Below are 72,089 nucleotides of genomic sequence, written 5' to 3'. Positions count from 1 at the left end.
TATTCAGAACTGTCATAGCTGAAACAGGATGATCTTGAGAAGCAAGGGAAAAAATGTGAGAACAAGCTAAATGTAGACCGGGGCAGATTCTCAGACTCCCTTGACCTAGGAAAGACCATTCTATGCTCAACTGGACTGCAGGCGCAACACTTTAACCACTTGCATGCTAATGACAAGGTGAACTCGTCATGAGGCACACTGGATCTGTGCTTATGACAAGGTCAACTCGTCATGTATAATGGGATTCATAAATATGCAGCACAGGAGGGGAAAACCCCTTAGCAGCCAAGTGGTTAAAACAATCTTTTCATTGTACTATATCCCTGTGTTAGACCTGTCAGCCTTTTGGTAGTCCCTCCTATTATTTATTTATTTTTGTCCCCTTTTTGCCCCTTAAATACCTTAATTTTTATGTCCACTGAATTTTTGCGGTGTTAGATAGGGGTTAGATGCTCTTTGACCATCGTAGTCCTTTTCCCTGAGGCCTAGGTGACTCTTCTGACTAGATTTGTAAGACCCACAAAATGGTCGCCATAAACTGCCATAACTGTCACCTCTAGATAAGGGACCATAGGGTTACACTAGGAAGGTACTAGAACATTCTGGAGGGTTCTGATGGCCAGGGCTAGCCTATATAAGGCCAGAACCAGAGCGGCCATTTTAGAGTGCTGGGCAGTGAAAGTGTGAAGTGGGACTGGTCAGGAGCAAGGCGACTCAGTGAGGAGGAGCACGCACAGAGAGGGGAGAGATCGACCTTTGGGCAGGCTTCTCTTCTATGCTGAAGTGCCCCCTCGTCTGTCTACCGAACCCTGCCTCCATGGTGAACACACTTGCCCCAGCTTATAATCCTGCCTGCTCCGGAATGCCCAACGAGGAGTGAAGAGTGGGGTGCAGCTGACCCTGGCGTGTCACCGCCTCAGAGTGCTAAATTGGACCTCTCTGCTAACTGGGGGAAAACTTCCTGACGGAGCCGCAAGTTTGGCCCCCACCCCTGCTGAGGCGCTATGAAGAAAAGCTTACCGCACAGCTGATTTGCCCTGCGGTCAAACCATCCCTCGGTGAGGTCCGCGGAAGAGGACGGCTGCCGGAAGACCCTGATGCCAGATGAGGAGGCGTGAGCACACCGGAAGAGGTCGGGTGAAGGCGGAGCCCCGTGGGAGGAGTTGGCGAGGAGGCGTGAGCGCGCGGAAGAGGACGGCTGCCGGAAGAACCTGATGCCGGGTGAGGAGGCGTGAGCACACCGGAAGAGGTTGGGTGAAGGCGGAGCCCCGTGGGAGGAGTCGGTGAGGTGAAGAGCGAGGAGGTTTGCGGGACGCGTTGCTATGGGGCGCCTGCTCGATTGCCGGGGAAGTGCTGAGTGCTGCCGAGTGTCGCACCAGTAAGGACGCCTGCTCTCCTGACAGGGGAGAGGGCAGGGAACCCCTATTCACAGCGAAAGCGGCCCTTGGAGGTGAAAGGTTCGGACGGAGTCTGACCTCGTGAGCTACACGGCCAAGTAAGCCGGGAAGGTGGGGGGAGCAGCCGGACTAGCCCACAAGTTTTAACAGAACGGAAGGACTGGGCAGCATTATATCTAGGTATAACAAGAAGGTTCTCCTCTGTACAACCCAGGTTGGTTCCAGGAATATTCAGGCATTAAGGTCGGCGGTGAAAGGGAGCAATAACGAGCCACCTGACTCATTGTAGAGACTGATGTAGATACTGGTGGTAGGGAGGGAGAGCTAAAAGTGGAGAATTTTCAGGGCAGGGCTGCACATGAGTAAGACATAGACTCCTCTTTGGTTAAGGGGATTTGACATGACAAAAGCCAATGTGATTTAACTTGCCTGTTCTCCTTCAACTACAGTTGTGTGTAACCTTCTTTATCCATAACAGGAGTATGGGTTCTCTAACCGGTGGGGTTTCCTAGTAAATTTTTAATCCTGAGTCATCTGGGGAACAGTTTATGCTAGCCTGCTCTTCTTGAAATGAAAATACGTGGTGGTATGGTTTAATTGTATGATACAAAATCTGAACTCAAGGAGGAGGTATAAAAGCAATTTCTGGAGAACTTTACTGTTGCACAAAACCTGTTGAAAGATATAAATGATTAGCTTGTCAATGTAGAAAAGGAATGGAATTGTGAAAACTTAATTACATTGAACTGTGGAACAGTTATAGACGAAGATCTAAGAGAACTTTTATAAAACAGCTCGTATTTTTCCACAATTGGTGTAGTGTCTTATTTTTGAGTGGATGGATGTTATGTTACTGAAGGGTGTGACGCAAACTTAGCACATGTTCCTTGGATTTAGGCCTTCCCACTTAGTGCCAAGCTACCTTATGTGACTTGGAGGTCCCAGGTCCAACACCCTGACAAAAAAAGCACAATGGAGGTGCAGAAGGGATCACATGGCCCGATACAACAGTACAGAAGCAGATCAAATACATATGTTCTAAATCTGACGCAGCCTGGAAGGCTTGAAGAATGAAATTGAAAAGTTTTTAGATCAAGCTCTAAAAACTAAAGGTAACACTAACACCAGAATTGATGTTGCTAGGGGACAGCAGTAATGACATATATAAGGAACATCAATATTTTTTATTTATGGCTATGGCCGTTGTAAGAGTTTGCATTTCTTCGGCGTGGCTGGGCCTGCTGGCCCCAACATTTTCACAGTGGCTAGGGAGGTTGCTTGCTATCTTCAACTTAGAAACGGGGGTTACGAAAGAAAGGGGCGGAGAGCGAGAAGATTAGGCAAGTACATTTGGGCCCCGATTTACAGATGGAAGGAGGAAAGATACAATAGAACCCAAATGATTACGTAATGTTGAATGTTGCTTTCATTGTTTTTACATCTAGTATTATAAAAAACTGTGGCTTCTTAAAATAATTGTTGGTTTATTAACCTTTATAGATTTTATTATTATGTAATATTATAGGTAATCATTAACTCTCTTAAGACGCAGGCCTATTCACTTTTTAAGGATATTTTATTATATACTATTTTATGGTATTTCTTGTCTCTTTTTCTTAGTAGAAATCTCCATGAACTATTTATTTATTTGTATATTCCACGATGGTGATGAAATAAAAAATATTTAGACAAAAAAACAAAACATTTTTTGTATATATATCACTTATAGTGTGACAATGGGAGTCCTCCACCCCAACACAAACCATTAGGCAAGGGGCCTCTCTGGATTAGGTATAGCGAAGAGAAATACCCTGTAATGCGCATGATTCTATTCTCACATGTTCCCAACCAATCCGAACATGTAGCACGTATCTGTGTGTTGTGTGACGTGTGCTCTGATTGTACATCTAAGTCCTATACCTTGTTTTGAAGCAAATTTCGGCCAAAGGAAGATCATGGGGTCTTTACATATGACTGATTGCCTGCCCTAATATTATGTTTTATCTTCCCCTGCACTCAGGTGATCTTACCTTTGACGTAGCAAGGAAAGGTAGGTCCTTTCCTGTGAAATTCACAAATTGAATAACATAGGGATCCTAAAAGCCCTGATGAATGTCCTAGGAATTGATTGCATATGTCGGAAACTGAAGGGGTCTATCAAATTACACAACTGTTTTTTGGATTACATCAGCTACTAGTGTTTTTCAAAGACTGATGGGCAAAAGTTCTTACCAATTTCAATAATGTCATATTCTTAGAATATGATATCTTTATTTTTGTGAATCGATTGATGAACATAAAATTATTGGGCAAGTTCTAGACAGGCTCTCTGTTTCAGGTACGGCTTTAAGGAAAAGGAAATGCAATTTTTTAGTGCAGGAAGTGAAATATTTAAGCTATTTGTTTTCGAAAGATTTGGCAAAGCCAAAATTAGATCTTTTAAATGAAATAGTTAATGCAGCAGTTCCAGATGACAGGAAGAAGCATAGGTCTTGTATGATACTTGTGAAATGTTTCGCTAAACCTGTTTAGTATTTTGCATATAAGACCAAGAATTTGAGAGGACGTTTGAGAAATAGGAAAACATTTGCCTCAGAAAAGGACAACAAATAGCATTTGATGATATGAAATCAGATTTTGCGGGAAGATGTTATGTCGCTGATTGATATGAATTGAAAAAACATTATCACAGTAGATGCTAGGTCTGGGGGTCTGGAACTTCGCTTTCTCAGATTCTTGATTACAAAGAGAAACCAAAGGCGTTTGCATCTTCCTCTTTGTCTAATACAAAAAGGAATTACTTTGTAACTGGGCAGGAGGCATTAGCAGTTGCCTGTTCTACTGACTATTTCTGCCCTTCTATGCAGTGTCCTACTCAACATCTTGAAACTGATGTGAGCTAGCAATTGCTCAGTCTGGCTTGTGAGTCTAGCAGCCAAAATACAGTCATACAGTTATGATGCGGAATATGTACCTGAATGGAAGAGTCAAGTTGCTGATTGTCTGTCCAATTTGCCCGCTGTGTATAGAGGTTATTGTGAATTGGAGACTGAGGAAGTGGTGCAAATTTTTGTGATGCTATGAATGGCTTTAGGAGTACTGTTTTCAAGGATAATTGGATGAAAGCTATAGAGAATGACAATATTTCAAAAGTAGTGACTGAATGACACAGAAATTATATCCAAAGGAGAGTGCTATTCTGGAAAGTACCCATTCTTTTTCGAAAATTCTTGATGAATTGAAATTGTGTAATAAGTATGCTATGATGTGAGCGGAGAGAGTTATTCCTCATCGTGGTGTCAGGGCTAAGCTTTTAGTGTTCGTTCATGAAGGGCACATTAGATTTTAGCATAAAACGAAACAATAAGAGGTTTTGGTGAAGAAGCTTGGATGACCAGCAAAAGCATAGGTATCTGAGGGTCATGTGTGCAAGGAGACTTAAAACGTTTGAAGGTGGGTTGAGCCATAAGCCAAGACAAATATATCTGGTATTATAGTAATATGTGACAAGATTTTGCTTAATTTGGTAATTTCATTTTTGAGCTTACCAGAACATAGAAGCTGAGCAGCAGCAGATGCAATTGTACTTTCTAAATGGATAGCGATTGTATTTACGAGAAATGTTACCACTCAATCAACAATTGCTGTATTGAGTAAACATTGTCAGCAGTGAGATGATTCCCTCTGGTTTGATTACGGACAATGGCACCCAGCTGACTTCTTACAAGATGAAAGACTGTTTGGGGGTTGTTGTGTAAAGAATGTGTGCACCTTGTTGTACAAGTTCCAAGGAAATGGGTGGGTGGAAAGAATAAATTGGTTGATTAAAGCAACCATGGATATGGCTCTCAAATCAGGACCAAATCTAGAACTGTAAAACAGAATTATCTGTGGGTCTAACCAGTCACTTGGCGCCCTAGTGTGTTCTATACACAAGTACAGTATATTGAACATCTGGCTGGGAAGCCTTCATCATCTGGAATCTCCTCCCGGCTGTAAATCCTAGTACAGCTGAGGTCTACAACCCCTCACTATGAGGGAGGAGCTCAGGGATGTTTTTAGTGTTCAAAAGGATGTACTAAAATCCACCAGATAAAAAGCTACAGTCCGTTACTAGGTGATGGGCGCAGTGCTTAGTGAAAGTGTACTAAAACTAACTACCAGAAGAAGAAAAGAGTTTAATATGTATCTCATGGTGTCAGCGTTAAAAACAGTGCTGGAGCAATTTTAAAGAATAACTGCGACTATCAAGTTAGAGGGTCGGTCTACATGTTTCTGCTATCATGACCTACAGAGTGTCTAGCATTCTTCAGGACCTAAAAGTGTAAGCTCCTGCTTACAGTGTGAAAAAGATCAGACTTCAATTATTTTTCAAAGATAAAGAAGCGACTAACACAGCAAATGATACTTCAAATACCGGTCTGAGGAACCGGTCAACATTCAATCTTCCGAGTCATCTCATTCTGATTCAGGTATTGACATTTGAGATAGCGGTCACACATCATGTTCACACTTTGTGCACCTCTACCAATCGCTTTTTCAACAACCTACCCACTAATGAAAGGAGAGCTTTACGTACTCTAGCAACATATCAATCTGATACCATCAAACCAGCTGATAAGGGGGGTGCCATTGTGCTAATGGACACCCCTGCGTATCGCACTGAATGCATCCGTCAGCTTAGCGATTTTTGCTCTTATCAGCCTTTAAAATCGGACCCAACTCAACGAATCAGCCTAGAAATAGCATACCTCGTTATGAAGCTAAGCTTGAGGGATGGATCGACGCATTCAGTGATGCTATATTTTTATGTACTACTGAAGATACATAAAACACAAAGGCCACCACCAGGACACCCTATAATATTGGGCATCAGCTCTCTTCTAGAACCTTTATCCACATTTGTGGATTTATTTTACGCCCAACGGGGAGTGAGATGCCGTCCTATCTTAAAGACACCACGGATGTCACAGTTACCATAGGGAACATATCTGTGTTGGTCTTAAAGCTTTCCCACGGACCCTCCTATTCCCAGTTCAGTATTTCCGAATCTAGAACTGCCATGGAGAGAAGGGTTGTGGACACAGTTTACTACAGTCAGGTATATGATAACTGAATCCCTTTTTGATATGACATGGGGAAGTTCATTGGGTACAAAGCTGATGCCAGGTTGTTTAAGTAAAATTGATGACTTTATGAGTGAACCTAGGTCCAATAAGAACCTAACCACAGGATGTGTTTTTAAAGGCGAATGGGTAAAAGTTAAGCTGGGTCAGGTTTGTGATGGCCTGTCCAAGTTTAAGGGTCCTTACAAGTTTGAATTAGTAAATGGTATTTGGACTAACCTGGACAATGAACAAAGCTGGAACTTAAGATGGGTTACCCTTTTTCACAAGGGAGGTAAGATGTGTGATAATAATGTTGAGAAGCAAAGAAGAGTGTAGTGGTTGGACGTTCATTATGACCATAACACATCTAAGCCAAAAGGTCACAAGCCGCACGCATCGGGAGGGCCACACCCTAGATGGAAACTTTACTAATAGCGAGTTTACTGAGATCAAAGAGATCTTGTCACTAGCTTGGACCGACCACTCTGCAGTTATTTTTAAGTTGAATAGCCCTCCTACTGCTCAGGCAACACCTCTAAGCTATCTACCAGATCTTACTGTATTTGGTAGCAGGTTGATAACAACATGCTCAGTCTCCAACTTTCTCACTCCAACTTTGTCGCTCCCAAATCAAATTGTCAGAGAATGCTGATTTTGCCTCCACTCAGTTTAACCATTGACTTACATTGGTTGCTAATAAGGTAGCCCCAACAAAAAAGCCTCTGGCAAGGGGAAAACCCTGTCAGCTCTGTGGTTTTCAAAAACAAGAATGTAGAAGGCAGGAGAGACGCTGGAGGTCAAACTATAAAGCAAGCAAGATCTCCAGTTGTAAAACTCTACTAGTTGAATATAAAAATCCTATTTTATGGGAAAGTGCTCCTACTATGCAAAGAAAATTGAGGAGGCAAAAAACTCCACTAAGGAACTTTTTCAGGTATTATCTAAATTATGCACACTCCCAGAAATAAGTGGCAACGAAAATTCACAAGCTTTTTGTAATTTATTAGCTCAGCATTTTTTAAACAAGGTGTAGCAAATTGATGTCACTTGACAACATGACCAGATCAGGGCACTGGTTTTAGTTAAATCGCATTCCTCCAACGCTCCTGTTTTCACGGAATTTAGGCCAGTAACTAATGAGGAGATAACAACTCTCATTCAGCAGGCCAAATCGGGCTCTCCCTATGACCCACGCCCCCCCAAGATGTTCAAACAGGCCCCTGAGATTCTTGGCCCAGGTTTAACTGCCATTTCCAACTCTATGTTTGCAGAAGGCGTCTTTCCATTCATCTGGAAAAGGGCATTAATCTTACATCTTTTGAGAAAATCCAGCCTTGATTCAACCAAAGCGAACAACTATAGGCCCATTTCACATCTTCCACTCCCAGCCAAACTGGGGGAAAAAGTTATGGTTGATCATAATCTGTTACTCAATTGTTTGAATTCTATTGGCGTCACAGGTAATGCTCTAGCACTTGTTTCCTCATTTCTATCTGGTAGAACACAATCGGAAGCCTTAGGTAGCTACAAATCCCCTTCTTTTGGGCTACCCTGCGGGGTTTCACAGGGCTCTTCAATGAGTTCTACCCATTTTAATATTTATGTGTCAGACCTTGCAGCATTATTCAGGACCTTCAGCTTGGCACTAACTGTAGGAAAAGTATATTATCTAAAAAAGGAAGAAAGAAAAGATCTTCAGAAGGAAGTCAGTTTAATCAGTCTTCTTCGGTCCGTAAGCAATTACATAATGCCCAGCAGATAACCACTAACTGCTCCCCCAGAACACTATCATTAGAAAATCAACAAACCTAGTGGAGCGAGACCACTCAACAGAATATTGTGAAGAGAGCTTGACCTCCATGAGCACAGACAGAATAGCACTCGTGGAAACCACGCTCACACATATAAAACATATGAAACACTAACATCTTATGCCGACGACACTCAAATTGTCTTTTCTGTTTTAAAAACCTGTATGCCGCCGGTCAAAAGATTTAGCGAGTTCATGTCGGCAGTCATCTCATGGATGAGCTCACACTGCCTCAAGCTTAACTCAGAAAAAACTGAGATAGTCCTCTTTGGCAACTTTTCCCCAAGCTGGGCACAGATCTGGTGGCCGGACAAATTGGGGGCAGCACCTATTCTAGATCCCAAGGCTAAGAACTTGGGTGTGATTATTGATGAGAAACAGAACTTTAAGGCACAAGTCAATGCTGTTTGCTCATCTAGTTGTTTTCTACTCAAGGTGATTTAAAAAATCTTACCTTTCATTCCAGCAGATAGCAAGAAAACTGTGGTAACATTGTTAGTTCTTGCTAAACTGGACTATTGCAATGGGCTCTACCTTGGCATGCCCGAGAAACAGCTAGGTGAGATCAAATGATTCAGAATGCTGCTTCTAGGCTTCTGCTAGGGATTCCCAAGTTTCAATCAGTTGGAAAGCACCTTCAGAAGTCTTTTGAAAAACACAGGGGACCCCTACTTATGATGCATTTGCTACATGTAGGGAATAGTAAACATTTGTGAAAAAAAGAAATATAGCAAACAAATTATTTCTTATATGCCATTTCCTATAAGGTGGACTACAAAACTGTACACACAAACATGAAAAAACACATAATATCTAGCTACTTTGTTGTAAAAATATATGTTCGATTTATTTTTTCATATTTTTATCATTTTATAAATGTATTTGATATCATTTTCAACTTAGAGTAATCAATAACAAATAAAGAAAAACTATACAGAAAAAAACACACAAATCAATATCAAATGACTAGTTGGTACTAGGACTATTGACGTTGGCAGTGCGGTGAGTTGGAACACTTTGCGCGTTTCGGCCACAGCCTTCATCAGGAGACCGTCATTTTCCACCAAACAAAAAGAAGAAACAACTAAAAAAATACAAACAATATGTCAAAAAGGTTTTTAAACTGTGTACACTCTAATCATATAAAATATATCATACAATTAAAAACCACCTGTAGACATGGTCAAATCTTTTAAACAACAGCATTAAAGTTATAAATCTTTTTTTCTGACAACAGCTAAATTAATCCTGGTCCATATTGAGATTGATACTCATTTTTAGGACTAGTCATTCGTACATGATTCCTTTATCTATAGACAGTACAGATTTAGTGATGTTTCATATTTACACTTTTCCAATACAAAAACAGAATTTCTAATAACATTCATGGACATAAAAAACATAAAAGAAAACCATCGTTATTCAGAGCATCCGGACAGTTAGTCCTGAACAGAAAAATGCTAGAAGGGATAGACAGAAGAAGGAAAAAGGAAAAGACCATTGTCATAGTGAATGAATCCCTATTTACTTCGCTTATTTATTCTATATATATTGGGAAAGGGATGTTTATATTTGTGTAAAATATACATATTCAAACTGGCAAAATATGGGGGTAGTACAGGTCCACATATCGCCTCGCAAAACCATATTCGTTTGTACCGAGAGATAGTTTAGCTGCACATCGTTAAAGCACAAGGATGCCCTACACAAACAGTAGAAAATTACATGCATAAACTTACTTGTATTTCGCATCAAAGGCGTACAGATTTGTAAAAGGATATAGAATATAATATTCTGAGTGCGAGGGCTTCTTCTTCTATTCGCTTGATCTGACTACATGAAATATCTAGAAAAAATATATATATCATCCTAATTAGCAATCTATTTATATGCCTAGTTTACGCATTTTATCTATTACATAGTTTATTAGGAGATGGAGGGATTTACCAGTGCGATGTATCTTTGCCCTCAGGTAAACATCTAATTACCGGATCGAATAGTTACGTGTCCAGACTTTTTTCCCCGACTTATTGCTAAAGAGGTTGATTTCCTAAATAGAAGTGACATAAAGAACTGTCAACCCAGATGGTGTAGAAAAGTGTCTTTATCAAGAAACATAAGACCAAAAATAAGGCAAGGGCATCCACAGCGGATTGATCTGGATATATACCTGAGGTATCAAGAAGATATAATCCAAAGTCACTGGTATTTTTCGATGCGATAAATCAAGCAGATTAAAACAATATTCGGTGATCAAATGATGTATTTGAAAACCTATATGGATGACAGACATGAAAAAATACCGAAGTTAGAATAAACTGGTATTACATAGATGTTGTCGTAAATAAACAAGCGACAATGCCCAATTACCTGATGCTAACAAATAGTCTACGCTGAAACAGAGCTCCCTCCAGGGGTTGATTAAAGAAACGTCTTTATAAGATATGGCCATCTTCTGTATCATAGGGCTCTAAATATCAAACAATAGAAAAAGAGACTGAGTATTTTCGAAAAAAGCGTTAAAACGGCTAAGTTTGAGAGAAAGCTGATGTCAGTGCTCTTACCTACGAATAAAATACAAGGTTCGATGTAGTCGGGATTCTGTGTAAGGGACGCCCCCATCCGCGTGCGAAAGAGGATGCGGGCAGCAATGCAAACACGCGCTATTTATACACGTTCGTAGATGTATTGATTGAATAATTGAATCCCGGTGTGAATCAAAATTCAAATTTATTTAGTCGCCTTTGTTATTGCGTAGGACAATGCGTCCGATATACCAGGGGAATCGGCACACAGGAAAAGAAGAAGGACTATTAGTAGTTCTTCGTAGTTTTTATATGTCAATATTTTTACTTAGCCTAAAGATAAAGTTGTTAACTTATCTAAACTCCATATATATATCTACGTCCATTTAGAAGTAATTATTATATCTCCGATGACAGGGCTCTTAGGTTGATCAGTGAGTAATAAATAGTGATTGTCTTTGATACAAAAGACGGACTAGGGATTATAAACGCCATATTGGAATTAGTGAAGAAAAAGAATGCATTACCAATAGAATACAGACTATGTAAATAGATAGCAAAAGAAGACTTAGTCAAGGGAACTAAATCTTCATTTTGTTTAAAAGATGGAAAGAGTAGATTTTTCAAGATTAGAGACGAAAGTATAATCGCCATAATAGATAAAGAAATAATCAAAAAAGTCTAAAAAATGTATATGAAGAGTGGATACGTATATATAGTAAGTATATGGAACATTTTAAACGTAAATGTTCATACTATACAAAACGGTCAAGTGCGCCGGAGGTTAAGCCATCCATCAAATTGGCTGGGAGCTTGTGTCTGTGGATAAATCATCCCAGGATATGATTTTTTTCTCTTGGCTTAATTGCCTCTCGGTTAATATGTGTTTTGTGTTGTTTTCCTTATTATATTGTCTTGCAAAGAGGAAAGATATTGCGCATTTATAACATGATATGAGTTTAACCCTTGTGGAATGTTACTATGTCATTGGTTCTATAATCTGTACACTTTGGAACCTGGAATTAACAGTTGCTATATTACTGCCTGTCCTGAAGGAGCATCACGTGATTGTGACTCAATAACATCTTAATTGACCTTTACACTCTCTAGAGCCTCTATTTTACAACAGTGGACTTCATGTGGACGTTGAAGTGGAGAGTTCCTTTGAAACTCTTTAAGTTTCTTTGAAATTCTTTGGACTTCTCCTGTGGTGGGTCCCTCGGAGTGGGGTCTCACTAACTTATGGTGGACACACGGATTTCTGGCAAATGGATGAGAGTCTGTGGGTTTTTGAGAGTGCGGGCTGAGAGTATAGCTTGCCTTTGGGCTTAAGGGGTGTTCCTGCTGACAGGACCTGAGCCAGGAGTCTTTCAGATACTGTCCCAGGAAGCCAAGTCCTAAGGTCTTTACAACTACATGCTGCTAGGAGGAAGCAGCAGCATTTAGGAGCTGAGAAAAGTATTATTTTTGGAGGTCAGGGAAATCTACATTAACACTTCTGGTGGCTGGGGTATGCCACCAGTACCAAGAAGCAGCATACTGCTTGAGAAATGGCCTATTGGGGACATTAATATTCCAATCTAATTACACTGCTATTGTCTGCCATTTCGCAGGCCATCAGATCTGGGAACCTTTTACCCTCTTGTGGTTTTATCAATATTCCCAGGGAAGCAGTGGCCTTTGGGATCCATCCCTCCGGAACAAGAGCTGTAAAAGTATCATCACAGTTTATGCCTAGGTTTCTCTATGAAGGGTGAGGGAACTGCCAAGACGAACTTCCTGGACTGGGAATCTCAAGGCAAGAATCAATGGCCATGTGCTTGGGAGGCTCCCCAGGAATGAGGACCAGTACTGAAACACTCAAGCATCTGAAGCCAACTGCACTGGAGCCTGAGATGGACAGGAGAAAAGGAGGATAAAAAGAATCCAACACAAAGGGACAAGTGCCAGCTGGGTTGGGAGCCAGCCTGGCTCATGCAGAATATGTTCTCCTAAGTGGTTTTTGGGTGCTCTGTGTAGGTTCCCTATGGAAGGGGAAAAGGCACCCACTTTAAAAGAAGAAGAAATGCTCTAGAGAATACATTTAAAAAGATAAAAAGACAAGAAAGGAATGCCTGTGGCAGTGGCAGCATCAAAATGTCAGCTCAAGGTTTCATGGGGCCTCCCAGAAGCCATGGGCGAGCTGAAATAGTTTTGTCTTTTTATGTTGTGGTGCCCATGAGGAGCAGGGGTGTAACCATTGCGTTCTGTTTTCTCCTGGGGCCTGCCATGAGAGGAAAGCTGAGAAGGAGTACGTTTTCTGCTTTTTGGGACCCTTTTTGGTGTAGTAACTTTGGAAGGGTAGTTTGTGAATAGCAACGAGCTACACTTTCTTTTTGGGTGGGTGTTGTATTTGCATGTCCCTCCCTGAACCCCTCCTAACTTTTCTCTAAACGCCACCCAATTTAGAAGTAAGAATTCAATTCCCCATGTTCTAGCCACTCCCCCGATCCCTTGCACATTTACTACCAAAATGTATGCCTAAATGAGTAAAGAACTCTGCAGATGTGGTGGATACCTCTGCACACAAATCCATTAGTGACTAAGATGGAGGTTTCTGTACATAGGTTAATGGTAGCAGTTTGTGAATCTGGCCACCTGTCTAAAGTAACAAAAGGTAAATATATCTAATATTCATACATTTACAAAACAATTTATTAATACATAAACGACATAAACAAAGGAAACTGAATACAAAACTCAAAAAACAAAAAATCCAAAATATCTATAAGAAATATGAAACCTAAATATTCATTAAAATGATAAAAACAATATTTAAAAGATAAACGTGACTTTTGGGAGTCCAAGAAACATTGGGAATAATTTCAATATGTTACATTATTCCTAGCAATTTAAATACCATACAAAAACAATATCAAAATCCATTATATTTAGGCAATCAATTGCCTGACCCTTGATAATAATGCAGGAAAAAGGGATATGCTTTGCCCCAAAATTCCCTTCCTTAATATTTTATCCTCATGATTCTTTGACCTTGATATTTAGTACCATCGGTATTTTGCAGTCCATATTCAGCATGTGCACTACATTTCATATTTGATAGAACCTGCCAAAACATCCTGGATTGAAGTCTCCTTCTTAATTTACCCACAAACAAAAATGAAAGAGTTTTACGGAAGCTGGGAAATTAACCTCATTTGGGCCAGTTGTGTACAATATTTCCCTATGGCTAAGGACTGACTGATTAGAATCTTCACTGTGCAATAACATAAACCTGTTGCTCCATGAGATACCGCTGTTGATGATGGTGCTATTGTCAATAACAATAATTCTACCACTTGAGCTAATGTCAGTGGTATAACTACACACGTGTTTTTACATATTTATGAATTTTGCATGTATACTCGACTTTTTAAGCTACTATGCACAAACGTTACCAGTCATTCTATTTCTGTTTCATGGGGGCGGTAATTCAAACCAGTCATTTTAAGGTGGGAATTAGGGGGCAAGGTGATCCTATTTACCCCACTGAATACCCAATCCTTTCTCTGAACATTTGACAAACTTTTTTGATTTGCCCTTGTTTTGGTCCTTGTTTGAAGCTTCTAGCCCAAGGATTGTTTTGGGGATGTCAGGTTCAGGATAGACTGGGAAAAGGCTGGTATGGAAGGGGCACACCAGCCAGTATGTTGGAATTAAATTGCTAATTGTTGTGCCAACAATTTTTCACTTCTTTACTGTAGTGACATGGATAATAAACGCCCAGATGTAATCTGCCAAAAAGTTTATTATTTCTCACAAGTAGAAACCTAGTGACACTACTGAGCATCAGTGCCCATAGTAAGAGTAAACGATCCCTTCTCTCTCAATTGAGACAGGCCTCCATTTGTCACCCTTTTTTTCTTCACTTCTGTCCGTAATAGGTGGAAAAATGTTGAAAGAAGCCAAGGCAAAGAAAAAAAAAGCTCAAGTGTTAGAGATGAGACAAACAAAAGAATGCTTAGGGAGAAACAAAAGGCACAATCAGAGAATTATAAAATCCCTCCCTCTCCGTACAATCAATGCAATTTCTTCTTAAAACACCTCTTAAATCCACAACCACCTAATAGTTAAATACATGTTTGTGATATTTATGTGAAATTCTTTACATTAGATTTAGAAAGTACAGAAGCACAACTATCATGCAGGTAAAAATCATACTTTTAGAAATTGTTTGCATACACCAGTAAAGAAACAGTAAAACAGATTGGAAAAATAAAGCTGTATTAGTTCAGCTACTATCCACATTATGGAGAGTATTCACCGGATTCTCGTATTACTTCAGTTACACTTGATAACAATTCACAAAGGGATTCCTGGCAGGAGTAAGCTCTTTTATGGGTGAGCAGATTTGAACGTAAAGTGTGGAAGTCTCCGCACCTGTAAATCCCATGCAAGGGGTGGTAGCGAGGATCTTTTTGTGTGTTTTAAATCATGGTTAGCCTTTGAGCTTTTTTGGGATTTCTTAAACTACTTTAATTTCACTTTTCTGCCTGGAAATTGTTGTATGTGTACAGCAAGTGCTGTTGTAAAGGCACTTTCCAGGGTACGAAAGGAAATCGATTGCCTCCAAATTTGCTTGTGTTGTAGGGAAAGATGTTTCTCCACTGGGAAAATATTTTACCTGTAACGAAAAAAACAGAACCTTTGGCGCAATTTCACCGGGCCAAAGCTATTCCTTCTATACATGGCTGTCTGCTATGGAGAGCTCCATACAGAGGGAATGCATTCCTAACAAGGCTATCACGTGAAAGCCCAAGGAATCTATATGGAAACCTGCGGTAAGTGCAACCTGCCATTCCAATTTCTTGAGAAGTTTGAGGATTCCAAAAAGTAGTACATTTAAAAATCTAAGGAGGGTATTCACAAGAACATGTGATAATTACCGCAGAAGTATCTTAACCCAACTCTCCTTATCGCAGTCTATCACGGGAAAATAATGCTGTGTTAACGTAGCATTCACAACACGGCGGTACCATGCGATAGGCCCACGATAATGCGTCCAATGTCCGCAAAAACCTCAAAGCGATGCAGCAAGACTGCGAACCACGAATGCAAAAAAGCTTGCGATGAGGCCAATCGCGATAAAAAAACAGCGAAAACCAGTGACAGCCCAGCAATCCCCACGCGTCAAGCGGGAAAACGCACCATAAAAGCAGAACAAAAACAAAGGGAAATGAAAAGAAAACGCGTAGCACCATGGACGCACCCGACCCAGGTCAGAGGCCAATGCGAACCCCACAAGCCCCACAGACCACCAGCAAGGAACAACGGGGTCGGGGAAGGTAAAGAAGAAGAGGGAGTGGAAGACGGGGTGAAGTCCGTAGAAAAACCTGAACAGTGTCATCGAGGTGACAGAAAACTACCATCAACTGACCTACAATTAGACTAACGTGAATGCTGTTTGAGTGTTGAGGAGGTCAATGGAGGAGGTCAAGAAGCGCTGGCATGATGTGAAAAGCAAAACCAAGCACAAACCTGCTGCCAATAGGAAGGCAGCAACTGCGACAGGAGGTGGGAGTCCTGCGCCACAGGAGGAGCTGGAGCAAACAGAGGCCACAGTCATCAGTGTGGAGACGGTGCAAGGAGTTGGGAGTCCGGACACAGCTCGATTGGACCTGACACAAGACAACCAGGGTGAGTAATGACCAGGGACTGGGGGCCCGGGTGGAGGTGGGCACAATGGCACACATGCACAATGATGTGTAGCACACTGCACACTGGATCATGTCCCTGATCCCTGTGGCACACTGCAGCACACACACATAGCAATACCAGCACATCCACATTGACGACAATGTGGTACAATGTGCAACCCCGACACTGCAGAACAGAGGACACAAGTGGCCCCGCTCATGTGCAGATACAGGCCAAATACATCTAACAGAGCAGGAAACTGTGCGATGGAAATGTACGCATACACCCTCACATCCGTCATGCAGTCCAAATGTCCACTGTCCCGCATCAAAATCCAGCACCTGCCAAACAATCACAATGCACATTGCCATACAGTCTGCATGTAAACAAGAACAATGTGCCAACATAAATGTCAACACAATGTCATCATGCATCTCCCCTTCACATTGCAGAGGGACAAACAACACATCCAGCAGAGCAGAGCATACAACTTATCTAATGCTGGAGAGGACCACCACACCTTCGACACCGACACCCTACCACAGCTCATGGACATCCCAGGCAACCCACCATCAGGACCAGGGCAGCCAAGCTACTTAGAGGAGACCCCAGCCCCTGCACAGACCACACAGCAGGAAGCACCCGCCAGCACAGCTGGCTCCCAACACTTCACCTAGCCACACATGGCATTCCAATGCCAAGTGACAGAATGCCAAAATGAGGTGGACGCACAGGTGCGGGTGGGGTCCGAACCCATGGAAGAAGAACTAGATCACATAAGTGGGTGTCTAATTCCCTACAGGGACCACCTACACCCCACAAATGGGACCCACACTGCGACAGAGACACATGCATCGGCACATTTCCAGTACTGAACCACGCCCAGAGGCACTCAATTATCATTCACACACCCATGCTGGACCTGCGTACGACGCCCAGTCCACTCCTCTTACGTATTGAGTGGGTGACGACAAAGCTACATGTCCAAGGTCTAACTTGCTGCCTGCAGTGACATGTTTGCGTCCGCTGTACACAGCACAATGTAATGTTGTAGTGCCCGGTTCCCTCATGCATACATTATGACCAGTTGGACACACGCAGATAGTTTGTGGAAATGACTACGGGCACGTGCGCCCGGCCCCTTTATTGGCAGGGCCACATGTCAGTGACACCTGTGCTGGATGTGTGAGTGGTGAGTGAAAGCCAGCCCTCACAGAGTGGTTGGTGCTGACAACAACTTGAACAGTGAACACGATTACAATGGAAACTGAATACACCAGCATACCAGAGACAACTGGGGAGCATCATGGAGGTAGCCGGAGCAAGTACAGAGATCACTCAATATGCAAACAGAAGTGTCCATGAGTTGCAGTGCCCTGAGTTTGGGGCACTGGAGCTGGGCGCGCTCATGTGAAGAAAATTTCAAGGATTGTGCCCCTTCGGGATATACCTGATGCAGCTGCAGTGGGGTGTGTTACACCTGCATCATCTTCCTGATCATCGTCCCAGGTCTCCCACACTGCCTGAGGTGACATTGCTACATTACTTCTCCACAGAACAAAACTAAATGACTAACGGTCCATGGTTTGCAGTGCACTGAGTCAGTGGCACCTGGAGTGCTGAGCAAGGTATCAGGCAGATGATGGCATCCACTAGAGGTGTGAGCAACTTCATTAGTCTGCCAGTAGCACTGTTTTGACTCTGGCAGTTGGTGGTTCGAGGTGGTCCTGGTGGTGGTGGCGTGTGCCTCCTGTGGTGATGCGACGTCCGGGCCGGTGAGGACTCGATTTGATGTGTGAGCCCTGGTGGACCTCAGTTGAGACCGGAGGCAGCAGACAGCGCAGGGTCACACATTGCATCGATGACCCCAAGGCCATCATCTCAGAGGCCATCCAATATCTCAGAAGACAGGGTCCCTGACTTGAGCTCCACAGAGTTAGTGGCCCCGGATGCACTGCGGCAGGCACAGGCACACCACCACGGGACGGTGACTTGCGGTGCACTGAGGTAGGGCCACGTGGACTAAGCGGGTCCTCATCGATGTCCGAGGTGAATGTGGCAGAGGGTTTTGGCGGACAGTGGAAGGTGTCCTGAAAGGCATGATGCAGAGGGCAGAAGCCATCCGGAAGCGGCAAATTGAGGAGTGGAATGCTACTGCCTCGTTATTACCATCAAGACAGTATCAGCTACATGATTGTGAAGACAACACCCAATCCATAGACTCAGACGCCACCAAAGTTCAACCAGAGAGTGTCCATAAATGTTGGGGAACAGACTTAGTGGCACCGAGGCTGAGAGGGGATGCAGTATGTGATGATGCCGGTACAATGATATGAACTCAGCCATTGCTAAATCAAGACTCAGCCCCAAATGTTTGACCTACTCAACAGCAGTGTGGGCCGGAGGCAGCGGTCAGCAGTGGTCCACAGCCATGTGTCGTTGGCTCGAGATACACCAAGTTAGTGACACCAGGGCAGTTGTTGGTAGTGTTCGATCACCTCCGTAATGATGATCCTTTTTTCCTCCTGACTGGAACGCGTCATCCTCTTACACCTTTCCTTGTGTGCAATGATATGTACTCTGCCATTGAAACATCAAGACTCATTTCCAAATGTGTGACCTTTTCGAGTGCAGTGTGGCCCGAGGGCAGTAGTCACGTGGGCTCACAGAAACGTGTGGTTGGAATGCTATACAAAGACTTGGTGGCACCATATCGAAGGGAGTATAGTGATATAAAGTCTGCCATAAATAATGTTCTCTGCCATAGTGTAATCGAGAATCAGTTCCAAATGTGTGACCTACTAGTCTGCTGTGTATACTGGTGGAGTATGTCAATGAGAAAAGGGTACTGCGGGCCTATGTCGCGGTGGCCGTGATGGTCTGAGGAAGCTGCCAGGGTTGTGGCACTCGGGTTTGGAGCTTGCACCCACACGTGGTGGGCCCTCTTTGACACACGCCGGTGTTGGCAGATGAGCATTGAGGCCTGGGTGTGCAGGGGCTGGCAAGACTGGTTCGGGGACCAGCGGCCCGGGGAGCAACAGGCTCACAGGATCGCAGGCAACACCACTCAGGGCGATGGCGTCTGCCTCATGGTGAAGTGAGAGGCACCGCCCTGGCAGACACTTTGGGCATTCCGAAAGAGAACCACGCCCAGAGTTACGTGCTTTTTATTGACACCCTTACGCTGGCCTGGCATATGCCGGGCCAGCCCACTCCACTCACGGGGGGACGTAACAAGCTACATTTCCGCGAGCTTCCCCACTGGCTGGGGTGACATGGTTGCGTCCTCTGTCCACTACACTCCAAACACCAGCGGTGTATGTCGACATGGATATGTGTGTGGTCTGCATACAGCAGTCTGGCCATCACATTCACGCCACACTTGGCATTTTGTACATTCTCATTGATGGGTCACATGCCTCTTTCGCACATGCCTGGTCCCCACCTCTTCCCACAATCTGCTATTATATGGCTGAGGTGCCATGCCGTTGCTGGCTTATGTACATGGCTGGCCCAGGTTCCCACAGTAAGTTGTGCTGTCATGTCTGGTGGGTGGGCATGTTGTATGTGAGTTTTTAACATGTGGATTCCCAGTTTTGTGAGTTGCATGATTGTGGAGTTGAGGTGTATGGTGTATGGTGTGTTCATTTAGTACTTGCCAACGAGCAGTGAATTTCCGTAGGTGCCACCCTGGTAGCGCTGGTTGATGATGGACTGTCGGAAGATGTAGGAATCATGCACACTGCCTGGTGGTTTGTGTCGACATTGGTGGAGATTCCCTGTTGGTCCACTATTGCCAGCACATTGATGGAATACTTGTGCTTTCTGTTGCGATTATTTTGTGCAGTGTTGCCAGGGGGCACAAGTAGGACATGTGTGCAGTCAATTGCCCCAACACGTGCCGGAAGCCAGCTATGGCGTAGATGCCTTGATTGGTCTCCAGCTGTTCCTGCGCAGTGTGGGGGAAGCATTGATAGTGGGGTACCAAGCTGATGATGTCATCCACAACCGTTGTGAGGAATTTGTATTGAGCTGTGTTGGAAATGGCCCTTTTTGCAGGATTATCCCCAAACTTTTTGCTTCTTCCACCTTTGTTTTTCCTGACTTATTGTTGTTGGCTGTAGGACTCTCGCCACTTTACCACAGCTGATCACTGCTAAAGTGCATTTGCTCTCTGTATACATTGTTATTGTGATTGGTTATTCATGATTGGCATATTTGTTTTACCAGTAGGTCCCTAGTAATGTGCACTGAGTGTGCCAGGGCTGGTGATTCAAATGCTACTAGTGGGCCTGCAGCACTGCTTGTGCCACCCACATGAGTAGCCCTAAAATGGTATCTCATGCCTGCCACCGCAGTGCCTGTGTGCAGTTGCTAACTGCCATACTGACCCGACCAGTGTCCCCACTGGCCAGGCCTAACCTTTCTCTTTCTCTACACATTGTGCTCCCCTATGGAAGGCCCAGCGTACCCCCCTGGGCAGGGTGCAGTGTATGGGAAAGGTAGAGCATGTACTAGTGGGAGTGACATGCTCCGATAGTGAAATACCGCCAATTTCGTTTTTCACTATTGAAAGGCTATCTTGCCCATAGGCTAGACTGGGGAATGCTGTGTATAATTTTTACCTGCATATCTTTCCATAGGAGCAAGATAGAAAATTGAAGTCTGGTATCCCTGAACTCAGAATGTAATACCCAATCTTTTAGGAAGGATGGTTTTTAAATCCTGTGTTTGAAAGCAGTACTTTTAGAAAGTGGCTGTCAGCTTATCTGTGTGCCTCTGCCTGTTTGTGAATTGACTGTCTGGTTTGTGAGTGACAGGGGCTGGGTTGGCTCCAGGAGGCTGGGTGAGTCAGCACTAGGCTGAATAGCTTCATCTGCATCTTGAGTGGTGGGAGGGGATAGGGTTGTGCCTGCTTCCACAATGCTGGCTCCACCTCCTCCTGGGTGGCTGACAACCATGCCCCTCTCTCTCAAAGGAAAGAAGGAGTCATGTAAACAGAGTGCTCCAGGTCTGACCAGAACTGGTTTGGACTAGGCAAAGGCCTCTCTGCCTTCAGAGAACAAAGAAAATATTGGTATAAATACTGGGGCCCAGACCCCAAGAATTTAGATCATCCTAGAATCAAAAAGTAACCTCTGCCAAGGAGAAAAGCTGGAAGACTGAAGAGGAAGGACTGACCTGCTTTGTGTTTGTGCGCTGACCTGCAGTTGCTATTCTGCCAAGGAGAGGGGAAGGACTTTGGTGTTGCTGTGTCCCTTGCTTGAAGAGATCTCCAAGGGCCTGAGTAGAGCTGGCCTCCTCTTAAGAAGTCCCAGGAACAAAAGGACTTCACCCCCTGCTTCCCTCCCTGAACTCTGCTGTGTGAGTTCTGACCTGCCTAGAGTGTTTGATCCATTTGTGGGGCCTCTAGAGGTTGTTTCCTGCTGTTTGGGGAGCTGGAAAAGAAGAAGATCTACAATTTTACACGCATCGCTTGCTTGCAGAGCGCATAATTGACAGTGCAAGAGAATTCCCGTCGCCGCGAAGATCGTCGCAGTGCCTGTTGCTGCTGCAAGACCCAACGCGTCACTTGCTTGTGGAACGCATCACCCCGGTGTGGGAAGATTCCTGTTTCTGGGAATATCGGTGCAGAGCCTGTCGTCGCTGTGAGATCCATCGCACCGCTTGCCTGCGGACCGCATCTTGCCGCTGTGAACACCGTCACAGAGTCCAGCGCCAACGCGTCGAGGGGCCGCAACAGAATAGGATCAAAGCTGTGCCGCGGATCACCGCTGCACCGTAGATCGTTGCTGCCCTGAAGATCATCACATCGTGCCTGTACGAGTCACTTTCTACCAGAGAACCTGCAAACCGGAATCCATACAAGGTATCACATCGCCCCCCCATACAGACCGGATTAGTCGCAACAGCAGCGTTGCCGCATCGCCTCCCCAGGGTCTCAGGAGTGAAGCATTGCTTGTTTTTTGATGCTGCAGTTGCTGCTAGGAACTTTTGTCGCATCTACAAGTACTTTGGGCTAAAACTGACACAACTGAGAATTATTTTGATGCAAACCCTAGAACTCTTTTAAAAATCATGTTCTTGAATTGTGTATGTTGGATTTTTTTTATTTTGGTCTTGTGTAGTCTAGATAAAATACTTTATTTTTCTAAACTGGTGTGGAGTCCATTTGTGGTGTTTTCACTGTGTTACTGTGAGTGTTGGTACAAATACTTTACACATTGACTTTGATAAGCCTGTCTGCCCGTGCAAAGTTACCAAGGGGATAAGAAGGGGTTTTCTAAAGAGTGTATCCCCCTTACCCTGACTAGAAGCAAGGGTCCCTATTTGGACATTGGTACCTACCTTGCCAACTAGGGACCCCCAGATCTAACAGGCTGGCTGTGAGACTCCTCCGACTCAGGCGGTTGTTAGTAGGAGGGTACCAGAGGCCAACACCTGCAGCATGGCCAGCAGCTTTGTCTGAGGTGGGATGTTGGCTGTCCACTGTGTTGGTACCGTCAGCCTGTGGGCAATGGTGGTCAGGATGCAGAGGGTGGTTGTCCATTTGAGCCTGTAGTGGGCAATGACATTCTCTGAGGTTGGGTCCATGAGGTTGGTGCGTGTTCTGAAGGTCGCTGTCTTTGTCTGCACTGCCTCAGTGTTGGTCCGGGGAGCAGTGGGGATCCGGGGGCCTGGGGGTCCTGGGGGTTGTGGCGGTGGTGTTGTGGCCCTCTTGGGTGTCCGGCCTGCATGATCAGTGGCTCTATGGCATCTGTTGCCCTTCAGGTGTGGCTCTGGCCTGGGCTCCCTTTTCTGGTGCAGGCTATCATCTGACTTTAAACCAGGTCAGAGCAGGTGTTAATTTCCTGCTGCTAATGTGTCTTACTGCATGTTTTGGGATCTTATCGCTGATCTGGCTCGTTGTTGAGAATGTTGCAGAGTGGTGTTGTTGCGTCTTTTGGCATGGGAACTCCTACTCTGCATCTCATTAGCGATAGTTGCCGAGGTAATCTGTGGCGATGTTTTTTGCGGCTGCTATCGCAGGTGAGCTGGTGTTATGGGCTGTTAGCATCAGCTTGTGAATGGGGAGATACATTTATCGCGAATTTGGCTGTGATAAAGTGCCAATGACTCTGCAATAGTTCCTTGAGAATATGCCCCTCAGTGTGGCTTTACACTTTTGAGTGACTGCATCCCACAATGTAAGCCCTGAAAAGGTCATGGATGTTAGGAGTAGAGAGGTAAAAATCCCCCACAAACTGCTCCTATTACCCATTGCTTCAGGCATTGTGAAAGCAGCCGCATAATGTCTAAAGTTTTAAATCCATTTCTTTTACCATAGCTCTTCATTAGCAAGTGTGTGAGTGTGTGCGGGTGTGCGGGTGTGTGTGTGTGTGTGTGTGTGTGTGCGTGGTTGTATTTTGATTGAACTGTCATCGTCAATGACAAAAGGATACAAGGGAACTTTTAATGTCATCCTCAAAATGTTTTGTGCCCAAATATATATTCAGGAAGTAGAGCGAAATGTAATTGCGTGAGGTTTTTTACCTTTTATAAAATAAATATAGCGTGATAGGAAAGAAAACATATTAAATATTAAAAGAGCATAATCTAGTCCAGTGTCAGCTGTGTTCCTGCATGTTCTGAAAGTGCCAACCTGAAGCCCATATCTCACATAGTCCAACTTCTAATTTCATGGTGACAGGGGCTCTCACATGTTATCTCTGGTTTCATCAGGCTCCAGGGAAAAAAATACGATGTTTCTTGCTTCTTGACAGGGAAGGAATATTGAAGAAATAATGCATTCTAGAATTAGAGGAAACCAGCCTGTACTTTGACATTTCTCAAGGTAGAGAGAAATATTTTCTAAGTCACTGATATGTGAATCGCCTGTACAGATACAAAAGTTGTCACTGTAACTTTATGAGAACAAACAAAAAACAAGCATTGGCAATGCCAATCTGTCTCACTTGCCTATAATGGAAAGGAATTGCTTAGGAGTATAGCAGACTTTTTTTTTTAAAGAAAATCTATTTACAAGTAATAGCTCAAATTCTATGTAGTTTTTTATAGATTGTATTTTGTTAGTAAGTAAATAGTTTGAAGTTGTTAAAATTGGCACAGCAACAAAATAAAATGAAGAAATCAAAGGAAGCAGCAGGAACTGGTACAAATCAGCACAATAATAAAAATAAAAAAACAAGCTGAATAAAGAACAGCAATAATAAAGCCAACAGATCTTTCCATTGAAATGTGTTCGCCAATCTTTTGGCTATTAGTCAATTGAGGGAGTGCCCCGCCAAGGCACAAATATAGTCTTTTGTCATCACTCTATAGTTGTCTCTGAATTCTCCTGCAAGGACATCAGCTATGTGGTTAGTGCTTCTGCAGCCCTCTGCTGCAGCATGGTTAATCCTGAAGCCTCCTGACACATCTATTGTCTAGGTAGCGCAGCTGCAACCTATGGGTTCCTCTATAGTCCCCACCTCCAAAGTCTCCTGCTGGAACAGCTATTGTCTAGTTAGCACAACTGCAACCCATTAGCACCACAGTAGTCCTATGCAAGAATATCTGTTTAGCACAACTGCAACCCATTAGTAACACAGTATTCGTCATCCTTGAAGTCTTTTGCAAGAATATCTGTTTAGCACAACTGCAATTTCTGAGTTACACTGTAATTTCCCTGCTTTCAGAAAGTCTCCTGCTAGCACCCATTTTTTGCTTGTGTAATTGTAGCCTTTGAACTTTACTTTAACACTTTGGGTGAGTTTTTTTGCTATTTGTACATATGCTGTCTTAGGACCAAAAAACAAAGGTATCAATACCCACAGACATAGGTGCTTGACAATGTTTTAAGGTAAGGTCCTGTGGGGGCTCCTGCATCCAGATTTGCTGGTGGTTTTCCATCTCAAGGGCTAATGGGGCTTTCTATGGTACTCCTCTGCTAATCCCGAAGTTCTGTCAAGTTATCACCCCTTTCCTATCAGACTATTTATAAGAGGCAGGTCTTTTGCATTCTTCCCAATCTGACTTTAGGCCGCATTACAGCACAAAATCACTCTTGATAGTGGGGTAGAAGGACGCCTTTATTCTTTTTGATTTTTGGCAGATTTCAAACTGTATCTCATTCTTTACTTCTTCAACGCTTGTTTGAATTGGGCATTTATGACCCCGCGCTTAGATGGTTTCAATCCTTCTTGGCAGATGGACAACAATCTGCTAGCTAATCTATTTTTTCATCAGGTAACGGATGATTAAAATGTGGGGTCTCCCAGGGGTCTACACAGAGTCATACCCTCTTCAATGTTTTCATGTCTCCTTTTGCTACATGACTGAATCATTTGGAATTAAGGTATTTTTTTATGCTAATGACACCTAGTTGATCTTCTCGATGGAATATTCTGCTATATTCTTTTGAAATATGTTGAACAAAAGTCTTTGAGTGGATGCATAATAGTCTGCTCAAATGAAACTCTGTTAAAAAAGAGATCTTTCAATGTGCTGAAGCTGGATTTGGGTGAGGGCAGACTGGGGCTTCCTGATCTGGACTTGTACTATCTGGCTGGTCTTCTACAATATGCGGCGATGTGGTGCAATGCAGACCCTAATTGGGAAAAAAAGCTTGATGGTGGGGACCACGAATACTGTTCAGCTTCCCCAATTGCTGATGTGTTTTAGGGATCAGCAGCCAGACACCCCATTTTGCATTGCCAATGTGGCAAAAGCATTAGACATAGTGGTTTGCAGGGTTATCCAGAGAGTGCCTTATGACCCACAGCTCCTGCTTTGGTGTCTACGCCCCTTTTGCATATCCATAAGGCCATGAATGTTGAGGACTGGATAGCAGGAGAATGCAAAATGGTACGTAATCTGTGTATGAATGGTACTTTCATGGCCTTGGCAGAGATGAAGACCCATTACAGAGTGGACGAGCGACAGTTCCTAAAATATGCAAGCCTATGGTGCACTGTGCGTGGGACATGGCCCACCTTTGAAGAAGAGTGGCAGAGAGCGCATGTTCTTTTATTTTGTTTATGGTCCTCATCCTGTCAATTAACTTGTAGGCGATACTCCATTTCCCAATCTGAAGGCCGGATGAAAATAGTGTATTTCTGCACAAGAAATAGCTGCTTCTACTCCCACCCATCACTCCAAACGTATGAGGCAGATGGGGACCAACAACCATAATTAACTTAATCATTGGATCCTATTCCTCTGACACCAGTCAACCAACAAAACCCAAACCTTTTCTTGACTTCTAGGGTCACATGCTATATCTGATTGGCTAGTTTGTATGATATTATTTTTACACTCAGAGAAAAGGAACAGTATTGTCTTTGTTCTCCAATTTATAGTTGGGTTGTGGTGACTCAGCCACGGCATTCCCAGAATCACTTCGTACTGTGGAGCCTCAATGATATTTAACTTAAATTTCTCCTTATGTCTGCATTGTGCCACCTCCACAGTCAACCCCACAACCTCCGTTTGTTCAATAATAAGACCAGATTTAAATGGTTTACCGTCTACGTTCAATACCTCTTCCGGGGTTTTCCTGGGTACTCTCCTTAAAGCCAATCTGGTAACCAACCCACTATCAACAAAGTTGCCTGTTGCTCCGGAGTTGATCATGACTAAGACCTGATGAAAGTGAGGATCACATTCAATCACATAGGGAGCACAATATGGGTTTCCGTGTCCTGTAATGCAGTAGGAGCCAGTGAAGGGAATCGCCAAACCTTCTCTTCCACCACTTCCCCTCCTCCACTCACTACAGGAACAGAGGCAGACACCGCCACCTTCTTATTCCTTAACCAATTACCTGTGGATTTGGGTATGGCTGAACAGTCTCTGTCATAATGTCCTTTTTTCCCGCAGTACATACATAACTCTTGCACTCTACGGGTCTCTCTCTCCTCTCTAGTTAATGGAGCTCGTATCGCCCCAATTTCCATGGGTTCCACTCCTGTCTCAGAGGTACTCACTATTCTTCGAGGAATTCTGTCAGTTCTGTAGAAATTACCCCATCTTTTCTTTTCTCCACCTCTCTCAGCCATTCGGCCATCTAACCTCAATGTTAGGTTAATCATTTCAGTGCATGTGGTGGGTTGAGGGCCAATCTGGGCCAACACATCTTTTAACTCTTTCCTCAATCCTTGATAAAATAACGACATCCGTTATTCTTCTGGCCATGCAGTTTCTGCCATCAACCGATTAAACGTAGTCAAATATGTTACCAAATCAGATCTTCCCTGCTTAAGTTCCAACAACTCTTTATCCGCACTGAAAGTGGTAGCCCTCCTGTCAAACATCCTCTTAAATTCGTCTCTAAATGCTACCCAATCAGACAGCACCGCACCATTATTTTTCACCAAACGGACCGCCCAATTAGCAGCGTCCCCCACTAAGTAGGATATGGCAAAGGCTACCCTTGAATGATTATTGGAGAATGAGGCAGGCTTACAAGAAAAGTGCAGCATGATTTGGATCCCCAGCATACCTTTCTGGACTTGCTAATGGTATGGGAGGTGGTACTGTAACTTGTATTTGTGACGCAGCAGGATTTGCATCAAAAGGGTTTCTGGACAATTTGTCTACCATTTCCCTAAGTGCGGCAGTCTCAGCCTTAGAGGCAGCTAATTCCTGCTGAACCATCACTAATGCGTGGAGGACATCATCCATAGAGGCCATGACTCGGGACACCTGAATCGGGCGAAGCAGTATTTCGTGGGTGCGTAATTCTGTCAGGTTTTGCTTCACGGAATCCAGATGCAACGAGTAATGGTCCACCTCCTGATAACACCAGCACCCAAAGTATGTATATACAGGGTGTTCGAGGGATCAGGCGAGGGAAGGGAAAGGGAAGGAGCAGCGTGGGAACAATAGGATCTGAAACAACAAGGACAGATATGTTAACAGTGCACACAATGATCTATTCTCAATAAATCTCGCTAAACTAAGTTTGGCATACCTCATAACCCACTTTGTCTCTCTGTAGGAGCAAGCTACCCCAGGATCTTCGTAGGTCATAAGTGGCATCTACAATACAGAACTCACTCTGATTAGGACCCAGTTACAATGCTGAACACTCATATCTCATTATCCAGCAACCACACATACATACCCTGATTCCTGAAATAGTATTCCTGACCAGTAATCAACACAAGCAAGAAATAAGTAATGACCACTGGATGTCTCCGTCCTTCTCCCAGAAAAAGGAAAAAAAATAATGAATCCCATAAAAGGTGCAACTTAAATATAGTTTGGGAAAACTCCCATAGCGTGCTGTTCATTCACACACACTGTAAGCGCAGTCAGCAATACCCCTCAAATATGTTCCTGAAAAGTCTGTCCTTTCCAAAGCAGAAAAATGGGGTATACATAGTCAAGGTATAGTTCCACAACACCAATCCACGGAAAGCAACATACACGGTAACGCGTGACAGGAAACCCACAGCGCTCCGCTATGTAGATAATTGACTCCTGTCAATTAACGGCAACTTGTGGCCCGGGATAGCCACTGCGCTCCGTTAAACCTTATTAGATACTCTGGCCCATACACGGTAACGCGTGGTAAGGGAAACCACAGTGCTCCGCTAGGCATCCAAAGCAAACCCCAGAGCTCGTTAAACTCACAAGCAGACTTGTTCCAGACACAAGCCTGAACAAGGTAATGTGCAGTGATAACCAACTCACTGCTACATACCGCTCACATGATGAAAAATGCCCCCAACAGCGTCAGCTTAAACAAGGAAACACTTCAATACTCACTGAAGTGCAGAGAACATACTCCAAAAACAGGTACAGGACGGCTCCTGTAACAGCCGCAAGGACTCTCACACTCGGCAGAGCCACTTCAGAAATCCGATGGAATTACGCACGCCAACGTCGGCGCGGTAGCGTCTGAAGTACTTCCTCCCTCCAATGGCTCATGGGAGTTGTAGTCTTTACTAGGCAGGCGCTGCTACGGAACAATCTTGACAAAAAGAGGTGGTACAGCCAATTTCCAGGCTTTACATATTTCTTGCCTTCCCAATAGAATAACATAAATTGATCTGGCGGCCCTCTTGTCCAAAGCCAATACATTGTCCTGGCATAAACCAAAGAAAATAAGTAACGTGTCACTCCTAACTGAATTCCTGTAACATCCTTCAGAAAGTCAACAATATCTACCCAAAAGGTAGCTAACATTGGGCAGATTAAAAACATATGACAGTCGTTTGCCAGAGGATCCTTACACCTTGAACATACATATTGAGTTCCAAAAAATGTTGTCAACTTCGCAGGAGTCCAATAAACCCGATAGAGAGTGAAATGGTGATTGCGCTTATAATAAGCTGGTTTAACTATCTCACGCAGCAGTGAAAAGGAAGCCAGCCAGGCCTCGCACAGGTATATATTTTCTAAAACATTTTGCCATAACTTTGGAATATCATCCTTAAAATTATCTTCTGCTTCAATTAACAATCGATACCACAAGGCTACCTCTTTGTTTATTTTCTCTGTCTTCATAGCCTGGGTTAACGACATATCATCCTCATACTCTACCCACTGCTGTCTGGCCCACCAAGCTGAAAGTTGATAATATTTAAATTTGAGTTAATTCTCCTTGAGTACATAGAGACAGAGATTCCCACGTTATCAAATCACCACCCGATTTTAAGTCTCCCCAACAAAGAAAACCTGCTTGCTTCAATGGCAAACTAAGCACATCATCCAAACATTCTGGCGTTCCTGGTGAACCCCAAATCGGGGAATAATCAGAATAATATGTAACTCCCCCCTGGGAACCCACCCCACTATCTCTTAGGGTGCAAGCGCCTTGGAGATACCCCAATGCTAACGAGGTGAGCCTGGCAACCTAACACAAAATTCCACATATTTACATATTTACAGAAATAAACATTGTTAATTTGGCATGTAGGTCATTATAATTTGCCACATTTACTACAGATAGCATATTATTCTAGGTGACTCAAGGTGACTCTAATAGCTTAGCCCCTTATCCTGACTAGCCACAACCACATGTATCAAATTACATCTTCATGAGAACCTGAGGTAGGGACCCCTCTACTTTGCTCCTCCCATCTTTCTTAACAGGGCGTCCACTTCCTCAGGTTCCGGAAAATTATACATTTTGTTGTTCCTCATAACTTTCAACATTGCGGGGAACTTCATATGCACCTGCGCACCCTTAAGCCTTAATTCATTCATCTTTGAGCCTAGCAGACACTGATGCTCCGCTGTTCTTTTACTCATATCTTTTTTTTTTTTGCAGAGTTTTATATAGCGCGAACTAGACCCAAACCGAATCGGTTATCAGAGCGCTTTTACATAGCACCAGTTACATTACATGAGGACACACATTCATTTTAGGCACGGAGAGATTAAATGATTTGCCCAGAATCACAGGAGGTTTTTGGCATCGTTAACTTTCTTTTAATGCCTTAGTTAGGACAAGTTCCTTAATTGTATAGGTATGAAAGGCGACAAGAATCTTCCTCGGAGCTTTCCATCCCGGCTGCAACCTATATGTGTCTCTATGCACCCTCTGAAGTTCTTTCGCCCAATCGATCTCCGCTCTATCTCAGAGTAACTCCCCCCAATAAGCGAGAGACAAAACCCTTTAAGTCTGCCCCTTCAGCATTCTTGTCAATGACCAAAATACGTATATTGTTTCTCCTAGTCTGTAGTTCCAGTCTTTCCATACCTAACTGTAGCTCCTTGTTCCCTTGTTTTAGCTTCTCAATCTCACTAAGATTAGAGCAGTAGCCCCCCCCAGAACTTTTACCTCCTCTTCAAGAGTCTCAATTTGTTTAGCCAGTCCATCGATCTTCTGCTCCAGGATCTCCCCCCATCCTGAATTTCTCTCTGATTGTTTTCAGAAGTCACAAATTTGGCTAAGATCTCTTCTCTAAAGCTAGCAAGAAAGGCCCTCAATTGACCCCTAGTGACACCTATATTGCTATCCTCTTGCATAAGATATGACTCAGCAGTGGGAATAGCAGCAGCAGGATTTACAACACTGTCAGAAATGGGCTGATTAAGCTGATCAGGTTCATTGGCCTCCTTCTCCAGAGTAACCTGGGGTGTCTCCCCCAAACCCTCTTGACCCTCTTGACCCTCCATAAGGGGGGGAGAAGCGATTTTCCAACCTCGGTGAAGCCCCTAACAGGTCAGAGGGATCGGGATTACCGGTTTTACCTGCAGAATTTAACACCGTTTTATAAACTCCAGATATTTCTCGCTTTGCTTCCTCTGTCAATATCGATGTAAATGCCAATTGGGAGCCCGCAACCTGCTCCATTATCTTAAAATACGACTTTAAAGAGGGTACTGGTTTAGAAACAGTTTGAGGTTTATTCGCCTCACACTTTTTGATTGACAATTTCTTAGTATTCTTCTTAAGCGGAGTTTTAGGAGTTACCACTCAAGGAAAATCACTACCTTTCTCCTGAATGTTGCTTTCTTAATTTTTTCCAATTCAGACCGGAGTTGGTATCTACTCCTTACTGTTGCAGATCTTCGACCTCTTATATTAAGACCCGTATCTCCTTGATTAGATCTTAAGTCAACAGATGAGAGACTGACGCGTACAGCTGCCTCCCTCTCCTCCCTCTCTTTTCCAGGTGGGCTTATAGAATGACAATCCTCAAAATTTGCCCCCTGAGATTGAGAGTCATTCTCCATCCAGCCCTCCTGATTCAAGAGATATCCCTTAAGTCTGACTCTGTTAAATTTTTGCCCGAGTAAAGGGACATTACTCTTTCTTATCTTCACCAGATACACCAACTGTCTCTTGAACTCGGGCCCTCTAGATATCCCCAAGTTATAACCTCTGGGATTACAACATTTAATATTATCAGCTTCTCTCTCACACTTCAATGTAATAAGGATACCTCATTTACCCGCGCATCTTGTCGAAAAGCGGAGTTTCCTTCAACACTCTGCCCCCCAATTATACCACCCCAATGGGGCGGATCCATGTCTCTCAGCGGCCGATGTAGAAAAGAGGTTCCCGGAACCGGGACCCATACAGCCTTACATTGCGCACCAATATTCACCAGGGGCTGCGAATCAATTATACTGCGCTGTCGAAAAAGCCTGTGGGAAGCGGAAACCAGGTTAGGAACTTCTGGACAGGATTCCCAATCCTGGCCGCTAAACCACGGGTAGACTGCCTCTCCCCATATAAAGATGACGGGTGGAAAGTAAGAAAGATAAATCAGTGGAGAAACAGCAGCGGTGGGCGGACACGCATAGGCCTACAAGCCTACAACTTCATCATCCGTTTCAGCGTCCAGGACCAGGGCTCTCTCCTCCTTGCACAGGGTGTCTCCCGAATAGTGTCAGCCAGCCGCCATGTTCCCTAACCACGTGACTGGATCCTTCCGTCAATGCCTCGCTCTGAGAGCTCATGTTCTTGGTGTGATTCTAGACCCAGGCTCCTACAAAGGCATCATCGCCAGAGTGAATGTAGCACTGAAGGCAGATAGATTAAGGAAAGGGAGTACCGATGACCATGTGGAGAGTAACACTGAGATGTTGTCGAGAATGCTGGATGTCCTTGGTGACAACAATGGCCAATGAGATGAGGGGGTGTAGCAAGATGGGAGCGGTAATGAAGGTGACACGGATGCGACTGATGAGAGTGAGCAGGAAGGTGGAACGGAATGACACACCTTGCTTGATAGGACACAGAGTTGGGTCGGGTGAAGATTGTCTGTAGCCCCCCTTAATTACACGCAGGGGCAGGGGTAGGTTTGGATAGTGGCCCCTTTGTACTGCACATGCACCACTATACAATGTACTCCGATATGGGTTTGAGGGGGGATAGTTGTGGTCTTGCCTCTCTTATCCCAGACAACGGAGATATATATATCATCATCATCAAAATCTTTATTTCGGTAATTATATCACCATAAAAGATATACATAGTTCATTTAAAAAAGTATTAAAACATAAAATTTTAAAACATCATAGTCCATCCGGGTACATAATAATTTGCCATGAACAAATTTATGGGTTTAATCTACAGTCAGTTAGTAGTCAGTGACCAGCCTTAAGGTATTTGCTTCTCAAATACCACATTGCTCCCAGGTATTTTGCAATAGCAAAGACAATGTGATCAGTCAAATCAGATTTAAGAACTCGGAACGCAGTCAAGCACTCCACGAAACCCAGGCTTCTGCATACGGGAACAATCCATTTCCTGCGGGAGGCATGATAAGCTGGACAGAAAAAGACTATGTGGAGATCTGTTTCGTTGTCCACCCCGCAGGCCGGGCATTTGCTAGATGTTGATTTACTCCACCTACTAGTTAAAGCTCTGGTAGGAAGAGTCCCATGCCTCCATTGTAAATATAATTTCCTTAGAAGTGGAGGATATATTTTGTCCAAGACTGGCTCAAATCTATAGCTGTCCTTGATAAATAAGAATAACTCTGTATGTGTGCCCATAGTTTCCTGTTGACAGAGTGCCGCTAGTTTATTATCATGGTATGCCTTTGAGAGACTCTTTTTTGAGTCTAGTGGACATACAGATAGGGGGTCAGACCAGAGTGACAGAAGACCCAATCCATCCAACTCAGTTCTAATATGTTTAAGGCACTTAATTTTCCCAACATTAGGCATAGCTAGAACTTCCTACAGACCCTGCCTATAACTGCTCAGTTCTGGAACTGCCCACAACCTGCGCCAGTAAAGAAGGGGACGCAGTGCCAATTCGTCGCTTAGGGGCCGCAGCCCTAGATCTAACCTTAGTGGCACAAGAGGCGTGCTTGACGGGAGTTGTACCACCTGCCTTATGAACTTATTCTCCTCTTTCAATAGTTCTGAGGAAGATACGTACCCCCAAAGCTCGCAACCGTACATGGCGGCCCCCCCTGCCTGTGCCTTGTAAATCTGGAGTGGTGGGCCAACAGGTTTAATAGATGACCTATTACTTCCCATGAGCCTCAGAACCCCTCCCGAGTACTGGGTCAGTAACAGTAGTGCTTTCTGTTGGTGTGTGCACCAGGTCATACTCTCATTTAACAGAAGCCCAAGATACTCAAAAGTACGCACCCTTTCTAGTCTGGTCTGGCCGATGGTAGGGGCAGTTCGTAGACCTTGTGGTGCATTGAAGACCATAAATTTGGTCTTTGAAGTATTAACTTCTAGGCCGTGTTCCCCACAAAATTCCACAAAACCATTTAGGACACGCTGTAGCCCCATTGGGGATTTTGAGAGGAGCAGGGTGTCGTCGGCGAACATTATCGCCGGCACCCTGCTACCTGCCAGCTTTGGGGCATCTGAATTGGCAATCCCATTGAGGTGGGCGATTACCCCGTTGACATAGAGGCAGAACAGGGTTGGTGCAAGCACACAGCCCTGCCTAACCCCCCTGTCAACGGGGAACCGGTTTGACAAACCCCCCACCTTTCCACACCTCACCTGGGCATAGTTGGAAGTATGGAGACGAATAATCATCTCCAACAGACATCCGGGGACCCCCAATTTGGTCAGCACCTCCCAGAGTTTTCTGCGGGGGACCAGGTCGAAGGCCGCCCTCAGGTCCACGAATACAGTATAGAGGCTGCCACCCTCCAACTGTACCGTTTTCCAATATATGAGGGCTAGCTGGAAGACCTGGTCTATGGTGGAGATCTTCTTTCTGAATCCCGCTTGGAATGGACTCAGAATATCATGATCCGACATCCAATCCAGTAGACGATCCAATAACAGCCTGGTAAAGAGTTTCTGAGAAACATCTATCAGGCTTATTGGCCTGTAATTGGCTGGGAGCAGAGGCGAACCCTTCTTAAATATAGGGACTATCTCTGCCCCCAGCCAAGTCGGGGGGATCGCCATGCCGTTCAAGATTGCATTGAACAGCTCCCTCAGATAGGGGGCCCAGATCTTGACCTCCTGCTTGTAGAGGTCACCCGGAATTTTGTCCAGACCAGGCGCCTTTTCGGGCGCGAGATCAAGGATTGCCCTATTGAGTTCTCCCAGGGTAAACCCGTCCATCTTGGCTACACTTTCTTGCAAATGTAGCCCTGGTTTGTCAAGTGGGTTCCTTAGTTGGCCAGAGTCGGTGACACTATACAAAGATTTAAAATGTTCTTCCCATAGTGTGGCAGCAATATTAGCCTCTACTGCGGCTATAGGTTCGGCTGAACCATACTTGACGATCTGCCAAAATTTGCGGGCATCGTGAGATGCCAAGGCAGCCGTCATTTCTGACCAGTTCTGCTGGTCCCATTCTATTTTGGCATTACAGATGGTTAACTTGTAAGCCATCCTTTTGCACCTGATATCGCTAGAAGTGTCCCGATTTTTTAGAGACTCTAGGAGGGCAGCCTTTGCACTTCTACAAGAAGCACTGAACCATGTAGCTCTCTTTTCCTTTCCCTTTTTCCTCCTGGCCACTGGGTTCATTACTTCTGCCAGATTGGTGCAGAGCTCAAAATGGATATCCCCCAGCACTCTGTAATTATCAGGGATTGATGATTGAAGGAAAAAGTCCCTTACTTTTTCTAAGGCAGGGACCACTAGCTCATATAGTCTCTGAGTGTTTATTGGGTTCTGCACAAGTGTGGCCCATCTAATCCTACGTCTGCTGCTAGATGCAACAAGGCCATCAGGGGGCAGCGAGTTATTATCTGTATGTGAAATTGGCATACCCAGTGCAACGAACCTCATTGTCAGTGCATTATGATCACTGTCAGACCTTCTCAGTATAGTGAAGTCCCTGACTTTATTCCAGTCCTTAGTTCGAACCAGGAGGTAATCGATCCTTGATTCGTGCCCTGGTCTATTGAAGGTATGCTGGGGTGGGACATCACCTTTAAACCGCCCATTACAAGCCCTTAGAGAGTGGGATAAGGTTAGGGACATTATTTGGGTGGCTAGGGGCGACCATGATTTAACCGGGGGTCCCGCTAGGTCGGGTATCTCCCAGAGTTCGTCTTCTTCATTGAGTGCCCCATCCAGATACTCCGGGAGGGGTTCAAACTGGATGTTAAAGTCCCCCCCCATTATGAGTGAAGGGCAGAGGGTCGCACAATCAAGGAACGCGGCCAACTCCTCAATTGTTCCTGATGTACCTGTGATTCCAACCGGTCTAGAGTATACATTAATTAATGCTACTCTAACACCGGACGCCCACTCCAGGACAACACACTGGAGGTCCGGTGAGTTTGTTACCATATTTATTGCCTTGCAACCAAGGTGGGAACTTACCCAGATTGACAAGCCACCGGACGGACGACCCCTCCCACCCCATTTTGCCGCAACCTCAAAGATAGCAAACCCAGTATGGGAATATTGTTCTCTAGCCCATGTTTCTTGGAATAGACATATGTCATATTCCTCAACAAACTCCAACCAGTCAGGTGAGTCAAGTTTGTTACCTAACCCGGCCACATTCCAGGACAATATCGAGAGTGTACTTTGCGTCCCGGTCTCTTTGATAGAATTAGCGGACAGTGGTCGCCTGTTTACCCTGTGCTGACAATGTTTAGGTTGCTGCATACCCTCTGGAGCCAACGGGCAGATTACATGAGGCGTGTCAACTACACAGGGGGTAATAAGCTCAACTTCTTCTTTGTAATGAGTGAGTATATCAACGATGGGATAGTCAGCAACCTGTTTCTCTGTATGCTTAGCTTCCCCCAAGGATTGGATACAGTCTCTTGGGGGATACGGAGATGGTGCCGGTGTTTCAATAACCCTGTCTGGCATTAGTGTTAATATGGGAGAGCAGGGTGATGGATAAACAGGAAAATAATTTAAATCCATCAGGGGGAGACGTCGGAAGCCCAATGGTGGAGTCAATCCACATCCTCGAGGCATCCAAATCGATTGTAGGTGGGAGCCCCATTCCACCCTCCATAATTATCTTGCCAGTGAATGGATTGCCCACCCTGCACAGATTTGCGTTCTGGGATCGTGTTCCAATTCTTGTATGCCCCCATGTGGGAGTGGGACCGCGGTGGATAAAAATAGGTAAGTGGTCTGGTTACTATGGGTGAATAGGCACCATGGCCGCTCCATGAGTGGATAAAATGTGCAGTGTTAGAATCTTCAAACGAGACTATTACGCAGTCACCAGAGATTGATTTGTGCGTGGTCCCTATCTAGGGAACCCGTCGCACCATAAGGATGTTACTTCTGAGGTGACTGGGCAATGGCCTGTTCACATTGAGCCAATGGGTGACCTTGTTTTTTAGTGACCCAAAGTCCAAAAGGGAGATCAACATAACCCCTATAGTGATTTTTAATAGATCTATCTCTCTGTGGAATAGCTTTGTGGATGTCGCGATTTTTGTGCCTCGGGGCTGCCTGCACTTCAGGAGCTGGTACAGGAAGTGCCGGAAGCTGATTTATACCTCTAGATGCTTTATTATTACTCATGGTGCTTGCAGGGGCCTTTCGCCGGGGTTTAGGGACAGGTTTTACCTCCGGAGAGGATGGTATAGTGACGGCAGCTGCTATTGGAGTATGACTCGCAGCTGGTATACTAGTAGATTTTTTACCAGATAGGGTCAGGGTGGCCAAATTTAAAATACTTTTTTCCGTTTCCAGAAGCTGAGTTTCTATTCCAGACAGTCTGACTTCCAGTGGGGTAAGAAGTTTTTTCAGCGTTTCCCACACAATCGTTAAAAAATCCACATCCTTTCCTTGGATCATGCAGAGTGGAACCCCATCATTCTTACTTTCAATTATCAAACTCTCGTGCTCCCCCATCGACCTCAGTGGACTAGATTCAAGTGCTAAAGGGCAATTATTTTCTGCAGATAGGGAAGGAGGGGGTGGGTGGGCTAAAACCTGGGAAAGTAACTGTGCCTTCGCTACCTTAGCCTTTTTCCTGGAGTATGCACTTGTAGTCTTGTGCTTCCGCTTGTGATTGGAACCCTTAATCTGGGTTGGGGGGATACTCACACTCATAGCTTTACAGTCAGCAGTTGGTGTTGTTGATAATAATACAGGTCCCTCTTCCCCTCCCACCCTGTCTAAAGGTATGTTAAAAGTGGGGGTTGCTTGACATAAAAATCCTACATTTACAGCAGGGGGTATAGGGGGTGAGACTGGTGGAAAATGGATCAATGCCTGTGTTAAAAGCGGTGCTGGTCCTGAAGTGCGATCCGGTGTTTTAGCGTGAGCAAAATGCCCAAGCGAGGATTTCTTAGCGATAGCCAGTTCCTGGGAAAGCCTTCTGGCAGCATCGAGTTCCATGGAAACCCTTTTCTGCATCTTACTGATTTCCAAGTCTATAGCCGTGTTTGTTCTATGGAGAAAATCATCAAGAGTGCCATTTTTTAATTTCCCCTTTGCTGCTCTGCTTTTATACTCTCGTACAGACATTATATTGTGTAGGTACCTGGGAGAGATGACAGATGGTAGATTTCCACAGTACGATCAATTGGTACTAAGGGAAGTAGCCCGGACCGGACTCTACTGTACTCGAACGGCCTCAAACGGCCCGCTCTTAGCCCGGTCTTCGCCCCGAGCTGCGTCCCGCGCTGCGGGAGTATGACCCCTGGATATAGGGGGCGTCTAGGGCGGTAGGCGGGCCAGCAGGGAGAGCGGTCCGGAAGGTGTCAAAAGGTCACGCAGGGACTCCTGGGCAATGGAGTCCCTGCTACGCTTGCAGCCCTGCTGGAAATCACAGCCCTGTCCGCAAGTTCCTTCCTCCTTTTGTTGCGGTCCGGTGTGCAACCCCTCTCACCCTCAGGCGCTGCGGCACCCGCGAAGCGGGTGCGGCGAGGTGCTGATTCCAGGGGCGACAACAGGCAAGTCCGTGGCAGTGGTTCCAGGCGAGTCAGATTGTGGCAAATGCGTGCGTGATCCCACTGGAGCTGTGGGCGAGGGAGTTTTAAAATCCTCTGGTGGGCGGTGGGCGGGCCAGCAGGTGTCAAAAGGTCACGCAGGGACTCCTGGGCAATGGAGTCCCTGCTACGCTCGCAGCCCCGCTGGAAATCACAGCCCTGTCCGCAAGTTCCTTCCTCCTTTTGTTGCGGTCCGGTGTGCAACCCCTCTCACCCTCAGGTGCTGCGGCACCCGCGAAGTGGGTGCAGCGAGGTGCTGATTCCAGGGGCGACAACAGGCAAGTCCGTGGCAGTGGTTCCAGGCGAGTCAGATTGTGGCAAATGCGTGCGTGATCCCAGATTAAATGGAAGTTTTTCCTCTATCAGTCAAGTATGGATGGAAAGGATGCTGCACCACCGTGGTGGTACAAGTACTAAAGAAAGTTCCCAAAAATGCAAGCGTGTGTCCAGAAACGTAGAGGGCCGTGAAGTATGTCGCGCAAACCACATAGTATCAAAAAATCCTCATTAGGTAAATTTTATTATCCATTAAAGTATCACGAAATGTAGAGACATATAAGCAGACCTTGATAAGCTGCTGTCGCACACGTACTCAACAACGTTATACGAGCGTGACGACCCCCGAGCGTGTCTATTGCCCACCCCCTGTTCTACCTGGGACCTATCTACACCCTCCCACCACTGAACAATGTTGTTTTGGTCGATGTGTAACAAAAAGCTGCTATGTTGTCTTTTGTCTCCTTTATGTGAAAAACTGAATAAACAAATGAAGAAGAAAACCAGAGTTCCTTCATTTTGGCCCTAGAGAGAATTTATCAAACTTCTCAGTCACTGATTGGTGGACTGAAGGCCTGCCTTCTCCAACCTCTTCAGTACCCACATCTAGAATTCTGGGTTGCAAATTTATAACAGTCTGTCTATTCGCCCCCAAGTGCTGACATTTAGGGCCAGATGTAGGTAATTTTATTTTACCACTTCTTAAATACCGAATCATACCGAATCGGTATTTAAGAAGTGGTAAAATAGAGGGGGGGAGATGTAGGTATTTCAGATTCGGTAAATACCGAATCGTTAAGATTCTGTATTTACCGATTCTGTAAATACCGATTCAGTATTGCCCATTGATTCCTATGGGCCCTGAAGCCCATAGGAATCAACGGGCAATACCGAATCTGTAATTACAGATTCGGTAAATACCGATTTTAGCAAGGGTGCAGGGGGTGTCACTTTGACACCCTCTAGCACCCCAAAAATAGGCATGTGCGCCATGTGGCACACAGACATGCCCTAAGGGCATGTCTGTGTGTCACATGGCACAGGTGTGCATGCACACATGTGCATGCACACCTGGATTCGGTATTTTACCACCCATTTGGATTGGGTGGTAAAATACCGATTCTTAAAGCCCTGTGGCACTCTGACATGTGCCAGCTACATCTGCATTTACAGAATCGGTATTTTACCGAGTCTGTATTTACCGATTCGGTAATTTTACCGAATCGGTAAATACAGAATCGGTAAAATACCGATTCTGTAAATGCATGCCCTACATCTCAAAATCCAATTACCGGTCGGTAACGGCCGAATTCGGCCGTTACCGACTGGTAATTGGCCACCTACATCTGGCCCCAAGTGGCTTGTGTTTTTCAATTTTGAAAGCTCTGCAAAGATTTCTGGCCATTCTTTCCCTTGAGGCATGTAAATCAATGGCGCATGCTTTAAATACTTCCTGACTTGAGAATGCTAACGGTCTGTATTTGTGTCTCCCATAAGTTCTGTTGAGCTGTTTACATCTTACTCAAAATGCGGCAGAGCATTAGGTTCTTGAACTACCCTGGCACTGTTTTCTATTACATCATCTCAGACAGCTGCACTGGTTACCAATAGTGAAACACATCCAGTTCAAAACTCTTGTGAAGACTCACTAGCATACTGCAGCATTGACCCAACCTTCCTCCCGAACCGGTTTCTTCATTACTCCCCTAGTAGACTCTTGAGCTCAAGTAAAGTCCTATGATTTGAACTCCCAAAGCTTAAACAGCAAGAAGGGGGAGAACGGTCTTTCTCTTAACTAGAATCTAACAACCTATTGTTTTTCATTCTATCAGTTTGGAGAATCATTTTAGGAAGCTCATGAAGACATGACTGTTCACTACAGGGCAATTGTGTGATCCTAAAGTGTCATGAGTTGTTTGACTTGCACTGGGACACCTTTGGAGCAGCTGTTTGGGCTTTGAAAATTTGTTCAATCATTCACTCCTTCGTGTGCCAAAGCAGGGGGAAGGAAAGAAAGGGTGTCTTTCTGAATTTTCCTTTTTTATTTGAAGGGTTTCCCAAATCCCAAGCATACTCTGCAAATAAAATAACTGTATCTGCAGAAAAAAAGAACAAGAGAAAAGAGTAAAAAGCAGGGCATGCACTCCCATCAAGTTATAAGTAGTTTTATGGTGCTGGCAGTGACAGGCTACAACATTGACAAGGATAAAAGAGAGCTATGCTCCAAAAGAGGGGCTTACAGAGAACATGAAGGAAAGACCAATAGAATTCAGGGGACTAAGATTGACAGAAAACCAACTCTATCTTGAGCAAGCAAAGACTCTGTGGGTATTACATACAATGTTGTCTACTGATAATAGCTGCATGAAAGTGCTACAGGAAGGGGCGTGGCTACGCGCGCAGCGAGACTGGCTGCTCCCTAACAGAGCTCCGGCGAGAGCCCGCACCTAGGGGGTCATTTCTCCGTGCAAAACACCACCTGGCCGGCCCACACTCGCAGCGAGTGACCAGAGGGCACTGCCAAAGCATCGGACCGAAGCTCAAGGTCCATTGAGCCCCGGAACCGCACCGGCACCAACGCGGCCACCATAGCCGGAGGAGTGCACACGGGCCCGGCGAGACCCGGCGGGCGAGCCCGGTGTCGAAACCGGAAGTGAGGGCCGCGCGGAAGGGACGCCCGGGAGCAGCGGACTGAGGCGACGGCGCTGGGTCACACCACAGCGCATCGACCCTAGGCGGACCACGAAGGGCAGAGACGACTCGGCTGGCCGTGACCCGAGAAAAGTGAGGAGGCGCAGTGCTAGGGGACTGGGGCCGCCCGCTGGACTTCTGAAGCCGAGACAGACACGAGGAAGTGCCCATCCCCCTCCCGGCCTGCAGCGGAGGGACGGAGCAATACTGAGGGAAGCGGACCCGGGATCGGGCCCCCGACGGCGCCTGCTGCGACCCTGGGCGGTAAGTGCTGCGGAGCGAGGAGCACAGGGCGCAACACCTGCCCGGCTCACCCGGCGCCACGAACTACCGGGCAGCCAAGAGACACCTCCAGGGCGCCCGGTGGGCCACATCCAGAGACACAGGGTGGCAGAGGGGCGCCACCGGTGAGAGCTGCTGCCCAGCCAAAAGTTCCGCTGCTGACAACGTGCGCAGACCTGAGGTGATTGCCGGTTGGGGGGAGCGCCAAGGGGAGACACTGCCTGATACTCACGCCACCGATGCCCACAGCTGGATACTGACGGACCCCGGCACCCTAGAGTCCACGGCTTAGCCGGAAACCCGACTCACCAGGGAATACGGAACCCGGATTAAGTCCGACTGCTCAGGCCGCCCGCCGCAGCCACGGAGAGCCGCGCACACGGAACCATAGAGACCGCTGGGAGAGTAGGGCATCGTGGGGTGACACTGCCAGCCGCACGCAGCCCATAACTCCGGAGCTCTTGGAAACACGGCGCTACTGGACACCCGACGAAACAGGGGGTAAGCGAGGAGCTCAGAACACGACCAACAGCGGGAAGGGTACAACATAGCCCACTACCAGAGTCCCGAATGGGATAACGGCTGCCACCGACGCAAGCGGCGCTTTGGACGGCGCGGCCACACAGGAGGCTCAGAGGTGACAGTCACCTGCCCTGGAAACGCCACAAGACCACGGACCACCGCCCCACCCGGATGTCTGGAGGTGCCGGGAAGCGCACAGGAACGGGGAGCACGTCCCAAAAGGGCAAAATGGACAAGCCGCAGAAACAAACGGACGCAGATCCGGTGACGGCTAGACTGGACTCGGTACTGGCGGCCATGGAGCGCCTGGAAAGTTCCATCCAGTCCACCCGGACATCCCTGGAGGCGAAAATAGACGGAGTCGCAATGGATCTCACACACCTGAAAGAGGACCATAAGAAACTAGCCGAGCGCACCAAAACCCTGGAAACCGCAGTGTCGGACATAGACCCTCGAGTCGCCCAATCGGACAAACATATTAAGGACCTCCTCAACAGAGTGGAATTCCTGGAGGACAGGGCAGAGGATGCAGAAGGGAGGGCGAGACGCAACAACGTCCGCATAGTAGGTTTGCCAGAAAAATGGGAAGGCAAGGATCCGACCGCCCACGTGGAGGACTGGCTACGCACCCTGTTACCCGAAGGCACCCTCTCGCCATATTTCGTGGTGGAACGGGCGCACAGAGTCCCGACCAGGCCGCTCCACACAGGCTCAAACCCACGCCCTTTTCTGATCCGAATCCTGAACTATAGGGACCGGGACACTGTACTAAGAGAAACCCGAAAACTGGGCACCATTCAAGTTGAAAACGCGAACATAATGTTTTTCCCAGACTATACAATCCAGGTGCAGCGCCAGAGGCTATCGTTCCTAATGGTAAAACGGAGGCTACGCCAACTGGGGCTTACATATTCCCTCCTATTCCCAGCGAAGCTCAGGGTGATAGCGAACGAGAAGACACACTTCTTTGACTCCTCGGAAGACGTGGAGGCCTGGCTGGACAACGGGACGGACAAGAGCACGGGGAGGTCCGGGAATCCGGACAGGCCCAGGAGGCACCGAAGACCCAAGAGGAGACGTGGCGCCAGGTCACCCTCCCCCGCGGCCAGCGGCACCCAACATAGCGCGAGCCCACCGGAAGAGGACATACGCAGAGAACAACAGGAAGCCCTGCGGATGGTCCTGGAGCTCAGCGGCTCCCCGATACGGCGTTCCCCGCCTGCCACCAGCCCTAGAACATCGCCGAGTGAAGATGAGGCGATATATGGTCTCCCGGATTCGCAACTCTCAGGTGGGCTGCCGGACGTCACCCCACAAACGTCGGATCTGTACGGCTGAAGTAGTGCCGCAACACGGGGCTCTCGGCGAGGGAAGCATTGGCAAGGCGCTGCCCGATGGCAACGGACACCGAACCCGCAGTAAGTCATGACGATGTCACACTGGCAATTATCAACTGCGGGGCAGACGCCCCAAGGAGCCCGCACCACGGGGGCCACCACCACTCTGCAGGGTCCCCATGGGAGGGCGAAGGTTACCGACTACAAGCTTGACCAGAGCAGTGGCCCCGTGTCTTTACAAATATACTGTTCGATAGCCGGTGGGCCGGCCGGTTGACCACTCAGACTAACGAACACATCCCCCTGGGAGGGCGCTCCCGCCTTCATGCTCAACAGATACACACTGGCTGCTTGGACTGCGTGATGTATAGCAACCCCCCGGATTGGATTGTTCGCACTTTTCGTAGAATGTTTGGACGGCTGCCCGTTTGGCAACCGACCCGATGGAGTTACCCCCAGTTAATGTTTACCCCCCTTCTCCCTATTGTGAAACGCTGCATACTTGGCTCGCAGGGGTGCTCGCTGAACTATCCCAAGGGCTGCTCGGACAAAGGAGGAGATACTCTGACACTGGAAACCGGAGGGCCTAATGGGAGGGTACTTGGAACAGGGGAGGGTACGGGTGTGACTGCCTTGTTGAATGCTGATGGCTGAAGTCAAAATGTGTACCTGGAATGTGCGCGGAATACACACACCCGCGCGCAGGTACATGATTTATTCGTACCTGAAGAGACACAAGATACAGATAGCGCTCCTACAGGAGACTCACCTGACATCACCAGAGGTACACACCCTGCGCAGGCGATGGCGGGGTCAGATCTATGCAACTGGGTTCTCCTCTTACGCTAGGGGGGCACTGATATGGGTGCGACCAGGGCTCCCGTTTGAAGTTGAAGACTCACACATAGACAAGGAAGGGAGGCTGGTGGCAGTGAGGGGGCGCCTGGACGGACGCCCGCTGGTGGTGGCGTCGCTATATGCCCCTAACACAGACCAACAGCGGTTCCTGGAAATGGTGTCCACAACCCTGGCGCACTGGCACGGGATCCCCTGGATATTGGGGGGGGATTACAATAGCGTATTAGATACCACACTGGACCGCTCATTCCCACCTCTACCCGGCGCACCAGTGGTGGGTGCCATGAAAGCTCTTATAGCCTGGGCCTCACACTGGAACCTACATGATGTGTGGCGCCACCGGAACCCAACGGCCAGGATATACTCGTACTACTCAGGAGCTCATACCCTACACACCCGGTTAGACAGATTCATGCTCACAGATGATCTACTCCCGCTGGCGACGGAGGCGCTATACATGGGTAGGACACACTCCGACCATAACCCACATATGCTGACGATCTCCTGGGCACACACACGCCCCCCTGTCCCCAACTGGAGGCTGCAGCCGGACCTCCTGCTAGACGCACCTTTCCGGAACTCACTGTTCGCACACATTGTACACTACTTCGAGGATAATGCAGGTACAGCCACCTCTCTGCAGATGGAATGGGAGGCGTTCAAGGTGGTCATTAGGGGACAATGCTTGGGCACGCAGGGGAACCTCAAACGCCAGGTGGAGAGGGACTTACACAGGGTGGAGGAGGAACTGAGTAGACATGAGCGGGACTCGGTGGGAGGGCACATCACTGGGCTTCACAAAGCGCAGGCGGCCCACGAAAAGCTACTGGAGAGGCTCAGATGTCTGAACTTCGCGGCTCACGCGGCGCGCACACACGACAGGGGGAACAAGCCCGGCAAGCTGCTGTCGTGGCTCATCGCTAGAGAAGATCGGACGCAGCCAGTCACAAAAGTACTAGGCGCGAATGGAGTGCCCTTACACACACAGTCAGAGATACACGGAGCGTTCACCGCACACTACAAAGCACTATATCGCTCTTGCCTACCCACGCCCGCCCCGGACACGGAGGAGTATCTTGATCAGATACTGCTGCCGACACTCACCGATGCCCAACGCACCGTCCTAACGGCACCCATAGCTCCCGAGGAGCTCCGGGAAGTCATAGCGGCGCTCTCCAACGGAAAGTCCCCCGGCCCGGACGGACTCCCAGCGGAGTTTTATAAAGCATACCAAGACCTCCTGGTCCCTGAACTCGTAAAACTGTATGAGACAGCACTGGACGACTCCTCCCTGCCCCCATCTCTGAGTGAGGCTACACTGGTCTCCCTCCTGAAACCGGGTAAGGACGGGGCACTCATGGGCTCATATAGGCCCCTTGCCCTCTTAAACACGGACTACAAAATACTAGCTTCTATGCTAGCGAGGAGACTGGCCCAATACACGCCCACCCTGGTCCACCCTGACCAGAACGGGTTCGTACCCACACGCAGCACGTCACATAACATCCGCCGGCTATTTAGAGTGCAGGAGTACGCGAGAGGCCCTTGGCCACTATCAGGTTGCATAGTATTGGACCTGGAAAAGGCATTCGACTCGGTGGAGTGGCCGTTTCTTAGGGCGGTTATGCAAAAGTTTGACCTGGGAGACGCTTTTCTGGACATGGTGGGTCTCCTATATCAAACGCCGACAGTTCGGGTCCGGATAGGGGGCCTGCTATCGGAGGCCATACGGGTGCGGCGGGGCACACGGCAAGGCTGCCCGTTATCACCTCTACTCTTCTCGTTGGCCATGGAACCGCTGGCGGAGATACTGCGGATGCAGGGCGCCGAGTGGGGCATCCCGTTGATAGATGGGGTACACGCAGTTTCCCTGTATGCCGACGACCTACTCCTCTACGTCAGGGACCTAACACGGATACCGCCGGGACTAACCGGCGCCCTCCGCGAATTCTCAACTCACTCGGGACTGAGGGTCAACTGGGGTAAATCTGGGGTCTTCCCCTTTCACCCGGATATGCAGGAATGCGCGGTGCAACTAGGGGACACGACACTGACATGGTATGCCGGCACTTTTAAGTATCTGGGCATCCACATATATAGAAATGCGGCAGACATACTGGATGGCAACCTGATTCGAGCCATAAATTCCTTGCGGGCCCAGGTCCAATTTTGGGGCACGCTCCCGCTCAATGTCCCGGCCAGAATCACCCTGACTAAAATGATAGTCCTGCCTAGACTACTGTACTATTTTTCGAATATACCGGTGTATGTCCCGGCTCGGGTCTTTAGAGACTTGGAGACCCTTACACGAACACTGATCTGGAATGTGGGGAGACCAAGGGTGGCCCTGAAGAAATTGTATGCCCCGACGGCCTCGGGGGGACTCGCGGTCCCGAATCAAGAGCATTACTACCTTGCCGCGCAACTCCAGTGGGTGGTGGCCTGGCTTGCGGGTAGGAACCTAAACGACACGGCCTCGACAGTCCCGGCCCTGACCCATGCAGAAGCCCTCGCACTATTCCACCCACTCAGAGGAGCGACACGCGAGACGCAGCTACACCTAGCAGTGGCACTGAGATGCTACAGGCGTGCACTGCGATTGACCAGGGAAACTGCCCCCTACGCACCAGCCCTGCCGCTAGAGGGACTGCCAAGGCCTGGGGGAGTGGTGACAGCAACACACCTACATGACTGGGCGCAGGTGGGGCTTGAGACACTGGCGGACTTGTATGACGACGGGGCCATGGTACGGTTCGAGGGGCTGGTGGAGAATCCGGGACTGCCAGCGGGACAATTCCTGATGCATGCATCAATGATGCGAGTCCTCACGGAACACTGGGGCGATATGTCCGTGGAACCCGAGACCCACCTCTTAATACAATACCTGCACGTAATGGGGGCAGGGTCACACGTTGTGCACTGGCTAACGCAGGCACTGAGGTCCCACACAACGGCCTCCCTTCAGTCGCTCAGGGATAGATGGACCACTGACAGGGGGAGGGACTGGTCGGATAAAGAATGGGAAAGGATCCTAGAGGGGCCGCAACACGTCCCTCGCAACTCGAGATTCAGAATCATACAGTTCTATATCATGCATAGAGCATACTTGTCCCCGGACAAGGTTAACCGCTACTTTGGTTTGAATACCTCCAAATGCCCGCGATGCGCGCTCCTAGACGCGGATCTCCTGCATATGCTGTGGGCATGTCCCAAGCTCCGGACGTACTGGCACGATGTTACCGCGCTGTTGACAAAAGGGACTGCGCTGGGCCAACGACACGACTGGGACACCTGTGTACTGGGCCTTCTAACCAGGACCAAACATAACAAAGCACATATGAGGTTCTGGGATTTGGGGCTGATAACTGCCAAGAGACTCATAACCCGCCACTGGAAAGCCGTGGAACCGCCCCTGCCGAAACATTGGTGCGCCTCTCTCATCTATTGGGCGACCGCGGAAGGCACGGTGCTATGTAGGGAGGAAACGGCGGGGCGGAGGGCCATTCCGATAGCTCAGGTATGGGAGGGCTTCCTGAGAGCATTCACCAGAGCTTGCCACGATAAAGGGATATTGTAAGGAGATGGCTCCTCCCCAGTGGACAGGGGGGGGTCAGGTCCAAATCACAGACTGGGTGGCGAGAGAGGGGAGTATCGGGAGCCACACATATATGGGCATGGAATACCACCCCAGCGACCCACCGCCCACCCACACGTCCTACCCCCCCCCCCCACTGATCAGCGGAGCCCACATATACCCTCGACCCCACAGGTACGCCCACACCCGAGACCCAGAGCCACTACACACCGCCGATGCCTCCTCCCCCGAGCACACTCGGGGCCAGCACCCCGCAAGTCTACCACACCCGAAGATGCCTAGGCAGAACCAATACTGCAGCACCCCCCCCCCCCTTACTCCGAGATCGGACTCTTCACACCCTCACCTACTCTCCTGTTTTCCCCAGTTTGAATTGGTGGCGTTAGCGGCACAGGACACCCCCCAGTTGTCCACGCCGGATCTACCTTTCCCACCTACACCTCTCACTTTCGACACACGGCGACGACACACAGGAGTGCAGCTCACATGCAAGCCACGACCGCAACCTTCTGCCTCACGGAGGCGGACTACTGAACCTCCTAGCCGGCCACGGTACATCTGCAGGTTGCTTGGAACCGGGCCCGGCTGGTTATTCGCACTACTGAGAGACAACTTGCTACGTCACCAACCAGTGGGTCGCGAGCACCGGGGGCGCGGCTGGCCGTCAGGCTGCCCGCCCTGACGGGTGAGGTCTGGCACCATAGTGAGGCGAACAGAGCGCATTACACTGTATAGAAGCAATGGAGCGAATGATTTGGTGAATGCAGGGACCGCCCCAAGATAACGGGTGGTATTTATTAACAGTGAGTGCATTTACTGGTTTTCTATAGTCGCCAACGTTCACATTGCTGATGTAAGAACTATTCCATTTGTTGTTTCCCCTTTGAATTAAGCGCACAAGAAATGTAATTGTATGCCACGTGTACCAATAAAACAGATTTAATAAAAAAAAAAAAAAAAAAAAAAAAAATGAAAGTGCTACAGGAACTGGGCGAGGATCACAGAATATAATGTTTAGTAAAAATCCAAGAGATGCACTGCTGCATTCATTCACTAGGGTGTGAAATACAGTTTTTTTCAGTGTAATGTGTGTGATGGATTTTCAGCAACATTAAACCCATACAGTGTAAGGGCCCATGCCAAATGGTATGGAAGTGAATGGGTTAAAGGAATGTTTACTTAACAATCATTGCTCCTCTTACTTTTGGCCAGACTTATGTCAAAATCTTGAGGACAAACATATGACCTGCCAAAATATTGTGGCCAAAATACAAACAATCAGAATATTGTGATGTTAAGTATATAAAGCTAGGTAGAGAAACTACACGCCTATGTACAGTGAATTTCTATGTACTTTCAATGTACATGTATGTGGATTTAAGTATAGTAAACCTATACTTACCTATATATGCTTACTTTCACAATAATCTGGTGGTCAAAATTAAGCCTGTGGTATACCTAAATGTCAATAGCCTGGAACTAATTATTTTGTTCTGAAGCAGACAGAGCCCAACCTTCTGAACAACTAGATAGGCATAATTTGGGAAAAAGTCTCTGTTTACTTTGCACTTAGGCATCTATACCCTCTCCAAAACATGCACACTTGACCATGCCAAAAGGTGTATCTGCCCATAATCCAGTTTATTAATCATAAATAAAGTTGTGTCAAAATCTGGTCGCTGCATCACCACATTCTCTACATCAATCCTGGCCAGCCACAGTGGAAGACTCAATGCAGGCAGGTGACAGAAAGGTCCTAATTTACAGACGCTATACTCTGCTGTTCATGCAATACATGGGGGTGGACTGCAGGATAGTACTCTCACTCCTAAGTAAGAAGTGAAGGGGGTGTGGTCTGCATTCTGATGAAGACGACAGCAACTTGCTGAGTGAGGATGGAGTTTTTCACCCTCATATAGCATTCTGTTCTGCACTTGGAATTATTGCTTTGGCACTGAATGCATCCTATCCTTCGCACTTCATCCTGAGTTATTTTTGGTCTACTAAGTAGAGGTGGGCAAAGAATTCTGCTCTGCCAGCGGAGTTCATGTGGTTTTGCCCTCTAACGTGCTCCGTGCAGAGTTCCGAAAAACTCAGCGAAGTGACACAGAGCGGAGTTTTTTTTCTTGAGCAGCTCACCAACGGTATTAAAGCGCTAGACCTCCTCCTCCTGAGATTTCTCATTGCAGGAGGTTACGGCAGGTCACTACTGCTCACTAGAGAAATCTGGCATTTGCATTGAGGAAGCTGCTTCTTAAGTAGAATGTCTACTCGAGCGACAGAAAGCAAAACCGTCCTGTGGCGCAATGCATAGTGCCTTTCGCACTGATTTTACAGTGCAGGATAAACTCCTGGTGCTAAAAATCAGTGTGAGCAGTATGACTTAACAGACTCCAGTGCTGGCAGAAGTCTGAGGAGCCCTACAGAGTTTTGCTGGTACTTTGTGGAGTTTTGCGGAGTAAAACTCCACGAGCTCTACCCAGGCTTACTTCTAAGCTGCTTCTTTTAACCCGCAGCTGCAGTGGTGAGTTTCTCCTCAGATGCGAACGGACACCATTTCATGAAAGTGCTGCTCGCATTATAAGGCTTCCTGCTGGGACATACCAGCGTTTCTTCAATAAAACTCTCAGCAATGCTTTTGCATGTTTAAGCCTCTTAATACAGATGGCTTTTCAACCAACAGCATGTGGCCTGTCCATTCTTATACTTATTGTCACATTTTTCTCACTAAACTATTTTTAATAAATGCTCCCTGCAATGTCCATATGCTATTTCAACCTCATAGCATTTCTTTTACTAAAATATTGATTCGCTTTTATACTTTTTTCCTGCACTTTTTCATTTTCTCCTTATGCTGGAATTTTAACTGTTTTGAGCGCCTTCTTTGCTTTTGATATATTTGTCTCTGCTCAAACAGAAACATCTTTCATTTATCTTCAATTTGTAAACTGGTGCACATCATTTTAAAAGACATTCGCATATTTCTGCATTCTGTTGCTATAATACATGGGCAGGCTCAGACCACTTCAAAAGTTAATGCACCACCCTTTACACTACGCTTCAATAGCCAGTGAAATTCTAGGTACTGCTAAGCCTTCTTCTTCCAGCACTAGACCAAAGCTGGCAAAAAGGGATCCCCCCTCACCCATTATGTCATCTCACAATCCTGTTCTTGGAACTAAACTTGATGAGGTGACAGGTCTAAAACCCTTCATGAATGCCACTAATGAAAAACTCCATCAAATGGAAGATAGATGGATTACCATGGAAGCTAAGTTGTTTGACATGGAACAACACATAAGTGATCTTCATGACGCCACTACCAGGATTTCTCTTGTGGAACAAGAAATCCAAAAGCTCAATTTACATAAAGAGGACCTTGAAAATAGAAACAGACATAACAACCTGCCTCTATATAGCCTTCTGGAAAATTTAGAGGGTCGACTTATGTTGTCTGGTCACAATATTAACATATCTCAATATCTTTTTATTGCCACTAATGCCAGAAGGAAATAATTTTTCATTCTACATCCTCAAATGAGACAATTACACATTCGTTATGGCATATTGCATCCCTGAGCATGTAAGTTTACCCATATAGACAACACACTATCTTTTGAGGATACTGTCAAACTAAAATCTTTTCTATAATGCATTTCTTCTCATTCTATGAAAATTTCTGCCCGGCACTCTTAAATAACTCTACATAACTGTTACTACTCTTGTATATCCTCTGTGCTATCTTTCTCCTTCCATAATTCTTCAAAATGGCTGTTTTCTTTTTAGATTATTTTTCTTTTTGCTGCTCATCTTGGTCTTGGTGCTGTTACGTCTCATGCTCATTTCTTCCACTCTTTATGTCAGATCTGGATTTCTCTCCTTGATCTGTTTCTTTATCTAGATATTCCTTTCACATCCCTCCTTTTCAATTCTCCTATATTACCTGCAGTGTTCTTTGTTTTTATTTATGCATTTGTACTTGTTACACATTTGTTAATAGTACTTTGTTGCTTCCTTCAGCATCGCAGTAGCTTATCACCTGTGTTCATGAATCTCTCCTCCCAATCCCTAATATGTTTAACATTGTCTTGCGGAATATTCGTGGTCTGGGACATCCTGTTAAAAGACACAAGACACGTTCTCTTTTTTTTTTATTGAAATCAAACATGATGCATTGGAATACACGAAAAAACAAACAAAAAAAAACGATATAAAGTTATACAGTGGGTAGGTTAGATGCAATAAACAGCGAGGAAAGGAGCATACAGAGAAAAAAACCCCAAAAAAATACAAACAACATATCTCTTTAACGTTATCCTTTATTTGTATTGCCCTTTAAATAGAGAATTATATCTGTTTCTTTACCCTACCCCTTGCCTGTTTCGTTCCTCCATCCAGACTATAAGTGGTTTCCAAACATTCATAACTTTTTTTCTAGTTTTTAAGCCTTTACATTTATATAAAGCGATTTCTTGTTTCCCAATAAAGATTAGCCGATTTAGCCACTGATAGTAGGTTGGTGGTTCAGAATCCTTCCATGCTGTGGCAATCAAAAGACGATCTATTGCTAAGCTTAAACACATGAAATCTCTTTGTGGCGCATCAAGTTGCAATGTTACATCAAAACCCAGTATCATTAGTGTAGCGGTGATCTTACAGTTTCTCCCCAATGTCTTTAACATAAATGACTCGATTCCCATTTTTAACTCATCTAATTTAAGGATCACTGAAATAATATCGACTACCAAAATATCGACTACCCAAAATATCGAGGAAAAAATATCTACAACCAAAATATCGAGTTTGTATGTACAAACAGATAAGTACAAAAATATCGAGTACAAAATATCGTTTACAAAAATATAGTTGTAAAAAATATCGACTTTAATAAAAACAATGTTTAATTACATTAATATAAAAAATTAATTACTAAAATATAATTAACAATACTTAAAATAACTTTTAATAATTAAATAATTAATGAAAGTAAAAAAATAATATTTTTTTAATCATCTTTCTTAAAACATATATATATATAGTAACAAAATTTAATTAAATAATAGCCAATATTATTAACGTACAAATACAAAAGAGTAAAAATTACTATTCCCACTGCAAAGAGTGCAACAGTGGATATATGACGTTACAACGCAACTTTTACAACGCACTACCATTACAATGTAAGTATTGGTAAGTATATAATAATTTTTTTTAATTTAAATTATTTAAAATTATTTAAATATAATTTAATTTAATTTCATTTCATTAAATTAAATTAATGTAAATTTAATGTTACTTTATTTTTACACTGTACCCCTGTACCCCTGTACCCCAAAACTGACCCTGAACCCTAAAAAAACCCTTTACCCAAAAACCCAAAACTGACCCTGAACCCTAAAAATACCCCTTTACCCAAAAACTAAAAACTGACCCTGAACCCTAAAAATACCCCTTTACCCAAAAACTAAAAACTGACCCTGAACCCTAAAAATACCCCTTTACCCAAAAACTAAAAACTGACCCTGAACCCTAAAAATACCCCTTTACCCAAAAACTAAAAACTGACCCTGAACCCTAAAAATACCCCTTTAATTTAACATAATTAGCACTTAATCAATTAAATTAAATTAATTATCAATTACATTTTAATTAATTAACAAATATTATTTAATTACCAATTAATTAAATATTACTACCAATTAATACATTTACATATTTAATAAATAATAATTAAATTACTTCCCACCCTATTCCCCTATAAACCCACAACCCGCTACAGGAAATACATTATTTTAATTTACATAATTAGCAATTAATAAATTAAATTAAATTATTTACCAATTAAATTTTAAATAATTAACATATATTATTTAATTACCAATTAATTAATTATTACTACCAATTAATACATTTACATATTTAATTAATTATAATTAAATTACTTCCCACCCTATTCCCCTATAAACCCACAACCCGCTACAGAATAAAATTACACAATAATGAAAAAAAAATCATTAATTAAAAATAATTATAACATAAAATGACACTTTTCACACATATTATAACATAAAAACACTATAAATAATTACATATTATATAAAAAACGATATTTTTTACTTTCTATATTATTGACAGTCGATATTACTTCACTTACCTTAAAAACGATATTTTGGCTGTCGATATTCTGTCCTGTCGATATTTTCTCCAAATGATATTTAAAACTCGATATTCTGTCCAAACGATATTTTGGAGTCGATATTATGTCTGTGCACCCTAATTTAACACAGAGTAGAACATATGTATCATGTCAGCTGGTCCATTTTGACATCTTGGACACCTATCAGATTCTCTTTTCCCCCATTTATGAAGCTTCGCTGGTGTATAGTATAAGCTATAGATCGTTTTATACTGTTGTGCTTTGAGGTTAGATGACATAAATACATATCTATATCGACATCCCCATCATTTAATTTGGATGACCAGTTTGCTTCTGTTCTTTCTAAATCACTAGGCATAAATTTTTGCAGCTCCTGATAAAACTCTTTCATTCTGCTTTTAGGGTTGCCCATAAGATGGAGTATTGGTATGGATCAAGACTAATATTCTCTTTTGGGACACCTCTCATACAATTCCTAACTTGTAGATATTTAAAACATGAATCACTTTGTAGATCATATTTTTGTGCAATTTCTATAAATCTGCGTATTTCTGAATTTGCATAAACATCCATCAGCATTACAATCCCCTTTTTTCCCATTTTCTAGCCATATCATCATACATATTTTTATGCAGGAGATCAGAACTGCCAGAGTGACGTATATTTGGTAAATCTGTTGATCTCACATGTCTTCACTATCTTTCCCCAGTTTTTAATTGCACAATATATACATTTATATCCTTTCCTTTGATATTTTCTAATGTCATCTTGGCACTGAAATAGACCCCCTGCAGCTTCCCCAATTGCTAATTCATAAATAGTGGGTATATCTCTCCCATAAATTTGAATCTTCTTATGATGATAAAGAGTGCCCAAGTTTTGCAGGGCCGTAGCCCAATAATATAGCTGTATATTTGGAGCATTCCAGCCACCTTGATCAATCGATTGGTTTAAATACTTATAGGCGCGGCGAGTTCTTTGGTAGCTCCAGATAAAATTGGTAAACATCCCTTCAATTTTCTGTATTTTTTTAGCCATTAGTTCTATAGGGATGGCCCGCATTAAATATAAAATGTTTGCGAAGATTTTCATTTTGATTACGTTTACCCTGCCAATTATTGTAAGGTGCAGGTGATCTAATCATTTCATTTCCCTATTGATTGAGGTCATAACTGGATCTATGTTTATTGTCCATATATCGCCCATTTTTGCTGTTAATCTAACTCCTAAATACACTGCAGACTCCTTTACACAAGGATCATCCAGTATACAGTGAGAGGAGCAGATGATTTGTGTCTTTGAGCTATTTAATAGATAGCCTGATCTCTTCCCGAATCTTTCTGCCAACCTCTCTACTTCTGCGATTGTTTCTTTTGGTACAGGTGTTATTAGGGCGATATCGTCGGCATATGCCAGTATTTTTGTCTCATAGTTATGAGAAATCACCGGTTTGATTATCTGGTTATTTAAGATCAGGGAAATAAAAGGATCTAAATAAACTGCAAAAAGGATTGGGGAGCAAGGGCAACCTTGGCGGGTGCCTCTTTCTATCTTCAATCTTTTGGATGTATGCCTCATTATCTAAATTTGGCATGCAGATTATAATACATAGCCTGCATAGCCTGTATAAATCCTGGCCCAAAACTTCTCTCAGCTAGTTTATCCCACAGATAGCTCCAGGCCACCCGATCAAAGGCTTTCTCAGCGTCTAGAAGGACCACAGCCACAGCTCTCTCCTCTGCCTCCGCTATATCTAATATTGATATTGCCCGTCGAGTGTGGTCTGTGGTCCTCCGGCCTGGAACAAAGCCATGCTGCCATGGTGAAATAATTGTAGCAATGCTTTTCTGTAATCGGGTGGCCATGATTTTCGAATATAACTTTGCATCTGAGTTCATAAGTGATATTGGGCGGTAAGACGAAGGCAGTTCTGGAGGTTTGTCTTTCTTTAAAAAAAACACAACATCTGTATCCTGCCATGAGCTTGGGGGTATTCCACGGTATTGTACAACCAGAAATAGATCTTGCATAAGGGGTGCTATTTGTATTGACAGCATTTTATAGAGCTCAGTTGGAATTTTATCTGGCCCGGCAGCTTTACCGGCTGAGAGAGAAGATAATGCCAGCTGCACCTCATCTAATGTAATTTCCTTCTCTGATTCCTGGGTCATTTCCCTGCTCATCTTAGGAAGGAGTATACCACAGTTATCAATATCTTGAAGATCATCCTGCTCCCCTTCATCCCCTGCCGAGAGTTCTGCTTGGTATAATTTGTTAGAGAAATCCTCAAAGATTTTGTCAATTTTCTCGGAGTCTGATGTCAATGTCCCATTCAGGTCTTTCATTTTTGATATATTATTTAATTTTTTTGTCTCATTCTCAGCGCTAGTAGTTTCCCCGTTGTCTCTCCATATTCATATACCTCCTTGCGGTATATCTGAAACTTTTGAGCAACTTTCTCCTGAAAATATTGATTAATATCAGCTTTAGCCAATGCTATTTTAGATAGATGCTCTTTTAATACATCTTCCGGTGCCCTATTATAAATTATTCGCACATGTGCGAGTTCCAGTTTCCCCATTTTAAGCAATAAATGATCCGTTAGTTTTTTCTGTTCCCTGCGACTATGAGCAACAAACCTGATTATTTCTCCCCTCAGTGCAGCCTTATGTGAATACCAGACTAATACCCGGGAAGCACTAAATCTATTGCAATCAAAGAAAGCTTGCGTCCACTGTTTAATATATATACAAAATGTATCATCTAATAGTAATTTTCTATCGAAAGTCCATGGAATTTGTCTACTCAGGCCCTGAACTTCCCTAATTTCCAAAATTAACGGGTTATGATCTGAATATAGTTGTGGGAGTTTTTCTATAGCCAAATTATCTAACCATTGTACAGATAGTCCAAACGCACAAACTTTTTGTGGGGATGTGAATAATATGTAAAACCAGGGTCATTTTGATGTTTTTCTGCCCATATATCCATAACCCCGTGGGTACTTTTAAGTGCAGAGAGTGCCTTAAACACCTTAGGTTTCCTCCCTATGTAGCTATTACTAGTGATATCCCCTTCCATGTGTATGTTAAAATCACCACATATAATCAGAGAGCGTGACCACTGTGCTATTTCCACCTCTAACTCCTCCCATATACTAAATTTGAGCCATATATATTAACTACAGAGTATCCCAATGATATCTCCATTATGGCCCAGCGACCCCACTTATCTGCTTTTGTTCCATAGACTGTTCCCAGCTGATGTTTAATGTATGTGGCCACACCTCTAGTTGTTGTTGTTTGGATGGAGCATACTGCTAAATTATACCCTCTCATTTCAAGACACATTTTGCTCCCCCACGGAATATGTGTCTCCTGGAGACATAAGACATCTGGATTCACTGTATTGATTATTTTGAAAACCTTTGCACGTTTTGCCATTTAACCCCCCGACATTTGATTAGCAGATTCTGAATTTAGCCATTTTCTCTATTTGGGATACCCTGTTATTCCTTTATCACTGTATATGCCATCTATGTAAGGTATACCATACCCTCTTTTACATCCTTCTGCATCTGTCTGAATTTTATCTTTTCTTTATTTCTCTCTATTCATCCCCCCACCCCATCTATCCCTATTACCCACCCTGTTCCCCCTTCCATGACCCCACCTCTCCCCTCCTCCCTTCCCACCACCTCCACCTGTGCTCTCCCTCCCCCCGCCCGCCCACCCTCCACCCCATAGCTAAGGAAAAAAGGGCTTATGGCCCTTGCCGATGGGAAGAGACTTTACCCCAGTCCCCTCTCTGCTCTAATTTTTGTTTTTTTTGTTTTTTGCATCTTCAACACTGCATTTGAATACCAACAACATTATATTTCATATTCGTGATTATATTCATCTACTGTGCATTTCACATTGTCTTAACCTCTATTGAATACATAGGCGGTTTTTTGGTTGAATATTCTCTTATCAGACGCTCATTAGTTCTTCTGTCTCAGAGTGTATCCAGATAGTCTTGCTCTTGTATCTCTGATATAAAAAAGCGTGTATGACCTTTGCAGATTATCTTTAAAGTTGCAGGATTTAGCAAAAAAGCCTGTGTGCCCTTATTCTGAAAAGGGGTAATCAGACGTCTAAGATGTCACCTCCTCTCCACAGTATGGTGACAAAAATCGGGTCTTACAAAAAACTGGTGCCCTTTCCCTTGTCGTTTTTTATTAGGCCGTGCAAGATCGTACAGTGCTTCTCGTGCCAGAAAGTTATTCAGGTTAATCAAAATGGCTCTAGGAAATTTTTCTGTTACAGATGCTCCTTTTTTTCTCTCAGAGAGCTTAAAAGGGAATCTATGAGCTCTCTGTAGCTCGGTGGTCCAATCCCACATTGTTAACTCCGGGAATGCCTCCTGGAAGAGATTCAGCACAAATTTACGAATGTCCGACCCTTCTGCCCCCTCTGGTATTCCCAGTATCCTAAGATTATTTCTCCGGAGTCGGTTTTCCAAGTCTGCAATCTTTAGCTGCATATCCTCGTGATCCGCAGAGATCATGTCTATATCAGTTTTTTGTGTCGCCATTTGATCTTCTATTGTTGATATTCTTTCTTCCGCCGCATTTATCCTCTCGTAAAATTGACTACTGGTCTTAGTGAGTCTCCTCACTGCATTCTGTAATTTGCGGCAGGCTCCTTATGTTTTTTGGCTTTCAGAGCGAGTTTCTGCTCTATGTTCCACTATTAATTGATAGATTGTATTCAGTGATATCTCGTTAGAATTGTTAGATATTGTCAATATGTTTGCTGCGGCATCTTTTATTACTCCCTCTCCTCCCTCTGCCATTTCATGGGTAATTTCAGAATCACTCCGAGCTTCTGGAGAGAGAGATATTTCCCAGGCTAGGCTTTTGCCTGCTCTAGCTTGTGCTATGTCTGAGCTCGAAGTCTCTTTAGCCATTGTTTCATTGTATACCATGGTAGCATTTGGAGTCCACTCTTCCGACGTCGAATCCATAGCTGAATAATTTTTCTCACTCACTAGACTATTGATTGACCCATCCAATGACTACGCGTTGTGGATTTCATCATTTTCCTCCTCTGAGGTATCTGTATGGTCCGAGAGTGATAGGAAGGGTTCACTTGAATCGCTCTCACAGATTATTTGCGTGTCTATTCCTATTGTTGGACCAGTGCGTGCTTCCTCCTTATTGTCAAAGTCCAGTATTTCTGTAGACTGCAGCACTGCCCTTGGCCCCTGATCCTCCTCTTCTGGTAGATTCCCATCTTGCTTTTTCTCTGCTAATTTCATATTCTTTAATTGTGATGCAGTTTCCGGTATGCGACTTCGTTGGTTCTCCAAATCTTGCGGTGTTTTGTTCTTTCTCCTTCTTATCCAGCTTTGATGAAAACATTTGAGGAACTCTCTTGGTTTTACCTTCATTCACGTCTACTTTGGGATTCAAATGGTTCATCTCTCCGACCCCCCTTCCAGGGCTCTTTTCTTACTACTTCCACCTATTTGAGGATCTTGAAGGCGATTACCCAGTGGGGTATCCATCCCTCCTCTGCTCTTTCCTTGCACGTTTTTTGGTGGCATCTCTGTGTCTTGTATATTAAAGATATATGTTCTACTATTGTTCAGTACCTTCCCCACTATAGATATTTCAGGCTATCTTTGATTTGAGTTAATCTACGCCTTGCTCAATATTATTATGCAGCCTATATGCACATTTGCTTTTATACTTTTATAGTTTATAGGCTTACCACAATTGACTGTAGTCCAGATTTTCCGCCTGATACCACGTAGCTCTAATCCAGCAAGCAAAGGGCACACGAAAGAACCACAAGATCCACAATGCAGTTATACGTCTGTTGGGACCTCAGAGACCAGAATGCATCTGTGGATTGTTATTTGCATTACTTTGTCTGCCGGTCCTGGGGTTTCCCAATGTTAATGTTGTCCCCCCTTTGCACTCTAGTGTTACTGTTCACACTTTTCCCCCGTTTTCCAAACTCCAAGAGGAGGAGGTCAGCTTCTAGACCGGTCCGCGGCTTCCTCCATAACATCAATGCCGCTGCCGCCGCGATCACTGTCGTGCTCAGCTGCCCCGTATCTTTAATGCCGCGCCACTTTCACCAGGTCCGCGGTTTCCCCCGTCACTGCAGTGTCGCTGCCACCTCAGGCGTCGCCGCAATCAACTCCTGCGCAGCCCAAATAGTGCCAAGCCCCCGACCTCTCCCGCCGTAAGTATCTCAGCGTTCCGGCGCTCATTGATATTTTTTTTCAGGATTAATGTGGCATTTTTTCCGCTCTATGTTCAAAATATGCAAAGAGTAGAGAGGAGCCGTTCTGGAGCTAACCTCTCACTCGCCCCTCACGGACGTCATCTTTTTGCCGGCAGATGACACAAGACACTTTCTCATTTGTCTACATTCACTTTACATGTTAACTTCTTACAGGAAACTCACTGTAAGGATGTTGAATCGTTTACATTAAAACGGCAATGGGTAAGCCAAATTCTTCTGCTAATAATCGTAAAGGTGGTGTTGTCATTCTTTTTCATAAATCGTTGCGTTAAAGATTTATTGTCTCTCTGCAATCTTACCTGTGTTTTTCAGTACATATCCTACGATATAAGCTTTATCTGATTTGAGATGTGTGTGCATAGGGTTTTCTTTCTTGAATCTAAGGGTTTCACCAGCTTGCTGGTTGGACTTATGAGTGGTTATTAAGGTTTTCCATTCGCCCAGTTGCACCACCAATACATTTTCTGTTCGAGACATATATAGTTTTGTGCTTCTATTATTGGCTGTGCGCCCATTTTTACTGACACTAAAAACCTTGTTGCAAGAGTTCCCCTTCAATATACATACCTAAAGCACACTTATGCCCACAACGGTTACCGTGTACTCGGACCATCCAATACCAATACTCGCTAAGAATTCCCCATGCATATCTCAGAAGAGATACCTGCACCCACTCAAAAGCACACATTCAAACACACATACCAGCATAAATATAGTCACACACACACACATGTCAATGTGCATACACACATACACATATACATATGCTTCCAAAACATATGCAAACCCCGTATAGAAACACATAACTCCAAAACAGGTCTGAATTTAGTGAGTTGTTCGGAGCAATTGCAATACCACAACTAGACAATGAGTAAGATGACTACTATTCTCAGCATGCAGTCATCAGGGTTTTTTGTTTTACACTGGTGATACTTCGCGTATGGCAAACATGGCAAACCCTTCAATCCCAGATAATCCCAATAAATACCCATTGACATTTCGAGTATCCTTGTAAAGTACTAGTCAGTGCCTGCACAGATTTTATAGCTATACTGGCATGAGTGTGTTCAAAGATAACTCTCTCATTAAAGTTACAGATGTTTCCACAGGATCTGCACTTGAACGAATACCTTGTTACACTGCCAGCTGTTTATCTTGACCTTTATGCTCATTGGGAACATGTATGACACAATGTCCTTAAGTAATATTTGTCTGTTAAATATAGTCTATTATGCCTTACAGTGCTTTACAGGAGGTAGTAGATTAGATACATTGATTAGAGACACTGCTGCTGAAATCTGCCTGAGACATGTTGACCTTGGCAGGCACCGCTCAATTTTGCCTCCAAACATTTTGACATGAATCCCAGTGATTTTTGTGGATTGAACACTGAAAAACAAATTGCATCCCTGTTAATTAAATACATCACAATCTATATATTTTCTTTACTTTAGGTGGGATTTTAAAATGAAGTTGACACTGCTGTAACATATTATTATAGTACTCGACATTTACAATAAATATGTAGCACTATTTAATATCAATAGTTAACTTAAAAATATTTTATATATAACAAACTTTGGAACTTTTGCCTATAATAAACTATGCAATAGTCTCCGTCCATATACCGAAGCCCTCTGCCAAGTGTGCAGAATGCCAAATGCAGATCTAAAGTCACAAATAGTAGCAACTTTAAGTTTAAAAAAAATATTTTTACTGACTCCACCACCCTATTTCAAGAGATGGGGACGTGTAAAACTACACTGTGGAGTAACATTACACTTGTAAATGGTGAATAGCCCACAGTAGTAAAGTTACTCAAAAGTGTAAGAGTAAATTTACAATTATAGATTACTCACGTGCCAGTTTACCTTTGTGAAGAGGCCCCAATTATCTTGAATTAATGGGGCAAAATTTGTTCCTGCCGCAATTCTTACTATTGACTAAATATATTTCAGTTAATCTGATACACAACCACTTTAGCATTTGCAGCTACAGTAAACATATTAATGGTTCTAGGTGAAGTTACAGATGGATGCGGGTAGCTATTCCCCAAAGTTAAAGTCATTTGGCTGGAATGATGGAAGTGTAAAGTGTTGTTATTTATTTGATTAAATACCCTTTTAAAAGAGCTGATCAATTTTGACCTATGGTGAATTGGCTGTCAAACTGCAAAGGGAGGCAGAGACCGCCTTCTGCTTGCTCCACTGTGACCCACTCAGAATATTTAAAAGTTCCACGCGTATGGTGTGATTTTTCATCTAAAGTGTTTATGCTGGTATGGCTGGAGCAATTTCATAAAAATTTGCTGAATGCATCCCGGCATGCCGCATCCTGCAGCAAGACTGCGTGGCTTACAGTTTTCCTGACTAAACAGATGTTACTTTTTGAAAAACTCTATAAGCAGTGCTCGCTCCTGATGTGTGGGCAGTTGTTTACCAGCATGTGGAAACTTTCCTGCCTAGGTCTGCCTTCCATGTTTGGTAGTTAAACATGGAATCCATTTATTCTTGAAGATGCCTTATTGCTGCCCAGCCTTAAATGACCTTCTGATGTGGTAACTAGTGATCTGCAACAATTTTGGAAACCTGCGGTATACTCGCAATTTCTGCCTTCTCAATTACATTTTTTAACATTTAAAGAACGCATTTGTCCAGCTAATCCAATCGTTTGTTGTATTGTGTTCACTGTTCTGTGCCACCGACACCCTGAATCTGCTGGATCTTCAGTTAGTTGTGGTTGACAAATAGATGAGAGCCTCGTGATCCATGCTGGAGAACCTGCTCATATTCACACCTAATTTTCAATCTGTCCCTTGTGAAGTAGACATTTATGTGGCATCTCTGACAAGAGGCTCCAATTAATGCCACGTGGCATCTGTGATTCAGTCTAATCATCGCAATCCCGAGATATACCATTTATCAGTGATTGGACATACGCATCACAAATTTGTTTAAAGTTCAAGAAAAAGCAATAGAAAAATACTGTTTCACAATGCAAACGCTTAAAATATGAGATTAACAATTATGTCTGCATTGCAGAAAAGTGATCACATTGCAAATCAACAAATGTGTAAAACTAGATAACACTTTAAAAGAGGGGTCATTCTTCACTCACACGCCTCATTCAAAATTGTATTTCCAATGTGAAGAACCATATTTTGGAAAGTGTTACAGTTCCCTGTAGAAAAGATCCTTCGGGATCACATGTCTGAGATGTTTTACTGTTCTTCCATCAGAATCACATAATCATGCTTCTAATAGTTTAAAAAGAAAGTCGTGAATATGTTCCTTTTTAAATCTTACGAGGTATATTATTCTCTGTGTTAGAAATGGGGTTTCTGATTGGCTACGAAAGGCACCTAAGCCAAGCAGAACACAGCAGTCTAGTCTCGGTCAGTCAGATATGAACCAAAGACTGCCTGGGTTCACCCTCTGGTAGTTTGGCGCAGAGAAGGCAGGCTAAGAGGCAATTATGCAAAACACACAGCAACACAAGAAAACACCACAGAAGGACTCCACATAGCTTTAGAAAAATAGTAGACTACCAGTAGGGGGTAAATCAGCCCTTTTTGTGAGAGCAGAACACAGCTTATTCAGATGTAAGTGCAAACCACCTCTCCCTCTTCCTGCCTCCAGTATGCAGATGAATGCAGGTGTGTCCCCAGTCACACCGAGAGCTTACACTCTAGAGAGTATGTACAAAGTGTGGCTGTCACCCAGGTCAGACGTGGATTGGGGACAGACTGCAGGCAGACAGAGCAAAGTTAAGAGCGGTTAAATGACTACTTTCTAGTAGGGGCGTTTCTAAAATAGCACTGTTAAATCCAACTTTACCATTAAAGAATTTTTTTTTACATTTTATTCCAACTATATCAAATATAATAAAGCTAATCCTTTCTGATCAGCAGGTGCTGTGATAGGCTGATGGCTTTATTTATCAAGGGTCGGGCAGTTCCCCCCGACATCGTAACAAGGCCCATAGGGGGAGAGTTACTAGGCTTTTTTGCCACAAAACTGAAGCAAAACGGCACAAAATTGTTTTTTTCTAATTTACTTTCCAGCGCTAAACTTGCTTAGCACTGGAAATAACATAAAAGTAATGTGAAACAGCTCATAGTGCATTACTTTGCACCAGAGGGGAGGGCCAAGGGCGGCGCATGGGCGTTCCCAGGCAACCACCCAAGGCTTTTCCCGCTAAAACCAATTTAGTAAAACTGCACCCTTTTAAACTAGGTGCAAGGAAGGAAAAATGCTTTCATCTCTCCTTCCTTTTTCAACTGTGCATGCGTGCTGCACTGTGCTTCATGCATACAAAGTGGGAAAAGCTTTCCCTTGTGTCTAGGCATAGAAGTTTGTACAGGAAGGGCATCCTTCCTGTACAAAACCTTTGCTGGACTCACACACACACCCTAGCGCTATGGTGCTAAGGTGAGTGGCTGGTGCACAGCAGCTGTAATCAGCACCGGAGCAAGGAAAAGGGGAGGAGAGAGCCCTATCTTTGAAAACATAGCTCTCTCCTGCTCCCTCCCTGTCATGCAATGCAGCTCAACCATGTGACGGCTGTGCTGTGTGTTTTTTTCATAAATGTCCCTCTTAGTGTCTTGCAGTGTATCTCAAATGTGTTTTTTGGGGTGGGGTTGGGTACTGAGTTATTGCGGAACTCCCCCTCATGTATTTTTTAATCAACATTTATATAAACTTAAACATATTTTTCCCTACCTATCACCACTTTATTAAAATGGTAATGGGAAAAATACTAATCCTAATACTTACCTACATTGAATAGCGTAATGCAGAACACAGGGGGCCTCATTTATGAGGCCTTGCGTCAGTTTTGCGCTTCCGATGCGTCACTTTTTGTGATGCATCGGCGGCGTAAAACATGCCTCCTGTTGCGCACTATTTACAAAGTGACGCATCTAAGCAGATGCGTCACTTTGTAAACCCCTGCGCTACATTATACCTGCGTCAGGTATAATGTATGCAGAGGGGGCGTTCCCCCGCAAAAAGCCTCGTAATAGTGACGCAGTGAAATCTATGAGATTTTACTGCGTCACTTTTAGGACGCTGTTGCGTCAGAATCTTGCGCCTGCCTCACAGCAGGCGTAAGACTGACATAAGCCCTTTCACATGTGGCTTTCCCCATGTGAAAGGACGCATTGCTGGAGTTGCGTCACTTTTGTGACACACCCCAGCAATGCGTGACTTTTGAACTTACAGATACGTCAGAAATACTGACATATCTGTAACTCCTTGCGACATGATGAGTCATACTGTAAATATGACGCATGATTGGTGTCGCAAGGAGGACGCAGTGAAAAGTGACGCATCGCTGTTTTCACGCAGCGATGCGTCACTTTTCATAAATGAGGCCCAGGGAAACTTGAGGTCAAAATAGGATGGCTGCCTTCAACTTTTGTAAAGGCAGTCTTTAAACAATCTTATTTTTGATTTCTTCCTACAAGAAAAAATTGTTCAATTTGTATTCACTGTCCTACAGAGAAATGTTGAAATTTTATGTGTAACCCCCAGGTAACTTGGGCAGCATTTGTGTAGCTTTTACCTTTCTATGATTAAGTCATGCCCAGGAACATGTATGGGGATATAAATACATCTTTCCAAAATGGCGAAATTTATGTTGAAAAAGGCGGAAGCCGAAACGCATCTTGAGAGACAGTCGTTAAAAGCCCACCAGAACAAAAAAATCTTTAAAGCACTGAGTGCCTATTTTCATTAATTCTTTGGAGGATTTGAGGAAATATTTAAATATATAACTATATACATAAATATTACCTACTGGCGGTCGCCAGTAGGTAGTTATAGTTAGGACCTAGTTTCCATAGGAAATCGTCAACATTCTATTTGGATTAACTTTGGCACTGGTGGATGAATCTTTGCGAATTTCTCAAAGAAGATGGCTCGGTCCACTGCGCTCCTTCCCTGAAAATTTGGGGGGGATTGGTGAAGTGGGGGCTGAGATAAAAGGGGGGTCCCAAAACGTGTTTTCTCCATGTTATTTTCCATAGGACGTTTAGACACGGCTACAGGTCGAACGGCTGAATGGATTTATAAGAAATTTGGCAAAACTGTAGAGTCCGGCTCGCAGATTACGCTTTTTGTGGAATGGTGTAAATCCGTTCAGTAGTTGCTGAGAAAATTAAAGTTAAAGTCAATTATATATCTATAAGCGCGGACGGGTGCGCGCACTCGAGCGGCTGCGCGCGAGCGGATTTTTTTTTTTGCTGCGTGACGTCTGTTAACGTTCGATTCGAAGGAAATCAGGAAGTGTTGACCGCCATTTTGTCACTGTGAGTAAATATATTGTCATTTCAAAGCGTTGGAACATGGAAAGGGGAGAAGGTAGAGGTTGTTTTGCTGCGTAGGTTTTCTCAGGGTGTGCAGTAAGGTCCTTAAAGGCGAAAATATATATATATATTTTTTTCGAAAAAAAGTTGCGGGGTGCGCGCACTCGGGCGCGCACACCTATTTACAAGAGTGTGAAAATGGAGGTAAATCAGAAGTTTGAGTGCTTTGATATAAGGTGGCTCTGAAAAGAGCCCTTGTGTTTATTGAGTTGTTTCTGCATTTATAAGTAAGTACCGATGCAGAGTCTGATGTTGCAGAGGAAGATTTTGTTTCCCTCATCCGTGAAATGAACACCATCTGTCCTATAGATGTCTTGCATGTGGTAACGCAAGTTGTTGTGGTAAATAGAACCCATGCTATAATCTCTGAGGAAAGCAGAAACAGATTTATTAACATGTCTCCTTGCTTTCTCAGTTTGTGCACAATGTTGGTTGGACCAATTCCATTTCTGTCTTTGGCATATATTGGAATATACCAAGGCAGTTCGAGGAAAAAGTGTCATCAATTGTCTAAAGGTGTCTTTTAGAAGCATTTCCAGACCTACCCCAGTCAATGTGCCTAGATCGTTCCCACCACATTGCACAATTATAAGGTCTGGTTCTGGGAGATGCATAAAAGTTTTCACCAATGGTATTAATTGGTGACATCTTAATCCTCTTTGCCCAATCCACGTTATCTGCACATTTGGTAAATCAAGGTTGGAAATTCGTCTGCTTGCTGCATATTTTCCACTCCAGTGAATATAGCTGTGTCCTAAAAGCCAAACCTTCATTTTCAAGGCAGATGCAGTCGTGCTACGATGGGTTGTGGAAGTGGAATGGCAGTTAGAAGCTGAAATTCAGGATAAAAAAAAGGATGAGGCTTGGTGTGGTTGAAAAACAAAAGATGACTGGTTGATTCTAATACGTGAAGATTGAAGACTACGTTGCATGTTAATGTTATGTAAAAGAAAAAGTAGTATTGGGTGTGAAAAGAATGACATGTAACAGAGCTGTGGATAGGCAGGTGTTTCTGGAGGGAAAACAGTGTTGTTAGTTTGCTGTAGAACGTTGAGATATGAACTTTTGACCTGTGCCTTCAGCCAGGTGCAGAATGAGGTGTTACCATGGAAACAGCCAGAGATGGCAGTGGGTGATGGGTGACTTTTATGTGACATTGAAAATATTGTGAGGGACAACTAACTGAAATATGAATTTGAATACAAAATTTTGCGGGAGGAAATATGATTGGCTGAAGAGACATATATGAGTCTGTGTTGACTGGATATCTGTGCCATTGAATTTTGGTTGCAGTGATAGCAGCATAATTGAGACTTCCGTCAAACGAATATCTATTTTGTGACTGTCACTGTTGTACATCGTACAAAGCATTGGTAAAGGTAAGTCTGTAACTGTTTGTTTTGTCATGTACTGTAAAAGAAAGGGTTCACGGGCTGTTATAGGCCTGTGGGTTCTAGTATGAGTAAATCAGGTCGACAAAAGAAAATATTAAGTTAGTACAGCTGAAGTTACGTGGAACTCATGAATACTGTTTCAATATACAATCATTTTAGTTGAGATTATGGATTAAAAGAGAGAACGTGTATATTTGAAATGTTTATTCAGAAATGCACTGTTTTCAAGGCAAGTTTCTTATCTAATACGAGTGCAGACATTGTAAAAAACAAAGTAATCGGTATAGCCACTAGTACATAAAATACAAACGGTATAGTTGATGAAAAATGAATATGGTTTAGCAAAATTCATTATACACTCTTATGAGGAAGTATATTGGGGCAGATTTATGAAGGCCTTGCGCCGCCGGTGCGTTACTTTTAACATAAATAAGGCTCATTATATATTAATAAATGGATGAAGGTCTCTGGCTTTTCAGTTTAGGAACGATACATGAAAATGCTAGTGGTTAGACCAGTGTTTCCCAAACTGTGGTCCGCGGACCCCCAGGGGTCCTTGACCCATTCTCAGGGGGTCCGCAGGCAGCAGTTTTAAAAGCACTTCAAAGTTCCTTGCAGAATTATCAGTTTTGGAGCAACAATAAAAGTGTCAAGATAACACCAGTGATTAATGTACCTGCTGGAGAGAGGAGAGTTTTTACTATTCTTTGAAAGCTAATAAAATTCAATCTGTAATGATAACTGTGTTGTAGACTGCACCATTGTTTCCCAAAAACCTTTGGGGGAGAGCATTCCAAAGCACCCTCTGTAGTGGTCAGGCTCACTCATTGCACTTGGTATGCACCGTATGGGGACTGGTCTGAAAACATTTTCTAGGGCTGCTTTTGGTTTCCAGACTGGCCCTTGCAGGAGCAGGAGCCTTGAACAGCAAAATAAAACCAGCCATGCAAAGGTTTGTCACTGGGATGCAGCACCAATCTTCCCATTAAATTATTTAGTTTTTTGTAAATTCACAAAAGTGGAGGAGCGTGTCGTTATCCTCCTTGGCTTAATGACACGGTCCACCACTTCGGAAACGAGGGTTTTGGCCATATTTACAAGAATATGGTGCAGCCCTGTGTTTCCCCCTGCGTTTGCGCTACACTTAGCAGGGTAGCGGCAATGCAGGCACCCTTGCATCATAGTGCAAGTGTGACTGCGTGCAGGGGAAGATTGTTTATGTACAGGAAGATCCTCCTTCCTGAACATAAAAAATCCAAGGCGTTTTGCTTTTTCCATGTGTACTGCATAAGGCAGCACACATGAAAAAAGCAAAATCGAGGAGAAATAAAGCATTTATCCTCGTTTCGTCAAGTTAAGTCCAGGTGTTTCCTGGTTTTAATTATGGCGCAGTCTCCTATTTACGCTGCCCTTGTAAATAGGAGGCAGCGTTAAAAAATCAATGGCTGTTGCAGTGGAACGCCCATCGCAACACCCACTGCCCACCTCTTTCACGTTAAGTATTGCATGAAAGTGGTTCTTATTTGCAAAGCAGCGTTAAGCCATAGTAAGTGGCTCAACGGTGCCTTGTACATAGGGCGAAACCCATATCGCCACGGGAATATCGCAAAAAGTGACGTTCCCATGGAGATAGGGGTTTGTAAATCTGCCCCAAAAATTGTTAGTAATTCGAGTTTTTCTTTTGTGTACACCTGAAACAATTTCCCTGAGATATGTGGCATACAAGGTAAAACAGAACACCGGGACCTTTATCGATTGCCTTATGTTGCACAAAAGAAAAAAATACACGTAACAGACTTGGATCATTTACATTTTCGCTATTTCTGGGCACTTTGATTTTTGACCTTTCAGTAACCGACTTGCTTTATTTCGCCTGTATTTTACGTAGATCGGAAACAATGGCTATGTATTCGAACTTACCAATTCAAGAGCTACTATTATATTTGGTTTTCACAAAATCTTTATTCAAAAATGATGACGTACAAATGCAGGCATACAACCACGTAAGTGATGACGCACAAATGCAGGCCTAAAACTACGTGGGCCAGCCACGGAGCAGACTGGGGCTGTACAAGAGGGCATATTTATCTGAGGAAAACATAACTGAGTCGGTGGTCATTTTATTTCATCAAGGTACGATAAGTGCAATAGAATCATATCGAAAATTCATTGTGGGCAAGTACCATCAGTGTTGAAAAATCGACCTTTCAATAATACTGTAATTAATGATGCGTCAGAACTTAATATCAATTCATTGTCCGAATGTTCAAGCAATACTCATCCCCTCCCGCCATGTGCTTCAAGAACTGCATCCATATTTCATGATCTGAAGTCTGAGCATCCGGAACACAACGGGGAATTGCGAGTTTCGTTTATATCGGCGCCATTTTGGGTGGGGTCAGGCGGGCCCAAGTATAGTCAAAATGTCTCCACCAACTCGGGGTTGGACCAGAATCTCTTTCGGCAGTCCAGAAGTTCCGTTAAGGGGCAACAGAAGGGACCGGTGACATGAACCATCAATCAAAGAAAAGGGAGGGGCAACAATCTTTCCTACCGGGTCATACTGATGTTCCACCGGAACCGATCGAATCAGTAGTCTGCAGGATTTTTGGTCATTCAAACTGAGGCTGGCGTCAGCATGAGAGCGCCAACGTCTCGTGGCTACGCTTTGGTCGTTCTGCGGGCAATCATGGCAGTCCTTTTCCATCGGGGGCGGTCGGAGGCCCGCGGAGGCCGAGGGCCCTCCGCAGCTCTCGTAGAATCTTCAAAGTTGAGGAGAACGCCTCTGGACAGGTGTCTTCCATTCAGAAAATATTGTTGGCAGCATTTTGAAAGGAAAGACAGGGGCCCATTTTCTGGTTAACAGGCCTCCAGGCCAACTTTTCACGCCAGGCCCATTCCTGCAAAGTCGACCGCCATTTTTAGGAGATCTGCAACCACCGGCAGTCACTGGGTTGCAGGAGCAGATGGACTCAAGCCTGTCGGGCGAAGCATCGTTG

Source organism: Lissotriton helveticus, chromosome 10 (genome assembly GCF_964261635.1).
Source record: "Lissotriton helveticus chromosome 10, aLisHel1.1, whole genome shotgun sequence".
In the NCBI taxonomy this organism is placed as follows: domain Eukaryota; kingdom Metazoa; phylum Chordata; class Amphibia; order Caudata; family Salamandridae; genus Lissotriton; species Lissotriton helveticus.
This window is presented reverse-complemented; position numbering follows the sequence as displayed.